Source organism: Lactuca saligna, chromosome 7 (genome assembly GCF_052625555.1).
Source record: "Lactuca saligna cultivar CGN05327 chromosome 7, ASM5262555v1, whole genome shotgun sequence".
NCBI classification, from domain to species: Eukaryota; Viridiplantae; Streptophyta; class Magnoliopsida; order Asterales; family Asteraceae; genus Lactuca; species Lactuca saligna.
This window is the reverse complement of record NC_136423.1, coordinates 183,251,449-183,323,537: the sequence shown is the minus strand read 5'-3', so window position 1 is coordinate 183,323,537 and position 72,089 is coordinate 183,251,449. Positions and strand designations below refer to the sequence as shown.

The 72,089-nt window shown below is 38.4% G+C and overlaps 1 protein-coding gene, 2 long non-coding RNA genes and 5 other non-coding genes across 13 annotated transcripts; 6 read left to right on the top strand and 2 right to left on the bottom strand.

The window, feature by feature from the left end:
• Nucleotides 1-48,644: 48,644 nt before the first annotated feature.
• Nucleotides 48,645-54,970, bottom strand: LOC145006415 (uncharacterized). Its single transcript, XR_013662886.1, has 3 exons — nt 54,613-54,970; nt 48,844-49,515; nt 48,645-48,757 (listed from the first exon to the last, which is right to left on the bottom strand). It is a non-coding gene; the product is annotated as an uncharacterized LOC145006415 (long non-coding RNA).
• TRNAH-GUG (transfer RNA histidin (anticodon GUG)) lies at nt 50,887-50,958 on the top strand. The gene has a single exon. It is a non-coding gene; the product is annotated as a tRNA-His (tRNA).
• LOC145007844 (small nucleolar RNA U31b) lies at nt 51,203-51,295 on the top strand. Its single transcript, XR_013663205.1, has one exon. It is a non-coding gene; the product is annotated as a small nucleolar RNA U31b (small nucleolar RNA).
• LOC145007838 (small nucleolar RNA U31b) lies at nt 51,422-51,511 on the top strand. The gene has a single exon (XR_013663199.1). It is a non-coding gene; the product is annotated as a small nucleolar RNA U31b (small nucleolar RNA).
• On the top strand, nt 51,617-51,699 carry LOC145007821 (small nucleolar RNA Z195/SNORD33/SNORD32 family). Its single transcript, XR_013663184.1, has one exon. It is a non-coding gene; the product is annotated as a small nucleolar RNA Z195/SNORD33/SNORD32 family (small nucleolar RNA).
• Nucleotides 51,781-51,866, top strand: LOC145007823 (small nucleolar RNA Z196/R39/R59 family). Its single transcript, XR_013663186.1, has one exon. It is a non-coding gene; the product is annotated as a small nucleolar RNA Z196/R39/R59 family (small nucleolar RNA).
• A 2,982-nt stretch (nt 54,971-57,952) lies between the features above and the next one.
• LOC145005621 (uncharacterized) lies at nt 57,953-58,685 on the top strand. Its single transcript, XR_013662636.1, has 2 exons — nt 57,953-58,147; nt 58,235-58,685. It is a non-coding gene; the product is annotated as an uncharacterized LOC145005621 (long non-coding RNA).
• LOC145005620 (ribonuclease 3-like protein 2) lies at nt 58,686-65,145 on the bottom strand. Of its 6 annotated transcripts, XM_078964734.1 has the most exons (10): nt 62,465-63,034; nt 62,269-62,394; nt 61,564-62,031; nt 61,039-61,191; nt 60,646-60,775; nt 60,050-60,567; nt 59,810-59,968; nt 59,343-59,472; nt 59,023-59,257; nt 58,686-58,905 (listed from the first exon to the last, which is right to left on the bottom strand). In XM_078964734.1, the coding sequence occupies exons 3-10, from the start codon at nt 62,020-62,022 to the stop codon at nt 58,734-58,736; spliced, it is 1,956 nt and encodes a 651-aa protein (XP_078820860.1). In that variant the 5' UTR covers nt 62,023-62,031; nt 62,269-62,394; nt 62,465-63,034; the 3' UTR covers nt 58,686-58,733. The 6 variants fall into 6 exon arrangements, with proteins under 6 accessions (XP_078820860.1, XP_078820863.1, XP_078820858.1 ...); XM_078964737.1 differs by lacking the exons at nt 62,269-62,394; nt 62,465-63,034 and adding an exon at nt 65,129-65,145 and having other exon boundaries at nt 61,564-62,024; XM_078964732.1 differs by having other exon boundaries at nt 62,269-63,034.
• Nucleotides 65,146-72,089: the final 6,944 nt, after the last annotated feature.

Genomic DNA, 72,089 nt, shown 5'->3' with positions numbered 1-72,089 from the left:
CAAATGACGTAACACATCGATAGAAACTAAACACTATAACGAGATGCAAACACATGACCTAAACAAGAATGAAAAAAATAAAAGTCTAAAGACAATTTGTTTAAAGAAAAGACGTCAAATTGACACTAGAATCAACAACATCTAATGCTTGTAGCTGCTCTAAGGCATAAATTTCCCCAAGTCGACTATCGATTTGAATCACCCTTCGATACTATTGATCTTGAACACTATATAGAGAATAATAGAAGAATACCCAACAATCAGACTTACATAGTTGATTGAATGAATCAAGATTCAAAGATAGTGTGAGAATATAATAGACATAGGTCAAAGACATGTGAGGAGCAACAACATAACCAACACCCTCAGCTGGCAAAAAGAGGTGTAGCACTAGCATATATAACAAAATTTGGCGAACCAGAAGATAATGAGATAAAGGATGGAAAATATGGTGAAATACGATGAGATGCACCATAATCTAATATCCACAATGATGAAAGGATACCTAAATAGTGAGACGTGGATGCTGACATGGTAGTAGGATTGGAGGCAATGAATTGTCTGAACTTTTCAACAACCTAAGGATCCAAAGTTGATGGTAGTGTAATCATTGTTTCAGCCTCTACTGAAGATGCAACGGCAATAGTGAAATCTGGTGGACAAAAAGGTGGAAAAGAGGGGCATAGTGAAAACTTTCCAGAATATCGATTTTGTTGAAGAAGTTGAAACTGTCTAGATGGTCTAGTTTGTTGTCCTTGCTAAATTCCCTTACTTAACATCAAAGGGCACTAAGATTTCCAATGGTTTTTCTTTTTGCAGAAGACACACTCATCAAATGCAACTCTAGGACAATTCTGATTAGAGTTCTTAGTTCGTTGTGGAATCACAATTACAGCTGGAGTAGTGGCAAAATTAGACCATTTGTCAACATGTGAATTGATGTGAGTTTTTTCAACAATTAACTCATGAACAACCGAATCAATATTCGGTAGAGGTGAACGACGCAAGATAGATTCACGTAGGCCTTCACAATTAGAACATAAAGCCATTAACAACTGAACCAAACACTAATCATCCCTTTTGGCAATGTAAGAATGGAAGGCCTTTAGTTCATCCGATTCAGTAAGAGCCAACTGATCCTACGAATCAAATATAGAAGCATAAAACTCTTGAATACTCAAACTGTTCTGTTGGGGGGCTTGAATATCAAACTCTAATTGATATTTTTTTGCAAAATTAGACTGTGGGTACAATCTAGGCAAGTGATCCCAAAATTCCTTTACAGTGTCATACTTTGCCAATTATGTGTCAATCGATTGAATTACAAAATTGTTAATCCAAGTAATAATCCTGGAATTATCAGTCTCCCATGATTCCAATAAGGTGACATAATTTATAAGCTTCTTATCTCTTGGTTTACTGCGAGTACATGCGATAATTCCCCACATGTTCTTTCCTCTCAAAAAAATCTTCATAACATAACTCTAGTAGGCATAGTTCTTGCCATCAAATTGGATACTGATAGATCGAAAAAAGTCATATTTGGAGCCATGTTAACAATAAAAAGCAGAAAAGTTTATCTAATTCTGTACTCCGAACAAAAATCGCGGCGCAAATATAAATTTGCGGTGATATAGTGAAGGAAAGGAAACCAAATACAAAAACATATCAGAAAGACAAAAATTTGCGGCGGCGACACCTAAATTGCAGCGCAAAAAAAGGCAAAAAAAACTCCAAACTCAAACGAATACCAGCAATAATCGAAACCCTCGAACAATCCAAACAAATCAAACAAAACCAAATACAAAAACATATTAGAAAGACATAACCAAAATCGTCAAAAATTTCGAAACGAGACGCGATTCCCCCGTATCCCCATAGAACTTACTGTGGTATGCAAAAGCCTTACTTGCAACTCGCCTCCAACAATCATAAACGACATACCGAATATGACGTTGATAGCATGTAAACTACCGAACAAAATATTGCTAGAGTTTCATTAAATCATAAAAAAGGAAGTAAAATTACAATGAAAGGAAAAAAAATACAAATAAAAAAACTAATTAGATTAAACTTAACCACATTATTAAAGGTACCAAAAATTAAGGAAAAAAATAATAGTTTATTAAGCTAACAATATATAAATAAAATGTCATGGCCTCATGGAATAGACACAAAGTTCGTAATTTTATTTTTCTAAGGCAAATCTCTTAGGATCCCAAGTCTTTTGGATAGGAACATGCACGGGGAGGGGTCGCCATAGGCGTAGAATATAAATGACGTGGGCCTTCGCTCTCTTTTAGTGCAAAAAGCATGTGGACGACTCCATGTAATATAAAATATTAAAATGTTCAACCACTCGTAAATCCATGCCTTCTTGTGGCCTTTGATCGCCTCCACTCTTGATTGGCTAATATTTTGAATTTGTGTGACAAATTCGTAGTATTTTTATTTATTTTTTAAGAATTATAAGTTTCATTAAATATGCTACTATATTCGGATCTTTTCAAGTGATGACAAAAATCAAAAAAATCAAATAAATAAATAAATAAAATATTTATTTTTTAGCTATGTTTAATAATTTTAGATTGATTCTCAAAGTCCATATTATTGTCTCCTCCCCGTTTTGTAGGAGACACGAACCGGTAGTCTACTTATGTTTGTTTTAGGAACGAAGAAATATGTAAAATTTCTATTAGACATGAGAATTTTTCTAATTTTTTGAACACATGAGCTATATCAATAAAAAAAAAATGCATAGGGATCTTTTCAGTAAATTACATGGAGTTTTCAGTAATTTTTTTATATATAGGGATCAAACCTTCCAATATACATAAGTATTGTGATAAAAGTCTAAAACTCAAATGGAAAAAAATGAACAGAGACATTTTCTAAAAATTCAAGAGATAGTTTTTTTAAATTTTTTTTTTTTAATTTATTCTTACTTAAAAATAAATATTTTATTTGGAAAAACCTAATTTGTTTTTTCAAACGGCTTGACTAATTAAACATGTTTTTTTGAAACATCAAACTAACTAATCTAGTTCTAAATAACCATCTATGTCTCCACCGAGACTTGAACCTTTGACCTCTCATATGAGATGGTTATTCCATAGCAATAGGCCATTGACCATTTGGTGACTAATTAAACACGTATATATGAATATTTGTTTTTTGAACTTAATTGAGATAGGTTTTAGCCGACGTGTATGTCGTGTGTGTATGGATGATTAGAGTAAATTAAAAAACTTAATTGAGAAAGGTTTTAGCCTACGTGTGTGTCGTGTGTGTATGGATGATTAGAGTAAATTAAACCCCCTTGTCAATATCATGTACTTTAAATATTAAAAATAAAAATCTGACGTTACATTGGTTTCTAGAAAAGAAAGAAAACATATAATTGAGGTTGGGTTTAAATTTAATGGAGCTGGAAAGATAGTGACGTGATGTAAGGCTCCACCAATACCAGTACCTATTGGTCCTATTGGTCTTCAGTAAAAGTGTATACAACTTTTACAACGATACTTCCTCGAATCCACGGTCTCTTTATCATATAAGTTTTATCATGTTTCATAAATTTTAGAGTAAACTATATAAGTACTTATTAGAATTTTATTTTAATTTATCTTTAATTTTGATGTATATCTTTTTAAGGTGTGTTAGTTTGAGTTTGAGTTTAATAATCTCACTAAAATTATTTTTCTTTTTATATATATTTATTCTATTTTATTATTTTAATATCTTTCTAAAATAAACAAATTTAAAATTATATGTTACAATGATCTCCACTTACCGTTTATATATAAATAAAATTAAATATAATTCTCAATTTAATATTACGTTTAACTATTGTTATAACTAATTAATTTAAAACTTAATTATTTGATTGGGTATTATTTTTAACTATTATTATGATCAACTAATTTATTATTAGAATTGTAGGAACAAATATATTCTAAACAATGAGTGCAATAAACCATATGATCAACATATATGAACACTAAAAAGTAAATAAGATCAATGATCTCATTAGAAGAAAAAATATTAGTTCGATACAATTGAAGGAACTCAATCTGTCAAAAAATACACTATCTATCTAACTAACCCCTCTATGTATAAGAAACCAAAGTAACATCAAATTTTATTCTCTTGAGTACCTAAGTCAACAGTCTAAACCACGAACCTAAGTATTAAACAAAATATACGAAATGCAAACGTTCATATTGCATACGAAATAGCAAAGAGTTATACATGACAAAAGTTACGAATCCTTTCGCATAAAGACTTAAAACAATCTAATACAATTTGCGAGACTTAACAATTCTCCCATTTGTGTCGAGTCGTGAAAGTAGTCTTCACTGTTGCTCATCAAAAACTTTTGGAATTATTCCTTTAAGTACCATGCAAACTGCTATCTACCACTTCAACATATCTAAAACACACTTTAAATCATTTGTGGTGTTTAGCTTGCACACTTATGCTCTTGATAGAACGTTTGAAAGAGTATCAGAAGAAAACAAATGTATATCTCTTAAGTGCATCATGTTGTTTCACATGACTCCATCCTCTTTCGTTTTATAAAACACTCCTTATCGATCTTTCTGAGTGTAACCATCCTTAAGATGTTCTAGTCCTTCGGGTTGTAGGAATGGTTTCAGAATCAGTACTCTCTTCAATACAGCTGAGATCTCCACATCCATATTTGAGATTTCTGAATATACGCTCTAATCATTCTTTACAAGTGTTGAATGATTTGATCATACTTGACTGGGTCTCTATATTAAATATTGAACGTAACAATCCATTCATATGGATTCATTAATGAAAGATCAGCAAGAGTAAAGTCAAACATGTTATGATTAACACCCTACGAGTTGGGAATGAAATATTTGTATATTCATCAACCTTGAAAGGTTTTCCAACCTTCAATCCAAAAACCCTCTTTAACGTCCAAATATCATATTGCGGCTTCAAATAAGTTGCATAAAACCTGAACAATTTCCTGTGTTGCACAGTATTACTCAACGGAGCATTCAAAACTTGATCAAATCAGCAAAATAAGAACGCTATTGTTGTCACATGGAAATCAACTGTGCTATCATGATCATTTTTCATAGAAAAAGAAGTACTCGGTTCAAACCAATAAACATTCAACTTCTTGATGGCTTCCTCCTGCATTCGTTCAATAGTACAAGCATGCCATAAAGCTCTTCTTGATGCTTCAGAAACCTCTTTATTGCACAATTCAACATCTTGTTGATTAAGTTTCATGCTGGGAGAATTCAACTCATCAAGCTCTTTGTCTCTCGCAGCTCACGCCTTATTCCCCGTTTCAATATCAGTTGGATTAACTTCTTCTTCCGAAACAATTTTGATATTTCCCTTTCCAGAAGCTACATTACCCTTCTGAGGGATATTCTCCGAAATCTTCTTCTGTGCAACATCATCAACTTTCACACCTACTTTCACTGATTCTTTTCCAATAGTAACATTTTTCGCCTTTTAAGGTTTCTCGTCTCTTTTCGGAACTTCATAAGGATTTTTAATATTGATAGGCTCTGAGGTTGAAATTTCTTCATTCAAATCTTCTTCCATCATATTTTCATTATCAGTCCCATCTCCATTGTTGTGTAGTAGCACTGCTACTCGAAACACTAGATAATGAATTAAGCTTTGAGAGAATCGGCTGCAACTTAGCATCAAATAACTAAGACATATAATCAAGGCAATGAGCATATTTTTGTTTAACAATACGAACCAAACATTGATTAATTTCAAAGTTTTTTTCTTTCACAAACCACAGTTCTTCATCGATCTTTACAAGATTGGCATTATCGTCATTCTTCAATTCTTGCTTCATAGTCATAATCTTCTCTGTTTTCACAACAATTGTATCTATCAACTTATTTTCGCCCTCATAATTCCTTTGCAAAGCAAGTATAGAATTAGACATATAAGTATTATGATCAACATTGTCTTTCTGAAGAGCAAAATGAAGACCAGAAAATGAGTCCTTTTCTTCTGTGAGATGATTTTCCAATGTCTTAACAGTAGTTGTACCCCCCATAAAATTCAAGCCAAATTAAAACTTTTTAATACATTTTAAAACCATCAAATTATTATAGTTTGTTTTCAAAATAATTTAGACATCAGAGTATCCCCAGAATCAAGTCATAAAACCATAAAATATGAGGAGTTGTACGATCACGCCTTCGCCTTACTACGATCATCTGATGTACCTGAAACAATAAACTAAAACTGTAAGCCCGAGAGCTTAGTGAGTTACCCCAAAATACCAACACTATACAAAGATAACCATATCATATAACCAATGTAGAACTGTATGCATCATGAGCCTTCAACATGACTGGACCGCCTCGCAGGGCCTACAGTCTATCCGGACCCTCGCCGGGTATGTTGGCCTACAACACAAAGCAGGACCGCCTCAACCCAACCCCCAATTAAACAAACATGTGAACATAAATATCATACACTAGCATACACTCCATAAAGGTCGGTCTTGGTGCCCTAGACCCTATTGATATAGTGAGGATAACTCACCTGACACTGCTGAAGTCTTGCGGATGAAACTCCAACTGATGGTTGACAGATTCCCAAACTACCAACATCAAACAACACCTAATTGATAATTGGGTTTCAAGCCTAAAGTCCAAATCACAATACAAAACCCAAAAGGTCAAGTAATGGGCCAAAGCCCAACACATGGCCTACTTTTCTAAATTAGGCTCAGACCTCGACATGGTCTTTCTTTAAGGCCCATCTCATTATTCCAATCCATTTCCCATGATCCAATATCACATAATCCTGATGGCCTAATTATGGCCCATCTATAGCCCAACTTTCCAAGTTGGGCCTAAGTCCTCACATGTGCCTTACCCTAAAGACCATCTAACTACTTTGGTCCATTAACTTACTCTTGGATGGCCCACCAATAGTCCAATCGCCAAAGCCCAACAGGAAGGCCCAATTCAAGGCCCAAGTGTGATTAGGGCTTTCACGTGAAATGATGATTAAGGTTAAGTGTTCCTACTTAACCTATTAAGGACTTAATCCATTAAGTCCAATATTGCTTTTAGGTTAATTTTTTGTCAATGATTATTATTTAATATTTCAAGTTATTAAATAATCTCGTGTGTGTCCTGATAAATTCTTAAAATTAGGGTCTTACGCCATTAGGGTTTTCCAACCCATTACTAGCCCATTAGTCCATTGGTTGGGCTTTTAGGTCAAATTGGGCCTTATTAGGCCCATTAGGGTCTCATTGGGCCCACTAGGATTTCTTTGGTCTATTAGGGTTTCATTGATCCCACATTGTCCAAACATCCCTCAAAAGGGGTCCAAACGTAATCAAAGCACACCGCCACCCGACACGGCGGCTGGTAGCGGCAGGAGGCGGCAACCACCACCTAACGGTGGTGGTGACGGATTCTCTTTATTATATCGATGGATTACACATTACAATGTGATATTCCAATACACACACAAACACTAATAAACACACGTAGAAACATACACACCCTCCATGGCGGTCTTGAGGTGGCCGCCACCACGGCCGGCGGCCATTGGTGGTTTATTGTGGTATCCGAGTATGATGCCACAAATGGCGGATCAATGGTTGGGGGCAATACATCGTGAATTTATTTGATGACGTGTCGAGGAATTTGAGTATGAGGCCCAAAAATTTCAGATTATTTTAAGACTTGAGTCATGAGATGGCAAGGGGAGTATCAAGTGACGACGGTTCCAGTGGGAGTCCTTCCTCTAACTCTCATCAAGCGGAAGTATTCAAGAGTGTAAATTACAGCAAGAAAAGTGTTGGTCACGATGGTTGTTGTCAGGAGTGGTGATGCTTAACTTGGGTGGGTGTGTGACTTATCTATGTTGAGCCGTGGAGTATTTGATAGTGAACTCAGTGGGGGTCGTGACCCGAGGAGGAGACTTTGGGATGATAAGAGGGTGAGCGGATCCGAGTGGGAGTAATCGCTTCGGATTATCATGGAAAACCATGGAGTGAGCCCATGGCGAGTTAGTGAGAGAGCGTTGTGATACTATAGGGAGTCGTAGTATTCATGTGTCAGTAAGAGAGTGTCATAGGCTTGTGGGGAGCCGTAGCCTTCATAGGTTAGCAAGAGGGAATGTTATGATACTACGGGGAGTTGTATTATTCACTATTCAGAGCATGATGCATAAGAGTTTTTTAGGCTTGGGTAGCCTTATTCTTTAAGTTGCGGGAACCGGGTGGTCGGATCAGGGGCGAGACTGGGGTCTCCATAATTATCGGGGATTGTTATATTATGAGTTGAGTTGTGGTTATCACAATCGAAATAATTGGAGAAGTGAGGTACGCGTGGGTTACGGGTCATGGGTCATGAGTTGAGTGCTTCATTCGGACGAGTGGTTCCAATTATGCATCAGACTAGACTCTCGAGTTTGAGTTTAGCTTCGGTGGTGATTTGAGTAGGTGAATGAGATTTTGGATTTAGAGATGGGTTTCATTTTGAGGAGTGTCGTGTTTCATCTGATGTCTTAGACCTGAGTGGGTCGGTTTGTTTGTATGAGGAGTACCACGAGACGTATGGAAATAAAGAGTAGTAGATGATAGAGGTCGAGGGTGAGGCATTTTCAGTTGGGATTGTAGTATCCGCTTAGGGTAAAGTAGATTTCATAACTTGTGTGTCACTATGGGTTGAGATAGTTGCTGCGAGAAGGAATTCAGTGAGACATTTTGGAGCATGCAATGGGTAACCTTTAAAGGTACAACTATGGGGAGAAGAGTTGACCTGGTGCTCAGCGTTGAAAGGGATATCTGAGAGGGAGCCGAGGTTTATGATTGTTAGATGTCAGAGGATGCTTCTGAGCAAGCATGATCATTTTCTTGTGTTTGAGGGCAGGTGTTGAGAATTCTTAGTTCAGATGGGATTTCTATTGTAGTACAGTGGATGGATCTCTGGTGTAATGTGAACCTTTCGCTCCTTGGAGTATGATATGGAGCACTTAGTATGTCTGGTGTGAGTGATCGATGACAAATTTTTGGGCTTTGACTTATCTTTATCAGTTGCTACGAGAGAATCAGAAGGGCAATGAGTTTTCATGGTCCATTACTCGAGGAGCAAATAACATGGTGATAGATTGAGAGGGCGGCCTGACAGTGAGACAGACCACTAGAGTTTTCAGATTTTGGTGAGTCAGAAGGGGTATCGTAGAGGCATAAGGGTATGTCCTCTTCCAGGTTTGGGAGTTCCTGATTGGATTCAGGTGTCTTTGGAGGAAGTTAGTTGTGTGGTATGAGACCCTTTCGGTAGTACTTTTCGAGTTGTTGGGTTCAATCTATGTGATATTGAGAAGCGATTTCGAGGGAGAAATCTAAATCAAGTGGGGGAGAATTGTAACATCCGGACTTTTAGATACATTAATGTGTGTTTAACCTTGAGACTTATAGTGTGACTCGACGAGTCGTGAATCCGACTCACCGAGTAGGGTCGAGTTGCCAGCGTGGACTTAATGAGTAGACTCGACGAGTCAGAGAGCTGACTCGCCGAGTAGGTGTTGGGTAGAGAAATTCTAATTTCCTGGGGGTTGGGGTCTATATAAGGGAACTTATAGCTTCATTTGTGGCTCACCTTCACTGAGAGTAAACCCTAACGTCCTTTTGAGCTAGAGAGTGTGAAATGAGCTAATTTTGGGGTCTTGTGGTACATTTATTTTGAAGAGGAGGGAAAGAGTCATCAAGGAACAAGAAGGGGGCTAGTGGATCAGTGTTATTTTGTCCAAGAGCTTCAAGAGAAGGTAAAAAGTTCCTACCTTTCTCCTTGTGGTGATTAGATCTCATGTTTTGATGAATAGGGCTTTCTATCACCTTTTTGTTGAGATATAAGTACATGGAGTCCCTTTCTAGGTCTAGACTTCAGATCTGGACCTTGTGAGGTCCATAGGGTCCAAAATCTTAAGCTTTATTCAGTCACTTAAAGAGTTATTGTGTTTTGGTGCCTTGTTGGAGCATGTATTAGCATTAGGAGCCTTATATGCCATGTTTGAACGTAAAGCTTGCAGCTTTACATGACAATCGACCCTTAGAATGGTAGATCTAGTATTTGAAGTGATAGATCTGCCTTAAATCGTTTGAATGAGGAATCTAATCAAAGGTACTCGTCGAGTCCATAGCCTGACTCGACGAGTCAGTGAGGGTTTGTCCCGATGGGTTTGATTGTGCGATAACTCGGCGAGTTGGGGGTCAACTCGACGAGTTGAGCTGGACTTTCTTGAGAATTCTAAGGAAACGAGGGTACTCGACAAGTTTCAAGGGTGCACTCGACGAGTCAGGTCAAACATGGACTGTTGACTCGAGTTTGACTTCTATTGACTTTAGGGTTTGGTCAACATGAGTTTTGGAGACCATGGAGGGGTAAAATGGTCTTTTACCCAATTCGAGAGTTAGATAGAGAAGAATAACATTTGGTTACTGAGAGTCGATAATCGAGTATTAATTAGAGATATTTACCCTATGTGTTAGGCAGTGGCTAGTTCAAGATTCGAGTTCAAGGATAATTGCTTGTTGCTTGCAAGGTGAGTCTTCTCACTATACTTTACCTAGAGTGGTACTTATGTGTGACCGGAGGGTCTTATGTGCTTACATTGAGTAGCATGGTATTCCTACCTTATGTTTTATGAATCATGCTTTGCATTATGTCTTTGTGATTTATGCTATACGGAGCTTTACACACCGGACCAGAGGGTCCAACGAACCGTGGGACTGAAGGGTCCCACTAAGACACATTGACCAGAGGTTCTTACAGTGATATAGCCTCGAGTGGCTAATGGGTTGTGTGTGTGGTATTTTGGGGAACTCACTAAGCTTCGTTCTTACCATGTTATGTGTTATGTGTTTCAGGTTTTTCTCAGGATCGTGGGAAGGCACCGACTTGATTGTACACACCAGTGAAAGAGTTATGTTTTTGAGGATCCTGTATTTTAACCAAACAATTATGGAGTTGTGAATTGTAAATTTAATAAATAAGATTTTTTGTGAAATGTGTTATGATATTCAGATATTTCTATAACTAAGTTCTAGTACACTACACGATCTAATCCTTTAGATTCGAAACAAAGTATGGGTACCCTTTCCCTTAAGTCTATCATAACAAAAAAAAATTCCAAAACTTTGCAATTTGCTAATTGAAAACTTTGTTCCCTATGAAAAATATAGTCAACATGCAATACTAGCATAACAATTATGCTCCCACTAGCTCTTTGACATGTACCCAGAACTCAACTAGACTTCTAGAAATAAGTATTCTTGACTTTCTTATTGAATTACAGATTTCTATTACGCGATGCTTTGATAAGTTTTTAAATAGACTTCTTAAGCTTATACACTTTGATTAGATAGCATATGTGTGAGTTTAAACCCTTTCAATACTTGTAGATATTTGTCATGAAAGTTTAAACAATTCCTTGCCATTTTTCATAATTTGAAATATAAAAAGGGATGTCGTAATCATATTATGAATTTGAGAATGCAATAACATAGCCAATATCCATATTGATCTTTATTAGGTCCTTTAAAATATACTAACAAAAGTGTTTCCTCACAATCATTCTCATGAATTAGAGCAAAAACTTTGACACCTTGATTTTATGGTGCATATGTTCCCATCCATGTGAATCTATCATTTCCAACCTACAATCATCAAACAAGGTTTAGGAAAAAAATCAAATTTAGCTTTCATTTCATGGACTGAACTTCATTTATTCTAAATTTCTTGCCCCTGGTAGCATAAGGGCCTACCAGTGCTTTCGTGTTGTTAGCAACTCACCCATATCGATCAATGTACTTTCACTGACCAATGTGCTTTTTGCTTTTGCAGTTAAATGTATAACTCATAAGCATTTCCAACTCAACTAGAAGCGCTCAGAAATAATAATATGTTAAACAAACACGATACGTTATCAACCTCAGGTAGCGTGCTAGTGAAAACTTTAAGGTTTATTGTCGGTTGACTCTTGAAACTCTCAAGATCAATGCTACTCCCACTGACTTCTTAACATATGAGTTTTTCTCTCAAGGAACATTCCTTGACGAGCTAAAAAATATTCAAAAGTTTGTGTAGATTCTCGAGAAGAAAACACTTAACATAATAGGTCTTAGTTTATCCTTTGTTTCTCGATTAATGAAAAACATCACAACTCCTATTATATATATGCTAGATTAAGAAAAACATTTTTACTCCACATATTTCGAGATATTTTTCAACCTTCTTAGTTTGAAATGAGTTTCAAAATAAGATTTATAGTTACTAGAGCATGGCTCTACACCTTGATTTGGAATGGAGTATGACTCTTCTCTCAATTGATATATTTTTCAATAAAATATGATTCCTCTTCTTAGTCGTAAAATTGCACTAAGATGTTCTTCGAGGATAAATTGTGATATAGTTACACAATCATTAAGATGATCATAAAGCATGATGCTAAAGTACTCTCCTTTTCTATCATATTAGAGAATCTTTTATCCTTCTCCCTAATAGATTTTTGTTATTCGTTCTGATACTCTTTGAATCTTTTCAAAGTATCAGAATTGCGCTTAATCTTATAAACACAACCATATTTACTGAAACATTAGTAAATCATGACAAATAGATTTATTGTCCTTTATGGTGGATCTGAATAGTTCTTATCAACATGTACTAGATCCGTTAGTATTTCACTTGACTCACATAAACATGTGATCAATGAATTAGTCATAATTTTCCAATGAACAAGATTCTCATTTACTATACAATACGACTTGTATAACACCAAGTGTCTGTCCAGTTGGTGATGATATTATTGGGTTTTAAGCGTTCTAACACTCCTAAGGTGTACATGCAACCCTAAATACCTTGGATCTATGTTTTCTCTAGTATACATGCAAACTTGAACTTTCCAAGGTATTACCCTAACTAGCCTACAAACATTGATACTTGGGTAATAAGACATGTTAGATAACATACCTTTTCTTGTAGTTGGAAACCTTGGACCTTTAAGAACTTAGTTCCCCAAGTGTTGCACCTCAAATGGAATTACACAACACCACCAACAACTTGGAATAACTTGAGAGAAGTATCCTTGCACTCAAAATCGGCTAGCCCTCCTTTCCTATCACTTAGGTCCCAATTCATGAGCTATAAGGATTCTTATATAATGTGCACATTAGGGTTACACCATGTAACTCATGACTTTCCACATTCCTCATGATCCATGGCTTTTAACCTCCATGGATTATCCATGGGTCACCACATGGGTTTAACCCAATATGAAGAATCATGGATCATAAGCCCACTATATAAGAATGAATGATTTACCAAATCAATCCCCATTTATTTAATTAGTCTCTTTTGTTCACAAAATTAATTCCAAACTATTTCTTGATCAATACTAATTAAATAATATGATTTCATATTAATATATTAGAACTTATAATATATTAATAAATCATAAATATCCTCTTCTCATAAAAGACTATCCAGATTGTTCTGATGCCATGCAACCCAAATGGACCATGCTACTCTCGGGTAAAGTACATACCAATAATAGTTATGGGCTTAGACACCTAATCCAATAGGCTCCAACTTGGATAAGTCTAATAACTATTATTGCAAGCATGACTCCAACCCGACTACCAATCGTAGATCTTAAAAGCCGCTGTCGAACTATGACCTAGTCAATGACGTGTCCAATAGACAAGGGATCATATATTCCTCAATTCTAGATGTCATATGGAATGAGACATGGATTATAATCATTCTCTGTCCATCTATTGTTTCCTGATTTCCAATTTATGACGACCGACTAATTGAATGAATCAAATCAGTCCAGGCCTGATGTCATCACTAAATTATCGAGGGGCCCATAGATATCGCTTTTATCCACATGGGATAAAAGGAACAGATAAACTTTGACCCAAATGCTTGCTTATACTTACTCATCAAATTACACACAATGATATGTTATATGACAACCAAGTTACTGGTGTGTTTACATATGTCAATGTGCAACCGACTCGTAACTACAACTCACATGTATTTGTTTGAAGAATATAAGATATTATTGTCTCATGTTACTCGTGATAAAATTCACGAAGTGATTCAAATAAGCATGGGTTAAATCCAATACTCGAATCTTATTCTAGGAGCACTTAAGAACACTGCAGCCCTTACGGCAATCCTTCGCCATATGCCCCTCCTTGCCACATTTGTAGCAAATCCCCGCCCGACAAGATCCCTTGTGACTCTTTCCGCACTTGCCACAAGTGCGGTCCTTTTGGCCTACTGGTCTCGGATTAGCGAGCTTAGGTCGCTTGGCTGGAAGCTATGATTGCTTCAGTCGCTGGTCTCTCCCCTGAGACTCCTCGTCCTCCCTCTCCTAAGTCTCCTGCTCGATTTCCCTCCTCCTTGAATTCGCCTGGAGCTTGGTAAATGTGCGGTAACACGAGTTCACCACGAACTCCCGAATATCCCTCCTTAGAATGCTAAAGTACCGACTCATGCGAGCCTGCTCAGTTGCCACATGCTCAGGGCAAAACAATGCCCTCTCATGAAACATCTGCGTAATCACAGTCACCGACTCTGTCTTCTATCTAAGAGATAGAAACTCTTGAGCCAGCCATTCCCTCTCCACAGGGGGAACATACTTATCTCAGAACATCGTAACAAATCTCTCCCAATCCACCGTAACATGCTCAACAGGGGTGAAACTAGCCGTCACAAACTTCCACCAGTTCTTCGATCCTAAGCGAAGCTGGTTCAGTGCGAACCGTACCCTCAAATGCTATGGGAAAGAGCAAGTGTAGAAACATCCCTAAACATTAGAGATCCACCTCATCGCAGCAATCGGATCCTGAGTCCCAACAAATTCTGGTGGCTTCGTGTTGCTGAACTCCCAGTACAGCAACGAGTCACCCCCTTACGGTCTAGCTACAATGATAGCTACGGTGGCTGCAGCAACAGCCACCTTGGAAACAGCAGTATATCGCTCATCAAACGTCTCGATCCAACCATCTGCAGAATAGCCTCTTGGATGGCTGCGGCCACCTTGTCGTGAATCATCCGGCGACTCTCATCATCGCTAACTCCGCTGGTCCCTATGGTGTGGAGCGTACCTACCATGATGTCTCTAAAACACAACACAAAATAATCAGAGACTCGCTCGAGCATACACACACTCGAATACTCATCCCTACTTGTTCCTTAGCATCCTAAGCATTCTTACTTAGGTTGCCTACAGATCGGGTTATTCCAGTAGTACCTTCCTCACCCTACCTGTAGTCACCCTAAGTCGTCCTCCTAGGACTCTAATTCACAACTGCTCTATACCTCATGAATCACAGACTGCCTTCTCATAAGACCCCCCTCTTTAGCTCATCTAACTATCTCCCCTAGATATATTCCCGCCTCAGAACTTAGCACATACTCAAATAATAACAGATAACACTGATCAAAGCATCTACTAGGCTAAGGCATCATAGATCAGGCAACTCTAGTCCTAAAATATGAAATACCTAGCTTACCCTATAGCATGCAATTTTTAATAAGTATCTCATAAATTATCATGTAATACAGAAAATTAAGTATTTTGGGAAATCACCGTTCGGGCTGGGCCGATTGTACACACCTCTTCAACTTGTATCTCTAAAAACTCGTTCTCAATTTGGCAAAATTCTTTTCTTTTGAAAATTATTCTCAAATCCTCAGTTTGAGTCCAAACACAACAGGAGGTATATTTGAATCCCTCAAACCAAGGCTTTCATACCAACTTGTAACAACGTAAAATTTCAACCAAAATTTAAAATTTCAAAAAGATATTAATTTTAACAATTAACCATAAAATGCCACAATGTCAATTTCCCAATCTCAGGTTCAAAAGAAAACAATGTATAAAACTCCAGAATCCTCTAAACATGAAACAATCTCCATTGTGTGTGTACAATCAAGCCGACGCCTTCCCGTGATCCTGAGAAGTACTTGAAACACATAACATATAACATGGTAAGCATAAAGCTTAGTGAGTTCCCCTAAAAAACCATACACAACTCATTAGCCACTCTAGGCCATAACTCAGTAAGACCCTCCGGTCAATGTATCTCAGTGATTACGCCCAACGTACGCCACATTGTTACCAAACCCTAAAAGTCAACCGAAAGTCAACGACAGGAGTACGCTGCGTGTACCAACTCTCTACGTTGGGCGTACTCGGCTGCCATGCAGGCATTTTTGGTCTTAATCAGTTAAGAAATAGGCTCATATCTCAGATCTGGACTCCCTAATGTCTCTTAATCCATAAAGTGAGTAACTTAAAGCCTTTTCACGGCTGATTAGTTCACAAACACTCAAAACACCCTTCCCCTTTCCTTATGAAGCTCATAACTCATGCATGGCTCACTCCTAACATATAAGATTGGATTTTTACGACTCTACTCCACAAAATACACTGAAAGGGGGTAGATCAAGGTCTCTGGAGCTAATTATCTCATAAAGTCTTCATCTTTTGGGACAAAACCCTAAAATACTCCATATAAATGAAAAAAACATTAGAATGAGAAAGCTTGAAGATTTATACCTTTTTGTGAAGCTTTTCACATAGCTAAGCTCAGATCCAAACTCATGGGGCACTCACTCCTTCTTCTCCAAGCTCCTTCTCTAATTCAAGAACACAAGATTATAGTCACAAGCTCCCAAATGCACTATCCAACTATAAGGATGAGGATTTATGGTTAGGAGGGTTTGGTGTCTGGGAATGGTGGCTAGGAATGAGGCCATCATGTCCTTTAAATAGGTAGCTCACTAACAATTAGGGTTTCATTTTGGGCCTAGTACGCCCAGTGTACCCTCTGGTACGCCCAACGTACTAGGTGGCCTCCGCGTCACATGCACACATTCGAGTATGTTGAGCGTACACTCTAGTACGCCCCGCGTACTCGTTTACCACCTTTTCTCTAATAAGGGCCAAAATAGACAAGAGATCAACGGATCAAGGTTTTACAAGATATACTTGGACTTGGGATGTTACAATTCTCCCTCACTAGAATTAGAGTTCTCCCTCGAAGTCACGCTCCACAAATAACTCTGGGTGTTGCCCCTGCATCTATGAGTCCGGCTCCTAAGTCAGCTCGGACCCCTTCCGATGTTGCCACTGGACCTGAACCAGAGGCACTTCCTTGTTTCTCAGAATGTTAACCTTTCAATCCAAAATTGCGATCGACCTCTAGATGTAATTCAGGCTCGCATCCACCTGGATTTACTCTAGTGGTACCACTTCCGTCTCATCGGCTACACACTTCCTCAATTGAGATATGTGGAAGGTGTTATGGATCTGACCCAATTCCATAGGTAGCTCCAACTGGTATGCTACTTTATCCACTCTAGCGGTAACTCTAAAAGGATTGATGTATCGGCATCCCAGCTTACCCCGATTCTAGAATCGGATCACCCATTTCCACGGGGAAACCTTCAGGAGCAAAAAATCTTCGACCTGAAAGTATAGCTCGGATTGTCAACTGTCCGCATAACTCTTCTGACTACTTTGGGTCGTCGATAACCTCTGTTTGACCAGCTGAATCTACTCGGTCTTCGTTAGCACTATCTCCATGCCACCCATCACTCTCTGTCCCACCTCTCCCAAGAAAATGGGAGTCTGACACCTCCTCCCATATAGAAGCTCAAAAGGAGGCATACCAATACCCGAATGATAGTTGTTGTTGTAAGAAAACTCAGCCAACGGTATGTAGGTGTCCCAACTTCCTACGAAGTCCATAAAACATGCACGCAGCATGTCCTCGAGCGTCTGAATCGTCCGCTCGCTCTGCTCGTCCGTCTATGGGTGATACGCAATGTTGAAATGCAAGCGCATGCCTAACTCCTCATGAAAGTTCTTCCAAAACCTAGAAGTGAAACGCACGTCACGATTCGACACTATCAAGATCGGCACTCCATGCCGAGCTACCACCTCTCGTACATAGATCTCAACCAATCTCTCTGCAGAAGAGCTCTCACTAATAGCAAGAAAGTGAGCACTCTTTTTCAGCCTATCCATAATCACCCAATTCGCGTCAACTCCATGTGCCGTTCTCGGTAGTTTGGTGATAAAATCCATGGTAATCTGCTCCCACTTCCATTGAGAAATCTCTAGAGGCTGCAATGGACCATGAGGTTGTTGGTGCTCTGCCTTGACCCGGTGGTAGGTCAAGCACCTCTCAACTACCCATGCAACATCCCTCTTCATACACGGCCTCCAATAGTCTTTCTTCAGGTCTAAATACATCTTAGTGGCCCCAGGATAGATCGAGAACCTCGATCTATGCGCCTCCTCCATCAGTATACATTGAGCTCCGCCCGTATAGGGAACCTAGATCCTATTGGATTAGTGTCTAAGTCCATAACTATATTGGTATGTACTTGACCCGATGGTGCATGGTCCTTTTGGGTTGCCTTCACCAAAGCAACTTGATAGGATGAATTATGGAGAGAAAGGATTAAATATGATTTATTAATATATTATGAGAATAATATATTAAAGGAGAAATCATATCATTTAATTAATATTAGTCAAGAATTAATTGATAATTAAGTTTGTAGTTAAAAGAGATTAATTAAACTTAAGGGATTGGAATTGTAATTATAAGATAATTGCAATTGGGCTATGGATTACCTTATATTATAAGGTTGGACGAATTCTATGGGGAAACCCATTAGAAATCGTCCAAGGCTTGTTAAGGAAGGAGTCCATGGGTTGCTTAGGGCCTAAGCATCCAAATTAGGGTTTCCTTATTAGATAAACCTAATAGCCTCACTATTTAAAGAACCCTTATGCCCCAAAAACGTGGTGAACTAATTTGTTAGGGTTTCCACACGTTTTGGGCAACCTCCTTCTCTTCTCCTCTTCATCCTCTTGCTCTTGGTGTTTGTGAGCCATTAGAAGAGTGACATTTGTGACTCTAAGCTTTCTAAAGTCAATACAATAAGGAATTGAGGTTGTTATTGCTACATAACAATCAAGGTAATATCTTAAACCCATTATTATGTTAATATTGATTATCATATGCTAGATTTAGTGTTTATAGTCTTTGATGAATTGCATGTACAATAGAGAAACCTAGATCCAAACATTAGGGTTTGTATGAGCACATAGGATGTTCTTATTGCTAAAACCCATTAGATCCATCCTTGGAAAGTTATAAGTCTTCGGCTATCCATCACAAACTCGGACGCCTACCCAATCACTCGCTGTCTCTCGCGGTTATCCGGTTTCATGGCCTTCGCCTGGGCCTCTTGAATGGTATCCGGGACTGGGGTCATCACTGTCATCCTCATACACATGTCTTGAATCGGAGCACTCTCTGTTTGACGGCTCAGGGCGTCGGCTACCACATTAGCCTTGCCCGGATGATATAGGATCTCACAGTCATAGTCTTTCACCACATCCAACCATCTCCTCTGACATATATTCAGGTTAGGTTGGTCCATGAGATACTTCAGGCTCTTCTGGTCCGTGTATATGGTACACCGAACCCCATATAAATAGCGGCACCCGATCTTGAGGGCAAACACCACCGCCCCCAACTCTAGATTGTGGGTGGGATATCTCATCTCATGAGGCTTTAACTGCCACGATGCATATGTTATCACATGCCCTCTCTGCATTAGCACCGCTCCCAACCCAGATATGGATGCATCACAGAAAACCACAAAGTCCTCCACTCCCTCGGGAAGGGCCAACAACTGGGCTTCGTACAATCTCTGGCGTAGAGTCTCAAATGAGGTCTGCTGCTCGGGGCCCCATGTAAAAGTAACGCCCTTCCGGGTCAACCTGGTGAGGGGGATGACAATCTTGGAGAAATCCCTGATAAATCTCTGATAGTAGCCGGCCAACCCTAGAAAACTCCTGATCTCAGTGGGGGATCTCGGCACCTCCCTTCTCATAATTGCCTCAATCTTGGCCGGATCGACCAAAATCCCATTCTGATTAACGAGGTGTCCCAGGAACTGGACTTCTCGTAACCAGAATCACACTTGGAGAATTTGGCATAGAGCCTATCCGATCTCAACACTCCAAGAATCTCTCTCAAATGCTACTCATGCTACTCTTTAGATCTTGAATACACCAAAATATCGTCGATGAACACGATTACCAATCGATCCAACATAGGCCTACACACTCGGTTCATGAGATCCATGAACGCTGTCGGTGCGTTGGTGAGTCCAAAAGGCATCACCACGAACTCGTAATGCCCATAACAAGTCCTAAAGGCCGTATTTTGAATATCCTCCTCACGGACTCTCATCTGATGATATCCAGACTTCAAATTGATCTTGGAGAACCAAGAAGCACCGTACAATTGATCGAACAGATCGTCAATCCTCGAAAGTGGATAATGGTCCTTGACCGTCAGCTTGTTCAACTCCCGGTAATCAATGCACATCCGGTGTGAACCATCCTTTTTACTGACAAAAAGGATCTTCGCTCCCCACGGCAAGCTACTCGGTCGGATAAAGCCCTTTCCCAACAACTCTTGGAGTTGTGAGGATAATTCATGCATCTCAGGCGGCGCAAGGTGATAAGGTGCCTTGGCGATAGGCACCGCTCTCGGAACCAAATCAATCCGAAACTCCACTTGCCTCTCGGGAGGCACACCCAGTAACTCTTCGGGAAAACATCCAGAAACTCACTCACTATCGGAACCTCAGTGATAGAACTTGGTCTCTCAGCAACAACTCGCATATCCATCACATACGCTACAAAACCCCTGCAACCTTGCTGAAGACTCTGGCTTGCTCTGGCAGCTGAGTAGAAAGCTGACCAGACCTGGTACCCTTGCTATACACTGTAAGCACTCCTTTACTAGGGTCTCGTATAGTCACCAACTAGCGCTCGTAGTCGATCACCGCTCCAAAACGATTCAACCAATCCATGCCCATAATGACATAGACATCACCCAACATGATCGGTACCAGGTCAATTGGGAACTGGACGCCAAAAATCTCCAGCATGCATCCTCGGAATACCTCGGTAGCAAAAACCGCATGCTCATTTGCTATAGAAACCCTTAGAAGTCTACTCAATGCCTCACGCCGATTGCCAATGGGATGACTAAAGGCTATGGATACGAAGGAGCGATTCGTACCAGAGTCAAATAACACTAAAGCAGGTACATAACTCACAAGAAATGTACCCAATATAGCATAGGATAATCATAAAGAGAACGCAGAGTAAATAAATGTATAAGTAGAGAAACACATACCAACCACAACATCAGGTGTTGCACGGACCTACTCCATCAGTTAGCTGGAAAGCTCTCCCACGAGCCTTTGGAACCTCAGCCTTCACCGTCCTAACATCAGTAACACGCAATGCAGCAGGAGTGGAACCCTCGGTTGATCCCTGAATGAGCTGAGGGCACTCGGCCTTCCGATGGCCGATCTGATTGCAGTGGAAACAGACTGCAAAACCCTTGGGGTAATCCTTCGCCATATGCCCCTCCTTGCCACAATTGTAGAAAATCCTTGCCCGACAAGATCCCTCATCACTCTTTCCGCACTTGTAGCAGCCGGAACTCCCTGCCTTGCACGCCCCATCGTGCAATCTCCCACACTTGCCACACCGACCGTGGCTCTGCTGACTCTTGGATCTGTGATCTAAAACCTTGGGATTTTTGCTCGAACTCCCTGTGCCCGAAGCCGCCTCCGACTTCCTCTTCTTCTCCATCTCAAGGTAAATCTCTCTCCCGAGCCCTAGCAATCATGTCATTCAACTTTTTACAGCTGGACCGGCTCACAAACTGACAGATATCACTCCGTAACATCTCATGATAACGGGCCTTCTTCATTTCCTCATCAGCTGCGTACTGAGGAACGAAAAGTGCCCTCTCCCTGAACTTGGCGGTAATCTCCGCCACTGTCTCTGTAGTCTGGGTGAGGTCCTGATACTCCCTGGCTAACTGTTGCACCTCAATAACCGGTGCGAACTCAGCTCTGAACCTGGGAGTAAAGTCAGCCCAGGTCATAGCATCCAAAGCTGTGTCATCTCCAATGACATGTCCGACCTCCTCCGACCAATCTCGTGCCCTGTCCTTCAGAAGACAGGACGCCAATCTGACCTTGTCCCCCTCGGGACACCTGCTCGTGCGAAAAGCGTTGGCCACATCCTCCAACCATCTAATACTTGCTATGGGGTCCCGCGCCCTATGATAATCTAGAGCTCCACATGCCCAGAACTCCCTGAATGTAAGCGTGCGCGACCCCATCATGGCCGCTGTGATGTGACATCCCCAATTTCACGGCCAGAAAAGACCGATTTGTTTATGCTTTGTTTTATAAAATCAGAGTAATCTTTTGATTAAAAGAGTTGCGGAATTTGTTCCCAGAATAAAATATGATAACCATTTATCAAAGCATTCCTCAAAAAGAATGTATTTTTATTAAATAATAAAACCTTGGGATGTCATGTTCGATACAGACCAAAAGCATAAACAATATAAAATAGACCTTACAATAGTTATTCAACTACTGATCTATAATCCAAAATCTCTCGTCAAGTCCACCAACTTATACTCTTGTGCCATCACCTGTAATGTAAAGAAAACTGAGTGGCTTAGGCTTGGGGGCCTGGTGAGCATATGGGGTCTTCAACCCACAATAATATAATTATTATATGAAATCAACAAACAATCAACCTAATTACCCATCCCCATTATCTTCTTAAGGTTTTACCCTAAGAACCAACTATCCTTCATTCATTTATTCGTAAGGAATTTGGCACGAATTCCATTGCTGCCAAAGCTTATTTATCAAGTACTAAATCCATAGTTATATGGCTCTAACTCCATAGTCACCAAGGTTCACTTAACAAGCGCTAACTCCATAGTCGCCAAGGCTTACTCAACAAGCGCTAACTCCATAGTCGCCAAAGTTTACTCAACGTGCACTAACTCCATAGTCGCCAAGGTTTACTCAACGTGCGCTAACTCCATAGTCGCCAAGGTTTATACAATAGGCGCTAACTCCATAGTCACCAACTATTCCATCTACCTATGTTCTACCCAACAATTTTGTAGATATAAATACTTACACAATTTAAATCATTTAACACCTGTATAAAAATCCAATTTCCATGCCCATCTCAAATAGACAAATAACATATAAACACATAGCACGTATTTCATAGCAAATACATCATTTATGTATTAGAAGAAAGTAACTACACACTCACACATATAAACAACAATAAACTTAATACACTCAAACCATACTTGTATTATTATCGTGTTTATGAAAGGTAGTATACACTCACTTGATCAGAAGATGATCGGACAGCACTACGACTTGCAGAAGTAGTATTCTTCGGTAGATCTGGAAGATCTCCACAAAAATCGAACTTCTCGCGGGCAGAGCTTCGGCTCGGGAACCACACTTCTCGGGATCTTCGGGATCTCGGGATTTGCTTCGGGGCTTGAGAATAATACCGAGGCTTCGGGGTATTTCTAGCACGCAAATCGAGGCAAAACGGGAGAGAGAATGAAGAAAAATAGCAAAGAAGCCGGCTGCCCTCGCATCCTATTTATAGGAGGCTGGAGCCTCGAGGTACGGGGGCGTACGCGTCCGAATTCGTCACTGCATGCGTCATCCGAAGCCACTTGATGCGAGTGTCGACATCCTCGGTATACGCGGGGCGTACTTCGGATCGGACCGCTGACTCCTCTTCGGATAATGTCGGGGTTTAATAATTAATTTTAATTATTAATTATTTAATAAACTTCGGAAATTCATATCTCCTTCATACGAACTCCGTTTTCCACGTTCTTTATATCCACGCGAAGGTGAGACTACGCTCTACAACTTTCGTTTAGATTCCGTTGTCTAATTTTGACTTTATTTTTATTATTTATTTTTAATAGGCCGGGACAGAAAATTTCGTTATAAACTCATAACTTCTTCGTCCGACGTCCGTTCTTGCCTAACTTTTCGTCGTTTCGCTACTAACAACGAGATCTTCGATTCTTGTTTAGATCGCTAAAGCTAAATATCACTCTAACGTAAATTCACTTTTTACGTCATTCAGCGTTGTGCCGTTTCTGTCGCGAAACTTTAACAAGTCATAACTTCTTCGTTATAACTCGGATTTTGGCGTTCTTTATATGCACGGAAACCTTGTAACATATACTACAACTTGGTTAGGATTATTCATCCTAAATAATCTTCTATCAAAAAGTCATTTTTGACGCTTATTGTCTCTAAATTGACTAGCCCTGATCTACGGGCGTTACATGTGACAACCCGGAATTTTCATTCGGCCAAACCCTAGAAGTCAAGCACTTCTTATTATGAGTTAATGTCACTATTTCTGATTTTTAACAAATTTAGGGTTCGTTTGATTGTTTTAATATTATTCTTTAAACGAACGGGTGAAAGAAAGTGCCGTCTCGGGTTTTGAAATTTAAAAACCGCAAACACCTTGTGTCTTAGAAGTTCACGGCCAAACTTTTACATTTGAGTCGGAAAAACTTCCAATCGTGAACTCATGATTATACATGAGTTTAATCCCCAAGTTTATCACTTTTCACTTTTCACCCCAAAAGAGTAAACTCCAAAAGAGTAAACTCAAGAAAACCTCTCAAGTAGCAAACTAGAAACAATTCAAGATCTTCAAACTTGTAAGTGTTCTATCCATTCCAAGTTGATTAAACACTTAATCTAGTGTTTGTGCATCTATTCATCCATTCACTTTTGTGTTTTTTATTAGGTTTCCAAAAACACCAAGAACACACACTAAGTGTTCTTGGACTTTTAGCATATTTCAAGCTTCTTTATAGTAAGTACTTCAATCCTTGAGTCTTATTGAGTTAGTATTACAAGTTAGCAACAGGAAAATATGCCAAGAACACATGGAACAAGGTGTTCACGGTCCAAGAATGTTCTTGGGCCGTAAACACCAAATAAGGCACCAAAGTGTGCCTAAGTCATTAATCTAAGCCCTAGTTGGATGTTTAAGCCTTCCTTAACATGTTTGAACCTTCCCTTGATGTGTTTTAGCCTTGAAAAACACCAAAGAATGCCATGATCATGTGTTTACAGTTTGGGGAGCTCCCAAAACCGTAAACACCCTTTAGTGTGTTTATTTGGGCCATATTCCTTCCTTTGGCCTAAAAACTAACATATACAATTACCTTGATGAGCTACGGACTTGAAAACATAACAATACCAATTTACATATGGGTTTAAGGTAGTAAACCCAAAGGTAAATGACCATAAGGCCGTAAACACCTAATAAGGGGTGTTTTGTTGCCCTAGTCCCTTCCAAAGTCCAAACCACCAAGTAGAAATGCTTTAAAGGACTTGGAAACCCTCAAAACAACTTATGGTCAAAAGGAGAAGAGTTTACGACTGTAAACTCATTAGGTCAAGGTCATGAAAACCGTGAACTCCAAGGGAGTTTACCCTTGAACCCCAAACACAATAGCAAGGTCCTTTAGCACTTAGATGCAATCCTTATGACTTGTAGCACTTAAATAAGGTGTTTTACATGCCTTAGGATGTCTTAACTTTGACAATTAGTAGTTTAAAGTCTAATTGAATACATATATGTGTGATTATATCTTATCTAGGATCTTTGAGTGTGAACAAGTCTTCACTAGTCACCTAGCTATCCTACATCATTCAGTACATCCAAACCACCATCTACAGGTGAGTTCATACCCCTTAATCAATGTTTTAAATGATTTTAAATGCTTTAATGGGGGGAATACAAGTGGAAAACAGTATGTTATTAAATCAATCATATGTATTTATAACTGTGTTTTCATCCAGCAGATTTCACATACTTCAAAATGTGATGCATGAAATGGTTTTCTATTTTAAAATACTTTGTTATCAAATGAATTAGTTTTTGAAATATTTATTAAAATGACATCAGGTCATTGTTAATTGTTGTTCAAAACTCTTAGATGTCTTACAAAACCATTTTTACCTCCTTGAACAAAACTATATCTATACACTTATGTTCTTATATATGTATTGATGTTATAGTTTTCATCCTTCATTCAGTTCCCTCACTCTTGTGTAGCAAGGGTGTATAAACCTACTTGGACAACCAATTACCTTCCAGTTAACTAATATAGGGATAGTTAGAAGATACAAAACATTATTCCTATTACAAGGAATTACATCATAGTCTGTTCATTCATGAGTCTATACTATACATTACATGTTACACGAATACACTTACATGAGTACCTTACTTGAATACATTACCTGAGTACCTTTACGTAGATACATTTACCTGTACACACTTACATGAATACTTGTATCTCGATTCACAAGGATGATTTATTAGTATCTTCTGTGTAAATTGTCCTGCCTATCCCAGTTCAACGGGATATTTAGACGAGACTAACCATTCTGAATCCCAGCTGTTAGCACCAGTGGTCGATGAACATCTACAGATGCCTACGGTTATTACTTATACTAGGAGTACCTTTACGAGACTAACCATCCCTCGGGCCTACTGTTTGCTACATAGGTTGATGAACATCTATGGATGCCTACGGTTAATACTTATATTAGGAATACTTTTACGGGACTAACCCTTCCTCCCACCTGATGTAGCTACAGAGGACAATTGAACAATCTACGGATGTTCAAAGGTTATACATTTCGCTAATCGCGATGTCATGTTAATCCTAATACAAAAGGATAACAATTACATGAGTACATTTTCCTATTACTTTATTTTGTGATACATTCACATAAACGATGAGTTAGACTAAGTACTATTAGTATTAGTCAAAAGAAAAGGAAAAACTATCATTTTTACTTACAAAACATTCCAATCTTGGTAGAAGACTACATTTCATACTAGTAAGAAATAAGAGATTTTCTATGGTTTTCATACTTATATCAATTGTTCCATTTAAAGATTTACAAGGCATTCATAACAGCTTTCCAAAACAAGGCAATGACACTTAAATACTTATGAATTCACCAGCTTTAGGCTGATACTCGCTTTCAAAATAACTTGTATTCTCAGGTCACCAGTAGACAGGTACGATGGCCAGGTTTTGAGAAGACGGAGCACAGACAAGACTCGTCTTTTATTTTGATTGTATATTTTGGTGTCTTATTACATTGAAAGAACACACATGTATTAAAAACTTTACTTTTAATGCAATGATGATGTTTTTTCTTATTTACTACTTTACACTATTGTGATACTGTACATGACGTCCTCCACTCCAGAACGTTTCCGCCGTTGGTTTTGGGGTGTGACAACCGCCACCTCGGCACGGAAAGTGCCCAACCTCTCATCCATTAGCTCTAGGATACCCTCCTTGATCGTACCGAAAATCACAGGAGTCTGCTCAATTATGATACGAGTAATCTCTGAAGAGAGAAACTCCCTGGTCTGCTCATCTAGATGCTCGACTCCCGAGCCTAATCCTGATCCCTCTCCGGCACCAGAATTGCCGGCTGCTGACCTAGGTCGCAAAACCACCATTCTGAAAACATATCATGGCAACCGTCAGTACACTGAAATATCTTAAGGGATCACTGATACTACAAGCTTCCCGGTCTCATCTCAGCCTTTCTTGATTCGAGTACGGATCCTCTGGTTCCAGTAGTACGGGCCCATACTACCTTCCACATTTATCTGTACTTTCCTCAAGAACTGCCTTGACTCCACCAAGCCACTCTACTGCTACCGACTTCTGCTACTCACATCCTAGGCTTGCCCTAGGGAAACCTTTGACTCCATCCAAACCAATCCTCAGCTGCTGAAGGCCTCCTTGTAATGCCAATTATACCATCACATGCAATGAGGCTCGGATAATCCTTCGAGTAAAAGACTCGTCCCTACAATGGTTAGACTCAAATGAGAGCTGCGCAATAGGGTCAAATCCGGTACTCGTGAGATTATTCAACCTTGACCACATGTGACGTGATGTATTCACCTAATGGCTAACTCTCATCACTCAGAGTCCCACAAAGCACAAAGCAAGCAACATTCGGATAAAGGAAACATACTAATGCAAACTATTCTTATAACAAGAAACTATACTAGCATACAATGCTAAGCTTATACTATCAGGCATAACCTACACAGGCTATCCTACTACTGTCTACTCACTACTAGCATGCAATTCTCATCAAGCTGAAACACATAAAGCAGGCACATAAGGCATGCTCCTAGATCCTTAGTCCTATACTAGCATGTTGTTCTACTGAAACTGAAACTGAACTGATCTGGAACTGAAACTGAAACTGATAATACAAACTTGTATGGGTAATTTGGGAGTACTTACTTGAGCTCGGCTGATCGCACGTACCACACCTTTTTCTCTTTATCAAAACTCTTTTTCTTTCTAAGTTGTTTTTCAAAAATCTTTTTCGAAAATGTTTTTCCTTTGAAAATCTTTTACCGTTTCCTTAGTTTGATTTCAGACACACCCAAAAGTGTATCCGTATCCCTCAAGCCAAAGCTCTGATACCAACTTGAAACACCCCAAAATACGAACCAAATTTTTTTCGTTTTAACAATATTAAAAAAAATCATATACTGAATGTTATCACATAAAACCATACGTCAATATCTCAAGCCATAAATAAGAATCATTATAAAAACTGTATCAAACTGTATCAAATCACATATAAGGAAAACTAAATAAACTCCCAGGAATAAACGCTGAAGTTGTGGTGTGTGCGATGCCATCATCCCGAGCTCTTCACTTTATTTGCGGAAGTATCTGAAATCAAAACTGAAAACCGTAAGCACGAAGCTTAGTGAGCTCCCCCAAACTACCACATACCGAACAAACATATAAAAACTACCGGGCCTTGCCCACTACATCGGACCGGAGTCCGGAAACTGCATTGGATCGAAGTCCGAAACTAACCAGGGCCTTGCCCTCTGCATCGAACCGAAGTCCAGAACTACCTGGGGCCTTGTCCCCTGCATCGGACCGAGGTCTGGAAACTGCATCGGACTGAAGTTCGGAACTAACTGACTGAACATAGCATAGCATAACATAGCAAATAGCATAAACACTGATAATGCATACTGCATCGGACCAGGGTCCAGAACACATCACACAAGACATGCTTGAATCACAAAGACATCAAGCAATCTAACTACTGCATCGGACCAAGATCCGGAACTACTGCTAACTAAACGAGCCAACATTGTGGCCGTAGACCTGTTCATACAGTCCTACTGAAAGGAAACTCACCTCGTGATGTTAACTGCTGAACTCCTAAATGAGAAATCCCTGACTGCTGCTCCGGCTGCTTCCCAGCTATCATGGGAAATAAAATACTAAATCAGAATTGGGATTCTCCTATGGGTAAAATGACCATTTTACCCCTGCTATGGCATGGGTCACAACATGGCCCAAAACCCTCAATTCCTTCTAAGTCCATCCATGGCCCCACTGTAGGCCCACTAATGGCCCAGTTTTCTAAATTGGGCCTATCTCCTCATTTGGGCCCTACTTAAGCCCACAATAAACTTGGCCCAAAATCTAACTTCTGGAGGTGCAATAACAAGATAGGCTTTCCAAGCTTACTATTGGCCCATTAATGGCCCAATTTGCTCTATTGGGCCCAAAACCCTTTATTGGGCCTTACTCAAGCCCAATACTAAATCCTTGGTCCTTCGCAACTCAATTCTGATGGGCCATTAAGGCCCAAGGACCCTAAGCCTGAAACTCAGCCCACACCGAGGCCCAAAACACTCGAAGCCCAAACTGGCAGCGTACGCGGGGCGTACACCAAGGTACGCTGAGCGTACTGCTATTGGCTTATACGCAGCACGTACCTCCTTGATGGCTTACAAGTCTCATAAAGGCTCAAACTTCCATAAATAACATTCTACTTTCTTGTAGCTAACTAGATCTCATGCATGGTTCCATATAAGCCACAAATATTGAAACTTTATTGCTAGGAAGATATTTCTGAGCCTTAAGGATGGAAACCCAAGCTCCAAAACTGACTTACAAGATCAAGGCTCAACCTTTGGACCTAAAAAGGTCCAAACCTCCATAACCTAGATCTAAAAGGAAAGAGGAAGAAAGTGATGGGTTTTGGTCATAAGACATCCTATGTGCTCATACAAACCCTAATGCTTGGATCTAGGTTTCTCTATTGTACATGCTTTGAATCCAAGACTATAAACCCTAATTCTAACATATGGAAATCGACATTAACATATAATTAGGTTTAAGAACATACCTTGATTGTTATATAGCAATAACAATCACAACTCCACCTTGGATTGACTTTGGAATGCTTAGAGTCACAAGTGTCACTCCTCTAATGGCTTACAAACACCAAGAGCAAATGGAGAAGGTATAAAGAGAGAGATGAGAGGTTAGAATTCGTATCTAGGACCTCTTGGGAAGGGATACACGAATTCATGACCCTAGGGGTGTTTATATAGGTGTAGAGATAGGGTTTCAGTCATTATCCTTATCTAGTTGATTATCCATTAAGCAACCAATAAGATAATCCTTGAATCCTTATCATACTCGAATTCTAAGGCTTTCCAACCTTAAATTCGTCCACCATATAAATAAGATAATCCTTACCTTATTTTGTAACTATCACATAATTACAAATCAGCCCCTCTAGTTTAATTAATTACATTTGATCACAAAACTAATTCTTAATTAATTATTGACCAATATTAATTAAACAAATATGATTTCTCCTTTAATATATTATTCTTATAACATATTAATAAATCATATTATCCTCTCTCTCTTTATTCATTTCTCCAATCAAGTTGCTTTGGTGAAGGCAACCCAAAAGGACCATGCACCATCGGGTCAAGTACATACCAAAATAGTTATGGACTTAGACACTAATCCAACAGTCTCCCACTTGGATAAGTCTAACAACTATTCTGCGTATGACTTCAGATCCTGATCTGCAATCGTAGCTTTCCAAAGCCGCTGTCAACTCTGATCCTATCAGATACGCGTGTCCTTAGATAAGGGATCATATATTCCTCCATTCTATATATCGTATGAGATATGATTTCTAATCATTCTCTTTGTACTACTTCTCGATTTCTGATTTATGACGACAGACTAATTGAACAAATCAAATTAGCCCTAGCCCGGCCGAGCATTTTCGTTTGTCATCACTATACCATCGAGGGGCCCAAAGATATTGCTTTTATCCTACTTTGGATAAAAGGAACGGATAAACTTTGATACAATGCTCGCTTGCACTCACTCACCGAATTACACACAACAATATGTTTTATAACACCAAGTTACTGGTGCGTTTACATATTATCAATGTGCAACCGATTCGCAAGATACAACTCACACATCTCGGTTTCAAGAATATAAGATGTTATCGTCTCACAAATTACTCGTGATACAATTCATGGAGTGATCCAAGTGAGCGTGGGTTTAATCCAATGCTCAAATCATATTCGTAAGCACTCATGAACGTTGCAGCAAACATTTGCTTATGTCTAATACTTTTCTAGACAATCCACACACCAATTCATGACAGTCTTCATTCATATCTACTTCCAACATATGAACGACTGTGGCCCGTTTGAATAATTCGATTATTCTTAATAAACTCAATTATTCTGGAAGTCAAAACATGCAAAGTGAAACACAAGAATAATACTAATCCCATATGGCCTCAAAGTATAAACAAAACACATTTTATTTATCACCATATCGATTACTCATTATTTGTCGTTTCGGGTAATCAACTTTTTACTTGAATCATTACACTTGTCCCATGCTCCTAGCATGCACACAATGTTTACCTATGGTTCTTACTTTTGTGAAATAGACAAATTGAACACATTTCCAATCATTCTCATTTTACAACTCCAAATCCATTTTCTTAAGTGTAAGAATGTCACATTCTTGTTGCTTATAGAATATACTAGATTCTAACACTTTATGCAACGATCCTTTCGTAATGTCACTGCACCAAAGTCTCAAAGACTATTGCCAATGATATTACAAAGTCCTCTATCGGAGATTGTTACAAGACAATTCCTTAGATATGATGTCTCTCACTCAAAGTACATTCCTTTGAACATCCTTTTGCATAAAAGTTTCTAATCTAGACATAGATTTTCAATATTTACTTCCCAATATGGACACGCTTCCATATTTTCCATATGACAACTAATTTCTTAATAGAATCTTATCTATTCGTAATGATGTCGATATTGTCCATCCAATATGGAAACATTTCCATAATTTCCAATACTATACTACCAACTACTCACAAGCGACCAATCCTCGTCGAACTTTGGATTGTCCTTTGATAGTTGTTTAATTATTTTAGTCAAAACCGATTCTAGTCCCTTTTCCCTCTAAATGCGCTAGACATTTGGAAAATTTTAGAATGGTTAAACATTAAAGCATTTGCAATCCATCCTATACCCGAAGCGTATGGGACATGATGCACAATGTTTTATTTGCTATGTTCTCAAAATTCGAATTGTGAAGAGGAATGCCGTAATCATAATCGAAATTTTAAGAACACACTATGTACCTTTGAGTAAATTTATTAACATTCCGCAACCTAATCCTTTAGATTTGAAATGAACCATAATATTCTCTCCCTTAATTATAGCAAAACAACCTTTCAACTCTAACAACTTTGCAAAGTATGACTCTTGTTTTCTATAATTAATATTGCCAACTATGCAATACGTGCCTTAATAATCATACAATCATAACATTTATGCTCCCACTATCATGATGATTATTATAAAACATAACACTTATGCTACCACTAGCTTCGACATGTATTCATAAACATCTTAACTTTCAGAAAAACAATACTTATCGAATTTCTTAAGTTCATGTTTCTAATACTTAGTGCTTTGATAATCTTTTATCAAGGCTTCTTGAACTTGTAAACCTTTGCCTTTGATAGTTGATATGTGTGTCTAAACAATTAAGACTAATTGCCAAACCTCACAATTCAAATTATGGAAAGGGATACCATAACCATGATTAAATTCGAGAATGCAATTTTACAATCACTATCTTCTTAAAATCTTTCTTAGTGAAAGCATTTCCTCACAATCATTTTCATGAAGGAGGAAATCTTATGACACTTAGATTTAAATGGTGTATTTGTTCCTATCCATGTGAATTTGTTAAAACCAAAGTTTACGACAAATTCAAACTCATATGGACCGAGCCTTTTTTTTAATCTTGATTTCTTGCCTTATGGTAGCACAGCTGCCCACCACGTCTTCCAAGTAGTTAAGCAGCTCACCTTTTCCTATCAATGTACTTTCCATTGATCAAGGTCCTTGCCTTTTATGCATTCAAATGAGAACTCATAGGACTCACATGCATAATTAACTCGATTGGATTGGCACAGAAACAAAATAATGTCTTCACGATAAGTTGTAAACCTCAACTCGTGTGCTAGTGATAATCGATAAGGTTTATTTGATTTGTTATTGAAACTTTTCAAGACTATTAAGACTCCCACTGACTCCTTGACATATAAGATTCTCTTGTCAAAACATTTCTTGACAAACAAATATTCAAGAGTTAGTGTAGCTTTTATTAAAACACTTCACAAATTGGTCCTAGTTGGTCTTTTGTCTTATCCAAGACATCACAACTTTCCACATTTGATGAATGTTATAAACCTTTAATACTTTTCACTCACATGTCACAATCTTAACTTTAAGACTTGTTATTGAAATGAAGTATGATTGACTTCTTGATTTGACCATTTCTTCAATCTTTGATTCCTCTTCTTGGACATACAATTGTACCAAGACTCACTTAGAGGATCAATTGAGATATGGTTCTTAATCAATAAGACTTATCATAAAGCATAAAAGCTACTCTCCCTTCTTCTTAGAATGGGGAAACTTTTATCTTTCTGCCTACTTGATTCTTCTTATTCGTTCTACTATTGATCTAAACTCTTTAATCAATTCAGAATTACACTTAAGCTTGTAAGTGTAATCATATTTACTAAGCCTTTGGTAAATCATGACGAATATCTTTGTTACTCATATGGTGAACTTGATCAACACACAACTTTGTGTACTCGATCTCCTAGTCCTTCACTTGACACTTTGTCAATGAATTAGTCTAATTTCCAAATACGTAATTTCTCATTCATCGTGCATCCACGTTGCATGATTCCAAGTTTCTGTCCAATTGAAACTTGGGCGATGAGAAACTCTCCCTATTTGGTAAATTCTTGACATTTCCATAAATAACATAACTAAGAATCACATCCATTCGTTGTAGAAATATGCAAACACCAATTTTCATTACGATTTCATTGCAAGGAAGTAAACAAATAAATAAATAAGTCAAAAATTATTTTATTTATAAAAGCAGCGGAAAAACATTTGTCCTTACAATGCAAAATCCATTGAAAACTATGTAAAAGGAAAATTTCTAACAACTCTATCATAACTATCTAAGCTCAAAATCCAATCTTCAAGTCCATGCGATCAAGATCCATCTCTTGTGATGAGATTCATCTTGCTCTCTTATCAAGTTTCCTTTCTTTTCACCGATCCTTCAAAACATTCAAATGCAATCTTATCACATCATGTATTAAGAATCAATGAATAGGAACTTAATGGAGTTAGATAGTGGATTCTTACCTAAATCGTAGTCATACTTTTGACTCTCCCATCTCTTAGATCTCTTAGGTAAATAGGGCAACTTCGTCTCCAATGCCCCTTCTTTTGGCAATAAAAGCAAATTGACTCTTTTGGAACAACACATGGAACTACTTCAGACATCGCCTTTCTCTTATGATCAAACTTTTCGATCATTGCATGTCTTTCATTGTCATTGTCTATATCCATAGAGGTCTTGAAGGCAGATTCACCAATCAACTTTGCTTTTCTATTGCGCCAAACCATTGTTGATTCAGCAGCAATAAGCATGTAGGTGAGATCTATAAGTGTCACGTCGTGGTTCATCATATAGTACTCTCTTACGAACTCACTATACGAGTTAGGAAGTGACTGAAGAACCCATCCTTCTTAATCTATCAATGTGTGACTTCATCCCTAAGACGTGTGCACACACCGACTTGCCCTCTTTATGTTTACTTGCCAAAAGGGCTGGAGTGATATTGAACCTTTCAATTTTACAATCTTGTGGGTTAGGGAGAATAATTAGAGGAGGAGGAGGAGGAAGTGAAGCATGATTTCTTGTTCCTCGATCGAATCGTGGAATATCATCTTCATGTGGAATGCTTGTTCCACGGGATTGAGAAGACCATAGTTGTCGAACTTTGACATCGGGAGAAAAACGAATTCAAGTTAGTTGATTGATTGAGTCCTTGGTAAATCACCCAAATGAAATTCCAAGGCTAGGACCCAACACAATATCCTACAACTCGGGAGAGGGATGCCGTAACCCAAATTGCAGAACATTTGAAGGTAAGTGAATGACAATTCACTAGTTTCCACCATGAAAAACGAAAAAGAAATTTAAGTTTTAAATCTATGAAAACTCCTAGATCCTTTGAGATTCATTGAACATTTCAATGGCATGTTTAAATCTCGATATGCCCCTCTTGTTTGTGACTGGGATGCCGAGGATCACAAAGCGGGTGTGAATAACCATGCAAACTGTAACGACCCGTTCCCGGTATGTTGATTTATTGGTAATTATAGTGAGTTTTTCAAGAGGGACTCGACGAGTTCTAGCCTGACTCGCCGAGTAGGGTCGCGCCTGAGGGCACGTGTGAGCCGGGGACTCGACGAGTCCATATCCCCGACTCGGCGAGTCCATCTGTCTGGGTGAAACCCTAAAATCCCCGGGTTGCCCACTATTTATACCACCTTATAGCCCCCATTCTCGCCTCCCTCACCCTGAGAATGCAGTGATAGAGCCCCAAACCTCCATTGAAGAGCTTATATGTGTTTTGGTGCCATTTTGTGAAGGTGTGAAGAAGGAGAAGAAGGAAGAAGCAAGGAGAAGGGTTGTAGTGCAAATATCCAAGGCCAAATCAGAGTTTATTGAGGTATTTTCGGAGTTCCATCTCATATTATGCTTTAAACTTCCATTAGGGCTCTCCTAAGAGCTAGTTGGTGCTTGTTTCAAGCCTTTCACTTGCATGAACGTCTTATTAAGTCGATATATCTATGGATCTGATTGTTGGGGTGTTGTAGAGCCCAGATCTACTGTCTTTTTGGAGTTATATTGCATGATAACCATAGATCCATCCATTTTATGCATCTTTTAGCCTTATTTCCCTTATTCATGAGGTTGTGCACGTAAAGTTGGAAACTTTACGTGGTAAAACAGCTTATTGGACTCAGATCTATCAATTGTATGCATTGGATTCAAACAAAATCAAGTAAAAATCAGTTGCATGGCGGCGACTCGACGAGTCGGGTCGCGAGTCCCGAGTCCTTCAGTTTTATCAGTGTCGAGTGGACGAGGTGAGTCAGGAAGTGGACTCAGCGAGTTGAGAGTGGACTCAGTGATGGAGGGACTCGACGAGTTTGTTCATACAACTCGGCGGTCCAAGGCAATCTTCTTGGGATCAAGAACAACTCGTCGAGTCTGTTCATACGACTCGGCGAGTCGGATGAAGATTGTCTGAGTTCTTGGATCAAGAGGGTACTCGTCGAGTCGATGCCAGACTCGACGAGTAGCAGTGAGTAGAAGTGAAAAGTGAGAGTAGGACTCGGCGAGTTGGGTGGCCAACTCGGCGAGTCAGCCCAAAAGAGAGTTGACTTTGACCAAGGGTAAAAGAGTCATTTTACCCCAAGCGCAGTGTTTAGTATTTGATTGAGTGTGTTTATGGACTTGTAGCCGAGGAGATTCAGGAGTAGCCGCCGTTAGCTTTCCGAGCCACACACTCAGCAGCCAGCTTACGAGGTGAGTTTCCTTCCAGTAGGAACGGGTCTAAGGCCACAATGCCGGCCCGTTCAGTTAGCAGTAGTTTCCGGATTTAGGTCCGATGCAGCAGTTAGTATGTTCGATGCCTTCGTGGTTCGAACATGATTTTTGTGCTATGTTTTATGTGTTAAGTATTACGTGTTCCGGGCCACGGCCCGATGTAGCATGTCGTATATGTGTTATGCTAGTTGATGTGTTATGCTATGCCATGTTCAGTCATTTCCGGACTTCGGTCCGATGCAGTTAGTTCCGGACTTCGGTCCGATGCAGGGGACAAGGTCCCAGTCAGTTCCGGACTTCGGTCCGATGCAGTTAGTTCCGGACTTCGGTCCGATGCAGGGGACAAGGTCCCAGTCAGTTCCGGACTTCGGTCCGATGCAGTTCCGGGCTTCGGCCCGATGCAGTGGGCAAGGCCCAATATGTGTTTATATGTTATTGTATGGTATGTGGTAGTTTGGGGGAGCTCACTAAGCTTCGTGCTTACAGTTTCAGTTTTGGTTTCAGGTACTTCCGCAAGCAAAGGGAAGAGCTCGGGGTGACAGCATCGCACACACCGCAGCATAAATTTTATCCTGGGGATGTCTCTTGATGTTTTGGATTGATGTAGTATGATACAGTTTTCTGCACAATATTTTATTATGTTTTGGGGATACATCGCATGTGATTATGTTATGATACTTATATTATGGTTTTGATTATATGGAAAAACGAAAATTTTTGGGTCGTGTTTTTGGGTCGTTTCAAGTTGGTATCAGAGCCCTGGTTTGAGGGATTCGGATACACTTCCGGGTGTATCTGAACTCAAACTAAGGGAAACAAAAGATTTTAGTAAGATAAAAATGTTTTACAAAAAGAATGTTGAAAGCACTTGGAAAGAAAGAATTGTTTTTTTTCAAGATAGAGGTGTGGGCATGCGGTCAGCCGAGCTCAAGTAAGTACTCCCAAATTACCCATACAAGTTATTTGTTCAGTTTCAGTTTCAGTAGAACAGCATGCTAGTATAGGGCTAAAGATCTAGGAGAATGCCTTATGTGCCTGCTTATGTGTTACAGCTTTATGAGTATTGCATGCTAGAATTGAGTAGACAGCAGTAGGATAGCCTGTTTAGGTTATGCCTGATAGTATGAGCTTAGCATCCGATGCTAGTGCAGTTTCTTGTTATAAGAATAGTTTTGCCTGAGTCTGTTTCCCTTGTCCGAATGCTGCTTGCTTCGTGCTTGGTGGGGTTCTGAGTAGTGGGAGTTAGCCATTAGGTGAACACGTCACACCACATGTGATCAGGTTTGAATAATCCCAGAGTGCTGGAACTGGCCCTATTGCGCAGCTCTTGTTTGAGTCCAACCGTTGTAGGGACGAATCTTTTACTTGAAGGATTATCTGATCCTCACCTCATGTGATGGTGTTTAGGTGGTGGCTAACTGGCATTATGAGGAGACCTACAGCAGCTGAGGACCAGTCGCGTTGAGCTTGAAGTTTCCCTAGGGCAAGCCTAGGATGAGAGTAGCAGAGAATGGCAGTAGTAGAAGTGACTTGGTGGAGTCAAGGCAGTTCTTGAGGAAAGTGCGGATAGATGTGGAAGGTAGTAGGGGCCCATACTACTGAAAGCAGAGGATCCGTACTCGAATTAAGGAAGGCCAAGACAAGACTAGGAAGCTAGTAGTAGTATCATGATCCCTTGAGATATTTCAGTGTTCTGATGTTGTTATGATATGTTTCAGAATGGTAGTTTTGCGTCCGAGGCCAGCAGCCGGCTGTTCAGATGCCGGAGGGGGATCAGGATCGGGATTAGGCCCGGAGGCCGGGCAGATGGATGAGCAAGCTAGGGAGTTCCTTTCTTCTGAGGTTACCCGCATCATACTAGAGCAGACTCCTGTGATCTTCGTTTCGATCAAGGAGGGTATTTTAGAGCTGATGGATGAGAGATTGAGTACTTTCTGTGCCGAGATGGCGGCCGTGATGGGGTCGCGCACACTTACGTTCAGGGAGTTCAGGGCATGCGGGGCTCCTGACTATCATGGGGCACGGGACCCCATAGCGAGTACCAGGTGGTTGGCGGATGTGGCCAACGCATTCCGCACTAGCAGATGTCCCGAGGGGGACAAGGTCAGATTGGCGTCCTGTCTTCTGAAGGACAGGGCACGAGACTGGTGGGAGGAGGTCGGACATGCCATCGGGGATGATGCGGCACTAGATGCCATGACCTGGGCTGATTTCTCTACCAGGTTCAGAACGGAGTTTGCACCGGTCATCGAGGTGCAACAGTTAGCTAGGGAGTTCCAGGATCTTACCCAGACTACCGAGACAGTGGCGGAGATCACCGCCAAATTCAGGGAGAGGGCCCTTCTTGTTCCTCAGTATGCAGCCGATGAGGAGATGAAGAAGGCTCGTTATCATGAGATGCTGCGAAGTGACATTCGTATGTTTGTGAGCCGGTCCAGTTGTAAAACGCTGGACGACATGATTGCCAGAGCCAGAGAGAGGGAGATTGATCTCGAGATGGAGAAGAAGAGGAAACCGGAGGCGGTTTCGGGTTTAGGCAGTGTGGGCAAAAAGCCCAAGGTTTCAGATCACAGGTCCAGGGGTCAGCAGAGCCACGGTCGGTGTGGCAAGTGTGGGAGATTGCACGAGGGGGCGTGCAAGGCAGGGAGTTCCGGCTGCTACAAGTGCGGTCGGACTGGGCATATGAGTAGGGATTATACGGCCCCTGCTACTACGGTTACAGCATCGGAACTGATTTGCTTTCAGTGCAATCAGAGGGGACACAAAAGGTCCCAGTGTCCCAGTTTAGCTGCAGCAGGGAAGGTGGTTGCACCTGCCCCTGCCACCCTGAGGATTACGGATGGCCGGCAGGGCCGAGCTGATGCGCCGGTGGCGAAGAGCAGGGCATTTCAGATGACAGCAGAGGAGGTGCGAGCGACTCCTGATGTGGTGACGGGGTCGTTCTCGGTGAACGGCATCCCTGCTTTGGTATTGTTCGATTCGGGGGCTACCCGATCATTTGTATCGCTTGCGCTTAGCAAGAGATTTAGCAGAACTCCAGGGGAGCTGGATTGTCCACTAGAGGTTGAGATAGCAGATGATAGGACCGTGAGGGTCGGCAGAGTACATAGAGGGTGTTCCCTTCAGATATTTGATGAGCAGTTTTCAGTGGACCTGGTTCCTATTCCCCTGCGTGGGAATAAAGTTATTGTGGGCATGGATTGGCTGAGTCCCAATGGGGCGGTGATTGATTGTGAGCTACAGCTAGTGAGGGTTCGCACTCCCAGTGGGGGAGAGATAGTGATTCAGGGCGAGAGGCCCTAGCGAGGACCGATCTTTTGTTCCGCCGCGAGGGCGAGGCGCTATGTTCAGCAGGGTTGCGCCGGTTTTGTAGCTTACGTCTTGGATGCCCGGGAGAAGGGCAAGACGGCGATTGATGATGTTCCTGTTGTTCGTGACTACCCGGATGTGTTTCCCGAGGATTTGTCGGGGATACCTCCAGAGAGGCAGGTTAAGTTCAGGATCGACCTAGTTCCTGGTGCGGCTTCGATAGCCAAGGCACCGTATCGACTTGCTCCCCCTGAGATGCAGGAGTTGTCTACACAGCTTCAGGAGCTGTTAGACAAGGGTTTCATTCGGCCGAGCAGTTCGCCTTGGGGAGCGCCGATCTTATTTGTGAGGAAGAAGGATGGGTCGCATCGTATGTGCATTGATTATCGGGAGTTGAACAAAGTAACGGTGAAGAACCGTTACCCACTGCCAAGGATAGATGACTTGTTTGATCAGCTTCAGGGAGCGTTTTGGTTCTCCAAGATCGATCTACGCTCCGGTTATCATCAGATGAGGGTTAGAGATGAGGATGTACAGAAGACTGCTTTCAGGACCCGGTATGGTCATTATGAGTTCGTGGTGATGCCATTTGGGCTCACCAATGCCCCAGCCGCGTTCATGGATCTCATGAACCGCGTGTGCAGACCGATGCTGGATCGGTCAATGATAGTGTTTATAGATGACATCTTGGTGTATTCCAAGACCCAGGGGCAGCATGAGGAGCACCTGCAGGAGGTGTTGGAGACTTTGAGGAGGGAGAGACTTTTCGCAAAGTTCTCCAAGTGTGAGTTCTGGTTGCGCGAGGTGCAGTTTCTTGGTCATCTCGTCAACCAGAAGGGTATTTTGGTAGATCCGGCCAAGATTGAGGCCGTGATGCAGTGGGAGGTCCCGAGGTCTCCATCTGAGATTCGGAGCTTCCTGGGGTTGGCAGGGTATTATCGGAGATTTATTCAGGACTTCTCCAAGATAGCAGTGCCGCTCACCCGACTAACCAAGAAGTCGGTGGTTTTTCGTTGGGGGCCTGAGCAGCAAGCGGCGTTCGAGACTCTCAGGCAGAGATTGTGCGAGGCTCCGATCCTTACCTTGCCAGAGGGAGTAGAGGATTTCGTAGTCTATTGTGATGCTTCGATCACAGGTATGGGAGCAGTGTTGATGCAGCGAGGCCATGTAGTAGCTTATGCCTCGAGACAGTTGAAGCCTCACGAGGCTAATTATCCTACCCACGATTTGGAGCTGGGGGCAGTTGTGTTTGCCCTCAAGATTTGGAGACACTACCTTTATGGGGTCCACTGTACTATTTACACGGATCACAAGAGTTTGCGATATCTTATGGATCAGCCGAGTTTGAACATGAGACAGAGGAGATGGTTAGACGTGCTGAAAGACTATGACTGTGAGATCCTTTATCATCCAGGGAAGGCCAATGTGGTGGCCGACGCCCTGAGCCGCAAGGTGTCGACGGCCCCTATCAGAGATCTGTGTATGAGGATGACAGTGATCACTCCGTTGTTGGAGCGGATCAAGGAGGCTCAGATGGAGGGCCTTAAGGAGGAGAGGCAGAAGTGTGAGAGGATAGTGGGCCGAGTAGCTTCATTTGATTACGACAGTCGGGGTTTGTTGACACTTCATGGTAGGATATGGGTACCGTACTGGGGTGGGGTACGGCAAGTATTGATGGACGAGGCTCATAAGTCTCGATTTTCTATCCACCCAGGAGCGACGAAGATGTATCGAGATCTTCGACCTGATTATTGGTGGCCCTGCATGAAGCGAGATGTCGCTTGGTATGTGGAGAGATGTTTGACCTGCCGGAAGGTCAAGGCGGAGCACCAGAGACCTCACGGCAAGATGCAGCCGTTAGACATTCCCGTGTGGAAATGGGAGGACATCACCATGGATTTTGTCACCAAACTCCCTAGGACCGCGCGCGGGGTGGACTCGATATGGGTAGTAGTGGATCGGTTGACGAAGAGTGCCCATTTTATTCCGATCCAGGAGAGTATATCGGCAGAAAAGTTAGCCGATATCTATGTGCGAGAGATTGTGGCACGTCATGGAGTGCCGGTATCGGTGGTGTCGGACCGAGATGTTCGTTTCACGTCCAGATTCTGGAAGCGATTCCACGACGAGATGGGTACTCGTCTCCATTTCAGCACCGCTTTTCATCCTCAGACTGACGGGCAGAGCGAGAGGACGATCCAGACTCTCGAGGACATGCTTAGGGCATGTGTTCTAGATTTTGGGGGCAGTTGGGATACGTATCTTCCGTTAGCGGAATTCTCGTATAACAACAGTTATCATGCGAGCATTGATCGACCTCCTTTTGAGATGTTATATGGCAGGAAGTGCAGGACCCCGATTTGTTGGGGCGAGGTCGGTTAGCGAGTCATCGGGAGCACCGAAGTGGTGCTCAAGACGACTGAGTTGATCCAGCAGGTCCGTAGTAGGCTGCAGACTGCGCAGAGTCGGCAGAAGAGCTACGCCGACAGGAGGCGTTCGGACTTGGAGTTCCAGGTGGGAGATATGGTTCTTCTGAAGGTCTCACCTTGGAAAGGTGTCATCAGGTTCCGGAAGAGGGGCAAATTGGGCCCCATATTTATTGGTCCCTTCAGGGTTTTGGCCCGGGTGGGTCGGGTTGCTTATCGGTTAGATCTTCCTGAGGAGCTTAGTCTGATACACAACACCTTCCACGTGTCGCAGTTGAGGAAGTGTTTGGTGGATGAAACAGCAGTCGTTCACTTAGAGGACATTCAGGTTGATAGCGGCCTAAATTATATCGAGAAGCCGGTCGCGATTCTGGAACGGAAGACCAAGACCTTGAGGAACAAGGTAATTCAGCTAGTAAAGGTGCAGTGGCAGCACCGGAAGGGGTCTGAATGGACGTGGGAGGCCGAGGAGGAGATGAGAGCGCACTACCCGGAGTTATTTGCAGATCCAGCCGTAGCAGACTTCAAGGACGAAGTCTGAGACAAGTGGGGGAGAATTGTAACGACCCGTTCCCGGTATGTTGATTTATTGGTAATTATAGTGAGTTTTTCAAGAGGGACTCGACGAGTTCTAGCCTGACTCGCCGAGTAGGGTCGCGCCTGAGGGCACGTGTGAGCCGGGGACTCGACGAGTCCATATCCCCGACTCGGCGAGTCCATCTGTCTGGGTGAAACCCTAAAATCCCCGGGTTGCCCACTATTTATACCACCTTATAGCCCCCATTCTCGCCTCCCTCACCCTGAGAATGCAGTGATAGAGCCCCAAACCTCCATTGAAGAGCTTATATGTGTTTTGGTGCCATTTTGTGAAGGTGTGAAGAAGGAGAAGAAGGAAGAAGCAAGGAGAAGGGTTGTAGTACAAAGATCCAAGGCCAAATCAGAATTTATTGAGGTATTTTCGGAGTTCCATCTCATATTATGCTTTAAACTTCCATTAGGGCTCTCCTAAGAGCTAGTTGGTGCTTGTTTCAAGCCTTTCACTTGCATGAACGTCTTATTAAGTTGATATATCTATGGATCTGATTGTTGGGGTGTTGTAGAGCCCAGATCTACTGTCTTTTTGGAGTTATATTGCATGATAACCATAGATCCATCCATTTTATGCATCTTTTAGCCTTATTTCCCTTATTCATGAGGTTGTGCACGTAAAGTTGGAAACTTTACGTGGTAAAACAGCTTATTGGACTCAGATCTATCAATTGTATGCATTGGATTCAAACAAAATCAAGTAAAAATCAGTTGCATGGCGGCGACTCGGCGAGTCGGAAGAATGACTCGACGAGTCGGGTCGCGAGTCCCGAGTCCTTCAGTTTTATCAGTGTCGAGTGGACGAGGTGAGTCAGGAAGTGGACTCAGCGAGTTGAGAGTGGACTCAGTGATGGAGGGACTCGACGAGTTTGTTCATACAACTCGGCGAGTCCAAGGCAATCTTCTTGGGATCAAGAACAACTCGTCGAGTCTGTTCATACGACTCGGCGAGTCGGATGAAGATTGTCTGAGTTCTTGGATCAAGAGGGTACTCGTCGAGTCGATGCCAGACTCGACGAGTAGCAGTGAGTAGAAGTGAAAAGTGAGAGTAGGACTCGGCGAGTTGGGTGGCCAACTCGGCGAGTCAGCCCAAAAGAGAGTTGACTTTGACCAAGGGTAAAAGAGTCATTTTACCCCAAGCGCAGTGTTTAGTATTTGATTGAGTGTGTTTATGGACTTGTAGCCGAGGAGATTCAGGAGCAGCCGCCGTTAGCTTTCCGAGCCACACACTCAGCAGCCAGCTTACTAGGTGAGTTTTCTTCCAGTAGGAACGGGTCTAAGGCCACAATGCCGGCCCGTTCAGTTAGCAGTAGTTTCCGGATTTAGGTCCGATGCAGCAGTTAGTATGTTCGATGCCTTCGTGGTTCGAACAGGATTTGTGTGCTATGTTTTATGTGTTAAGTATTACGTGTTCCGGGCCACGGCCCGATGTAGCATGTCGTATATGTGTTATGCTAGTTGATGTGTTATGCTATGCCATGTTCAGTCAGTTCCGGACTTCGGTCCGATGCAGTTAGTTCCGGACTTCGGTCCGATGCAGGGGACAAGGTCCCAGTCAGTTCCGGACTTCGGTCCGATGCAGTTAGTTCCGGACTTCGGTCCGATGCAGGGGACAAGGTCCCAATCAGTTCCGGACTTCGGTCCGATGCAGTTAGTTCCGGATTTCGGTCCGATGCAGGGGACAAGGTCCCAGTCAGTTCCGGACTTCGGTCCGATGCAGTTCCGGGCTTCGGCCCGATGCAGTGGGCAAGGCCCAATATGTGTTTATATATTATTGTATGGTATGTGGTAGTTTGGGGGAGCTCACTAAGCTTCGTGCTTACAGTTTCAGTTTTGGTTTCAGGTACTTCCGCAAGCAAAGGGAAGAGCTCGGGGTGACAGCATCGCACACACCGCAGCATAACTTTTATCCTGGGGATGTCTCTTGATGTTTTGGATTGATGTAGTATGATACAGTTTTCCGCACAATATTTTATTGTGTTTTGGGGATACATCGCATGTGATTATGTTATGATACTTATATTATGGTTTTGATTATATGGAAAAACGAAAATTTTTGGGTCGTGTTTTTGGGTCGTTTCACAAACTACATGGTGCCCTCACATGTTACAATCACCTATTCGATGTGTCGGTAAACCACACACGCTCCACCGAACTATGACAAACATTGAGTCGCCCTTTGCTACCTTCGCTTAGAACCATTTAGTGTGCCGGTAAACCACACACGCTCCACTAACGTCTTCGCAAGGGCACAAAGTGTAATTTCATGGAATTGCATCAATTCACTTTTGCCTAAGTAACTAAGATTGGGAATTTGAAAAACATTTAGTTACTTTGTATTTCATTATACTTATAATGGAAGGTTTTGTCCTATCCTACCCGTTCGGCTAACGACCCTCCACTAGTCAAGAGTGCGGTGGGTAAGAGTGGATACCCATTCAATCGCCATTTTATAGGCAATTTCCTTAAACACCCCTTATAGACCAGCTTCGTGAATGAGGCCTACTAACGGCAAGACTGAATTTTACTCATACATATATATAATGTTAGACTTTTAATATTATATATAGTATAGGGTGCATTTTATACTTTTAAAATACTATGTGGTTAACTTTAACAATTACACTTTTAATTCAATTAAATGGTTAACCAAAACTTTTATGGATTTATTAAACCTCTTTTAATTATACTCCTTAATTAATTAATAAAACCATAAGGGTGTGATTTGAACTTTTTAAAACATTACTAGGGTTTTAGAATTTAACATTTCTAATTAAACCTTTTAATCAACTTTTAAATTCCAAAACTTGAGGGCAAGTTTTGAAACCTTTTTCAAAACATTAGGGTTTTAACTATTTAAATTTCAAAACTTCAAAACTTTTGGGTTCAAATTTAAACTATAAAACCTAAAGGGGAAAATATGAAACCTTTCATAACAACAAGGATCAAATAACAAATAATTTTAAATTAACATTTAATCACATAATTATCCATATTTGATTTATTTAATGATTTCTTGCAAAACAATTTATCAATTTACTCAAAATAATTAATCAATTATCTTATAAGGAAACAATTATCTTGTTAATTGATAATTATCTTTAATTAGATCAAGAATATAGTCATATATATCATAAAATCGGATTTATATTGATCTAACATGATAAGGTAACTATCCAAATGCAAAAACAGCAAGAAATCCCGAGATAAGCATTATCTGACGCTCGAACTCGCCGAGTACCACACTGTACTCGCCGAGTTGAGGTCTACTCGCCGAGTACACTGTGTTACTCGCCGAGTTCCTCAGCTATAAAGCCCAAAAAACGATTTTCCAGTTATACAATGCATCAATACAATTGAAACCAAGCTAGGCTCTGATACCACTGATGGGTTTTGGTCATAAGACATCCTATGTGCTCATACAAACCCTAATGCTTGGATCTAGGTTTCTCTATTGTACATGCTTTGAATCCAAGACTATAAACCCTAATTCTAACATATGGAAATCGACATTAACATATAATTAGGTTTAAGAACATACCTTGATTGTTATATAGCAATAACAATCACAACTCCACCTTGGATTGACTTTGGAATGCTTAGAGTCACAAGTGTCACTCCTCTAATGGCTTACAAACACCAAGAGCAAATGGAGAAGGTATAAAGAGAGAGATGAGAGGTTAGAATTCGTATCTAGGACCTCTTGGGAAGGGATACACGAATTCATGACCCTAGGGGTGTTTATATAGGTGTAGAGATAGGGTTTCAGTCATTATCCTTATCTAGTTGATTATCCATTAAGCAACCAATAAGATAATCCTTGAATCCTTATCATACTCGAATTCTAAGGCTTTCCAACCTTAAATTCGTCCACCATATAAATAAGATAATCCTTACCTTATTTTGTAACTATCACATAATTACAAATCAGCCCCTCTAGTTTAATTAATTACATTTGATCACAAAACTAATTCTTAATTAATTATTGACCAATATTAATTAAACAAATATGATTTCTCCTTTAATATATTATTCTTATAACATATTAATAAATCATATTATCCTCTCTCTCTTTATTCATTTCTCCAATCAAGTTGCTTTGGTGAAGGCAACCCAAAAGGACCATGCACCATCGGGTCAAGTACATACCAAAATAGTTATGGACTTAGACACTAATCCAACAGTCTCCCACTTGGATTAGTCTAACAACTATTCTGCGTATGACTTCAGATCCCGATCTGCAATCGTAGCTTTCCAAAGCCGCTGTCAACTCTGATCCTATCAGATACGCGTGTCCTTAGATAAGGGATCATATATTCCTCCATTCTAGATATCGTATGAGATATGATTTCTAATCATTCTCTTTGTACTACTTCTCGATTTCTGATTTATGACGATAGACTAATTGAACAAATCAAATTAGCCATAGCCCGACCGAGCATTTACGTTTGTCATCACTAAACCATCGAGGGGCCCAAAGATATTGCTTTTATCCTACTTTGGATAAAAGGAACGGATAAACTTTGATACAATGCTCGCTTGCACTCACTCACCGAATTACACACAACAATATGTTTTATAACACCAAGTTACTGGTGCGTTTACATATTATCAATGTGCAACCGATTCGCAAGATACAACTCACACATCTCGGTTTCAAGAATATAAGATGTTATCGTCTCACAAATTACTCGTGATACAATTCATGGAGCGATCCAAGTGAGCGTGGGTTTAATCCAATGCTCAAATCATATTCGTAAGCACTCGTGAACGTTGCAGCAAGAGGGTGCTAAGTCCAGATCTCTGAGCTCAAGCTTCTTCTTCAACTTCTTCCTTTCCTTCTTCACTGCGTCCTTTCCTTGAAACACTCAAAAAAGCTTCTTTACACACAAAGAGAGGATAAGAACGAATTAGGGTTTTCTTGAGAGTAAGGAGGTTGATGGGAAAACAAGGAAGGAGGCTATAATGGGGTTTATATAGCCTTAAACCCTTAAAATTAGGTTTTTTTTCCTCTGACCGCGTACACTGGGCGTACCATATGGTACGCTGCGCGTATACTTCTCATCCCCGTGTTTCATTTAGGCGCTACGCCGCGCGTACAACGGGTTACGCCCCGCATACGACTTATGGGCAGCCTATGCCTCAGCCCAAAGCAAAGAGGCCCAATCCATAAAATAAAATTCTATTATAGCCCAAAATAAAACTTGAGAATTTAAATAAATTTATACCTCGGAAGACGATTGTTATAGTAAGGAAATATAATAAAATAATAATAAAATAAAAAAACAAAATTTTATTTATTTAATAAATGCGGAATTTGTTTTTCCTTACAATGTAATTACAAATGAAAACTATGTTATTACATATTTAGTAGCAATCTATCATACCTCCTAAGCAACAACTCAAAAATCCGATCTTCGAACCATGCGATTAAAATCCATCTTCGTGATCAGATTCAACATACTCTTCCTTTAAGATTCATTCCCTTTGCATGATCCTACAAAACATCAAAATGCAACCATATCACATCATGTATTAAGAATCAACAGTTAGGAACTTAATAGAGTTAGATAGTAGACTTACCTGAAGCAGAACCATACAATCTGATTAAACTTCTCAGGTAGTCAGGGTAGCTTCGCTTCCAATGTCCTTTTCTTTGATAGTAGAAACACATAGGCTCACATGGAACTGTCTTAGAATTGGCCTTTCTCTTATGTTCAAAGCTTTTAACCATAGAAAATTCCTTTCCTTTAGGAGAAGGAATCTTTTTTTGGATGTCCATGTCAGCTTGGATGTAGATCTTTCAGTCAAATTTGCTTGACCGTTGTGCCAAATCATTGCTGATTCAGCGGTAATTAGCAAATAGGCGAGATCAATTGGGTTCATGTCGTGATCTGTCACATAGTAGTCTCTAAAGAACTCACTGTATGACTCAGGAAGTGACTGAAGAACCCAATCAATAGCTAAATTCTTTGGGAAGACAACACCCAACATCCTCAGCCTATCAATATGCAACTTCATGTCCAAGACATGAGTACATACATGCCATCCATCTTTGTGTTTACAATTCAATATGGATTGAGTGATCCTAAACTTTTCAAGTCTTCAAGCTTGTGGGTCAGGGAGAATAATTGGAGGAGGTGGACGAAATGAAGTATGATTTTCACTTCCACGATCCAATCATGGAACATCATCTTCTGAATGAAAGCTTGTTCTAGAAGATTTGGGAAGACCATAGTTGTCTGAGGCAGACATCTACAAGGGAGAAATTCAAGTTAGTTGATTTAAGTCCTTAATATAACACCCAAAATGAAATATTAAGGTTAGGGCCCAACACAATATTTTACAATTTGGAAGAGGGATGTCGTAATCCAAACCACAAAGTATTTGAAGGTAGGTAAATGACGATTTACCAATTTCCACCACGAAAAAAAGAAAAAGAGTTTTAGGTTTTAAGTGAATTGAAACTCCTAGATCCTTTGAGATTCATTGAACAATTTAATGGCATGTTTAAATCTCGAGTGTGCCCTTCAAGTTTGTGATAGAGATTCCAAGGATCACACACAAGGTGTGAATAACCATGCAAATTAGCTTGGTACACCCAATGTTACAACCACCTAATCAATGTTCCGGTTAACCACACACACTCCATTGATCTATGATTAACATCAAGCTACCCATGGCCACGCACTGTCAGTCCAGATTAGTGTGCCGGTTAACCACACACGCTCCACTAACGGCTTAACAAGGTGCAAAGTGCAATTTCATGGGTTAGCACCATATTCACATTTTCCTAAGTAACTAAGATTTTGGAATTTATAAGTGTTTAGTTACTTCATATTTATCATTATACTAAGATTTTGGAATTTATAAATGTTTAGTTACTTCACATTTTCTTTTAAATTCAAATAAATTTTTGTTTAAACCTTTATATTTAACTTTTTATTTGTTTTATCCAACCCGTATAACATACGTGTCTAACAACTAGTGATTAATTAATGTTTATATGCATTAGATTCTTATAAGATGGGATGATGATACACTATTTTTTATGTTGAGTTTATATCAAAGTAATTTTAACAAACTTTTATAATATAATAGTAACTTCAAAAACTCATCTAAACATATTTTTATAAATTAAAAAAAAATATTTGTAAGATACTTTTTATTTGAAGTAATACAACCACAATACCTCTAAGACCATCTGTTATACTCTCTATGACAACAGTCATGGAGAGCTTCTAGATCAACCATTTCAGCAACCACAAACCACCCCTACCACCTGAATACTCTCCACTAATAGCGAAGAGAGAGGCATGAGAAGATTGAGAGAGAAGGGGAATACGATTGGGCATTTCCCTTCGTCCTCCCTCACCACAAACTATCACTAAAACGGGTAACCACGAACGGTCGGGTTAGTGTGCAAGACTGTTTTTCATGGCCACGTAGACCACGACTGGATTCGTTGCTAGTATACCGGTTGGCCTAATATACTGCCAAAATAATACCTCTAATGAATTCCATAGAATGCATCTAAAGTCTAAATTACCTCAAAAATGCCTTTAAATATAGCTATAATATAAGTATGTGTATAATTATATCTTTTCATGAAACATACCACATCATGTGGCTGTAGTTTAGTGGTAAGAATTCCACGTTGTGGCCGTGGAGACCTGGGCTCGAATCCCAGCAACCACAAACTTTTTCGTTTTTTTTAAAATTTTCTGCTCAAATGTCAAAGATTGAAAACCTTACTCGATGTCAAAACCCTAAATCGATCATATCACAAAACTTCTTTGTACAAGTCAGAGAATCTGTAACAATAAGCTTTGCCACTTGCAGATCTGTTCTCGTTGGTTGCAATTTATAACGATTCGTGAGCTCTCTTCTCTGTTTTTTATCTATTGCAATTATAATTTCCAAATTCAAATCTTTTTTGGCTGAATAAGATGAGAGTTATTGTCGCCCCAGTCTTACGAGCTTCGTACAACTACGTCGCTCGATGCTGATAGACATATTCGTAATCTGAATTTTCAATTTGTGCTTGTTTTGAACCTTCGATTTTCAGAATCGTAACATAAAATAATTTCACTGGCAACCAGGTCTTTGAATATATTTTTCTCGATTTTCCATATACTAAATCTGAAGTTTTTTTTGTTCTGAATATGATGAGAGTTATTGTCGCCCCAGTCTTATGAGCCTTGTATCATTACATTGCTCAATGGTGATAGACATATTCATAATCTGATTCATTTTCCTCAAGTTATACAGAATAGATTTCAAACTGTTATACAAAATTTATAATTTTTTTTTTTTTGGCTATAACTGAATTTGGAGATGCTGTGGTTTGGTAATTGATTGACGTGATGATTTATTTACCCATTTTGTCTGTAATATCAAATGATGATATATAATACATGCATCACCATCTGATCTCTTTTGCAACCACTCATCTAATCCCCAGTTGATATTATTTTTTGTCAAATCATTCATTCATACTTGTTTCAAAAACGAAGCTGATGCAATCAATGATGTAAATTATTTTTTACACTGATGTTTATCTGTGATTAACTTGAATTGATCACCATCTTTCGGCTGAGATTATGCAACAGTTTTTTTTGTTATTTTATTTTTATTTCAATCTGTTTGTGAACTTGCTTTTACCTAATTAATGTATAATGCATCTCGTTAGATGGGCAGATAGTGATGAAAACAGACTTTGCGACACAGTTTGCTGATATTTTAAAAAAGCATACTGTTACTGTTTATTGTTGTTCACACTTTTTATCTTTTGCCAGTAAAAACAAATATTCGTATATGATTAAAATTTTGTAAGACATTTTAAAGTTCATAACTGTTTGAGTTTGTTTCTTGATATGTATTATTTTCCTAAATTACCATATGTGTTTATGTTTGATTTCCTTCCTAGAATGCAAGTTTAATAAGGGTTGACTAAGATTGTGCCAATGCCCACCAGGTGCTCGATTTAATGCCAAGGTTACTTGCATTTTTTGGGTTTTAAACTTATACCACACATCCGGATATCAGTGATTGAGTTTTCTAAACACGTTTTTGCTTTCCTTTCTTTTGGCTACATGCCCAGCAGGAACAAATCATTGATGCTAAAAGTAAAAACTTTATTTTAAAACTTAACAAATGACATCGCCCACAAAGTTGGTATGTATGTTGTAAGTAGGAACTTCATTTTCTAAATTCCACAAAAAATGGTTTTTTATGTATACTTTGACTTCAAATTTAGGTTTTTTTTCTCATAGGTATTTAACAACGAAGTGAACACCTTGCTCATGTTTTTTATTTATGATTTTGGTCCCACAAGAAACATTAATCCATGTACATTCTAAATCCTTACAATGTGTTCAAATCAGGATCTAGTAACTATGATTCTTGAGAATGCAATAATTAGTTTGAATGTCTTTCAGCTGTTGAATGAGCTGGAAGGGGAGCCTTTTCAAGAGAAGAGCTACAAGTTGGAGATATTCCTTTAGAACTCATGTTGTTTGCTATCATTTTAGCAGACCTTCTTCATGAAATTGGCAAAATATTGTAGTTATGTATGGTAACTATTTAATTTTAAAAGTAGTTTTCGGCAAGGGCAACATTGTGATAATCGATAGTTTTTTTTTTTGACTTTTCTTGTTGGCAAAATATTGTAGTAGCCGATTTCTGTTGTGGTTTTTGTCTATTGTAGGTGCATAGAGTAAAGGGAAGTAATAGCATCTTAATCTCAAGTTTAGCTTAAAAGGAAGAAAACTTTTTTGAATTAATCTTCTTATAATGCACGCTTCACATTTTTTAAGTTGTGATGTATGCTATTAGGTTGGCTTCCTGTTATTTCCATAACTAAGAAGTATTTGAGTGTTCTAAGACCTTTAGGTGAAAGTTTTGGAAGATTCCAAAGTTTTGATGTGACATTTGTCGACTTGTGGAAGATTCCAAAGTTTGATGTGACATTTGTCGACTTGTGGAAGATTCCAAAACTTTGGAATCTTCCACAAGTCGACAAATGTCAGCATTCGTTTAACAGGATATGGATGTGAAAAGAAATGTTGGTTTTGACAATTTTAATTGAGATACAATTATATCTTAATATTTATGTGTTGGTTTGATATTTTAGTTTTACTTTGTTATATTTCTTCATCTTTTAGCCCCTTAAAATGATGTGATAGTATTTTTCTATTATGCCACAGTAGTGTGGTTACATGTCCGAAATGACAGGTTTTTTTTGTTGAATTTTAAATCTTTCTAATGCTGAATATTCAATAGGAAACTTTCTTGGTGGATGATGTTTTTGCGTGTTGCTGCCTTTTGCTGTTGATGTGATGATGTTTTGGAGTTTGGAGTTTGTTGATGCATATTGCTATTGTTGATAATGTTGAGAATTGATATGTTAGTTTGTAATTAGATTCCTCTTGATGGGAGATGTTTTCTATTATGTTATTTAAAAGTGAGAAGTGTTTTAATTAATAGTTGGTTATTTAAAAGATCAAGTTTTTATTAATCCAACAATAAGAGGGTAGAGGGTATGTTTGGTATCATCATCTATTTTGTGAGAAATCGTGTATTTCATACCTCGGGAGAGGTTAGGCTCTCGAATCTCTAGAAACCATTAGGTTATGGTTTTGATCTTTTGGTATTTATGAGTGTTTTGATTGAAATACAATGAAAGCTTGTGTTATCTTTTTATTGTTTGTGATTTAGCAACCAACAACCAAGTGACCAGCTATATATTGTATATGTTAATTTAGTTATTTTCTCTGTTTATTATCTGTCTTGATAGGTGGTTTTAACCGCTAACCGTTGTTCATAATGTAGCATGACATTATGCTTATGTATCATCTACCCACATCACATGGAAGAAGGTTTGAAAACAAAATCAAAATAGAATGTTAAGTTATGACTTAGGATTCTCCTTAAGGTCTTTTCATGAAATTTTTGTAAAGAGTGTTTTTACAACAGGAGTTTTTGAAAATGCTTTTTTAGGGGTACCGGTTAACACAAATCGGTCCGTATGAACAAAAATTTTTTATCAGTTTGATCAAATATTTCATCCATAACTCATCAATTTCACAAATCTATACCTGTTAACACAATATCTCATCAATTTTCATCAACACGGTACAATCCATACACTCTCAAAGGTATGATAATCAATATTTCAGAACATCACAGGTATGATGATCAAAGGAACAAATCAGATACGGTGGACGGAAAACCAAAGAAAAATCGACAGGTATGATAATTGAAGGAACAAATCAAATATAGTGGAATAAATGATAGATGAGAAACAAAAATCGACACAAAAAGGAAAACCAAATCGGAGGTGAAACTTACCTGATCGGAGATGGAGGAAAGAGATGCCAGCAACGGGAAGAACGCCGATGGCCTTGGTGAACGGTCGACACACACAGTGAGAGTAAGCGGAGAGAACGAGGGTGAGGACGACTGATGAACGTGATAAACGAGTGAATTGATTAAGGTAGTTGAGGGCCTTTTTGTTTCGATTCATTTAACCCGTCTTGGTTGAATGTTACATATAAACTATCAGTTCAATACATATCGATTGAAGGCAAACGGGCAACAAGTTGCGCCGCTAGCCCTTTCTGGATGGCTTTGTTTGAGCTTTTAAGGTATTTTTGAAATTTTATTTACAAAAGCCTTGTAGTCTTTAATTTAATTACAAAACAATGTGATATACGTTGTAGTGGGTTTAAAAGTATTAGCTTTTAATTGTAATACATATTTATCCAAATTTATATTTTCTACAAAAATATTTATTTTCTTTATTTTTAAAATTGTATATTTCATACAAGATAACAATTAAAATCGTAGTATAGAAAATCTATTTTTCAAAAAAAAAAAAAAAATTGCCTTGGTCTAGTTATTTTTTGCTAACCAGTACCTTATTTTTTTTATCTTTCTATTCAGACTGTTGGGTATGGATAACGCTCATCGGTGTGTTTTTGAACGTAATAGCACACAAACACCATTCATCTTCATCGTTGTTGGGTGTTATACGTCTGCACGTTGCTTTCCGTTACCACCACCATCTTCATTTAACGTTTTTTTTTTTTTTCTTTTTCTCTAAAAATGCCGGTATGGTCGTTACCCATACCTACCAGTCTCAATAAATTCTTTTACACAAACAACATTTACATTGTTTTAAAGAGATAGATAATAATACAAAATGATATACGATGACGTTTAAATTAATAGTTATAAATAAAAAAAATGAAAGTTTTATAAATATTACAAAATCAAATGTATTCAAAAACATATCTAGTAAATGTAGCCTAAAGTTAACAAAAAAAACTTTTAATAAAAAAACTTCAAAATTTTAATATAAAGTGGATAAATTTAAAATAAAATACCAAAAAAATTAAGAAATTCTACTCGAATAAACACAATTATGGATCAACAAATCTTTTTCTTGGTTTGGAAGAACATGTATTCTGATAATGACCAGGTTACCTACAAATTCCACAAAGATTATTTGTTTCCCTTCTTTAATGTTCATTCCATTCCGTAGTTTTGTTGAGGGAGAACGATCTTTTTCCTTTCGTTTTAATTCTGAATTTGGAAGCATTCTTTGAATAGTTGTCTCCGGCCAATATGATTCATGGGGAACCGGGAAAAACTCAGATACCCAAGTAGCTGAATACCCAACAATTAAGTAATATTGTTGAATATATTGACTACTATTTAAAGAAAAATAAGCACACTCAATACATGTGAACAATGATATTTATATACCTCCAACTTACCACATGTGCAAGATTTTTTTCTCAAAATCAACAACTTGCACATTTTTTCCGTTCTGCATAACCACCTCTAAAATTTCTTTCGTTCGATTAAATGATTTTAAGTTGTGTGCAGTAACTTTTGACATTGGTGTTGCTTATTTTACAAGCACATGGGGGTGTAAACATATCTCCTTTAGCTTGAGCAGTTGATCCTAAAAGATGGCTGACATCAAAGTAGTGAACCAATCTGTAGAATGTAAGTTAGACACATGGAGTGATTGGTAAAAAAACGAGCTCCTTAAGTACATTGTTGAAAACCCCTGACATATTTGTAGTGGGCTCCATAACGCTTTCTACAATCATGTGCTAGTATCCATCTACAAAGGGAGTGCCCCTCAAGCCATTGGCGAGCTTGTGCATTTAGCTGTCTAATTTCTTTCATAATGGAGTTGAACTTACGAACTTGGTTATGACTCCCAACACAGTAAGTTAAAACTTTCAATCGTGAGTTACAAAACTTGTCATGGAAGTTGTTGGTGTAATGTCACAAGCGATACATGTAAAAACATTTTCAAATGTCATTTATAAACTAATTGTACCATAAAAGCGGTTAACGAAATAAAATAAATAATACATGTGAAAACTATATGGCTCCAACTAGGGAGATTCTTGCTCATTAACAACCTTTAGTATTCCACTATGACGATCAGATATTAAACAAATGCCCTCTCGTTTTTTACCACATGTTTCTTGACATGATTAATAAACCAATGCCAACTATTATATGACTTTTAACATCCCCAATTTCTAGGTAAGAGATTTATTTTTTAAAAGGCAAGTTTCCGTTGGAACTCGGCGAGTTGATGGCCTCAAATCTACAAACATTACAAATAAGCTTTGAATTGGATAAATATAGTTAAAATTAGAGCTGCTAAGAAAAAGGAAAATATTAGGACAAGAATGGAGTTGATACAGATAAAGATAAAAAGTTTCCTAAATTCGAAAAACCGCGACGCTACAAAGAGCATGTAGCGCCACAACCTAGCTTTAGAGTTCAAGCAGGATCCGGGCACAATATGCTCAACAACACAGAAAATACATGAACACGATGCGACATCTCTGAATTCAATAAATACATGATTTTTTCCATTCTAATCAATATGCTGAAAAATATTGGAGATACCAACCCTCAAAGACGAAAAGTAATTCATCTAACACCTTTTTTGGTCGAAATCAAGGATGAAGAACAATTTTTTAGCATCATTTTGAAAGTTAAAGCTTGCAAACGTTCTAAAATCATTAGGTTTGCTTTAGACACCATGTTTAGCATTTCTTATTTGATTATTTTTTGTTTTCCAACGATGATTATGACAAATACCCTTTTACTTCCGCTTAGATGTAGATTAACTCTAACTAATATGATTTGATTTATTAGTTGGATTTATAAAGTTTGGTTATGTAGTTTGTTTGATTGATCGTTTTACCTTAATGTTTAGATTTTTATTGCCTACAACTAAGTTTGATATAGTTATGAGGACCAATCTAATTTTATTGACTTGTAACTTAATGAATTTATGAAAAATAAAGGGTTGAGACTAGCGATGAACCAAATCCGATATTATTGTAAACTTAAATGTGTGAGACTAGTGATGGACCAAATTAGATATCCATGACATGTTTCAATTGATTGTCATCATCATCCATTAGAAATCACTTAGATCATTTCACTCATAACTCGAATATTTAATTGATATTTAGTTAGCTAATCGCATGATCCTTGTGTTAGTTACTTCATAATTAATAATATTAATTAATCGGATCAAGGTAACTAGTCATTATAAAATTGGTAATAAGCTTGTTAAATCCATTGCAGTTCTAATAAATCAACCATATGAAATTAGGGGGATTCAAAATCTAAGTGGAAGTATTTCAAAATGCATGTTAACTTATCCCCGAATGATTGCTTCAAAGTCAACGTCTTGCGATGGTACTTGGATTCCTATTGCACAGCCCCTGATGCTAATCATATCAGATGGATAAAGTAGTTTCGTTGAAAATCACATGTTTTATGTGAAGTGCTTGCCTTGGCAGACTCACTGGCTCTACCGAGACATTCATTACTAGAGGTGCAGACATTTAATCTTCTTTATGCAAGCTTTACTCTCATTGAATATATTGACAACATGTTAACCATATATGATTTTGCTGACTAGGTCATAAAATGGGTGCTAAAATGGCGTTGCAACAATTCACTCGTGTTGTGGAACTTCTCGATTTCACTACTATGTGCCCTAGAAAACACAAACTCTTCATGTCAATCATCTGTTCATTGTGGTGATGTCTAGTAGTTGAGAAATAACAAGGTATTTAAAAACCTTATATCTTCCCCTACCAATATTATGGATAATGTAATTTCTTTATCTTTCTTTGCATGTAATTGTGTCTTGTTTCGGCCCACGCTCTAGTTCCTTGCTAGTCGTGATGTCTTGTTAGTTTATATATCTCACCGTTTCCAAAAAAAAAAAAGATTTGGACTTTTCGGTTCCATATTGAAGTCGTTAGAACGGATATGATTTTCCTTTTTTATCTGGTGTCCTTTTTTGTATTTATAAACAAATATATATTTTATTGGAGTTTTTACTTGCCACTCTTGTAACAATCAAATGCGGCAAATGTAAGATGCATAGATGAGTTTTTGTTTTCAGACATTCATTAATATCCCAATTCTCGTAAAGAATAAAACATAGATGAAGCTGCAGAATTTTCTGCATCCTTGACTTTTGACCTCTCTTCTCCCTTCATGAAAAATATCTTACCAGAAAGTTCAATTTGCACGGATGCTATATATCTTCTATTGTGTGCAGGACCCGATTCTTGCTCAACTCTGCAAGAAAAAGAAAAAAAAAACATTAAAATTAAATGGATTTTGTAATTATTTGGTTTCCATCTTTAATCAATCTAACATGATCTAATTAGTAATAAAGGCAAAATATTTACATACCTGTAAGTCGCTTTTGGCCACCTTCTCCTGTTACAAAGTTCATGTATTTTTCGTTTTGCACCTTTAATCTCAGTGGCTTCACCAGAATCATCTTTCATTGCATCAGTGCTTTTTAGCCTTGTTAACTTAGATAGAGCAACCTCAGCTGCATGAAGCTTAGCATTCTCTTTGTTCTCTGAAGAGCTAGAGGCAATAAACTTTCCATCAACATAAACACTTGCAATGTTTCTTTCACCTGAAAAAAGATGCAAATACATAAGATACCATCATATCACACTATTCGTAGGATGCAAATGCATATAATATAGAGAAGCTGTAACCTTTCCTCCAATTCTTTATGTCAACAATTTTCCCCTCTTTTTGGCATGCCTCATATAGCATGGTAATAGGCTGTGGCTGTTTCTCAAGAACATTTAACATAACCATCGGCTCAAGTAGCTCTCTAATTACCTGAAAACAAAAAGTCAGTAATTCATCAATTTGATTCGCTACCAAATTATGTTATCATGTCGGGGTCAGGGTCGTTCTACACAGAAGCTTTTCCTCTATGGCTTATCGGTTGTACCTTTTTTTTCACATTAAGACTTGTATGGATAATATGTAAAGTTTGTTTCTTTTCCAGACTGAATAGGTAAAGGGTTAGTGTCTTAAAACATTAAGCCGAGTTTTTTGGGTCAACAGTCCATATTAAGTAAAAAAGAAACAGCCTGATAGTATAGAGGAATCAGCTTCTCACTCCAAAATCTTAATTATGCAATAGTAATTTGCAAGGATGACAATCACTCACCACCCACAGGATTTGCAAATTGAAATCACAATCTTCAAATACAGCTCCAGCAACCGATTCAACAATATCAGCAAGCACCTTTGGAGCTTTCATCTGTCCACCGTGGACCACCATCTCATCTTCTTCTTCTTCTTCGACCACAATCACAAATTCCCTAACCTAATTACAACATAAACCATATAATAACGCAATGGCTTTTTTGAGTGAGCATTACGGAATAACAAGAGATAGGTAAAATACCTTATCATTCAGAACAACGGTTTTGTGGCGGACATATTTGTAAAGCCCATTGTGGACCGCCACGCGTGCAAGTTTTTCAGTACTAATGTTGGCAGCACGGAGGAGAGAGATTTGACCAGGGTCAACATCAGGGTACGCCAAGTAGATAAAATTAGTGATGGCAAGTCGAAGAACAGAATCACCCAGGATTTCCAGACGTTGGTAGGATTGAGACTCGGTGTAAGAAGAATGAGTTAGGGCTGCTTCCAACAAACTTTTCCTCTTGAAGTTGTACCTCAATATGGCTTCTACAGCTCCAATGGAATTTTCCATGTCCCTGCTGCATTCACTCTTGTAACAATCAGGATACATCATGTTCATGTGTAGGCTACTACTACTTATTGCATCCGTGCTTTTTAGCCTTGTTAACTTTGATAGAGCAACCTCAGCTGCATGAAGCTTAGCATTCTCTTTGTTCTCTGAAGAGCCAGAGGCAATAAATCTTCCATCTACATAAACACTTGCGATGTTTCTCTCACCTGAAAAAAGGTGAGAACATATTAGCATCTCTCTTCTCAAGGGATATTATAATATTAGTTTTATAGAGAAGTTCTAACCTTTCCTCCAATTCTTTATGTCAACAAATTTCCCCTCTTTTTGGCATGCCTCGTATAGCATGGTAATAGGCTGCGGCTGTTTCTCGAGAACATCTAGCATAACCATCGGTTCAAGTAGCTCTCTAATTATCTGAAAACAAAAAGTCAAAGCAATTTGATCCACTGCTATCGAGTCAGTCTACACATACTTTTCCTCATTGCAAAACCGTGGCTTAGTGGCTGTTCGTTTCTTTTACATAAGGTCTGTTACTTTTCTAGACTGAATAGGTAATTGAATAAAAAAGAAATAGAGGTCAAGTGGCAAGTGGGACAGAGCTAAATGTTAGGATGGAAGACCTGATTGAATTTGAAGAGATTGTATAGGAATAGGAATATAGGATCACAACTACTCACCATCCACAGGCTTTGCAAACAGAACCCACAATCTACATAAACAGCACCAACAACCGATTCAACAATATCAGCAAGCACCTTTGGAGCTTTCATTTGCCCACCATGCACCACCATCTCATCTTCATCTTCAACCGCAATCACAAATTTCCTAACCTAATACCAACAAACACCATATTCTCACATTTCAATTACAAAAAGTAACGGCATAAATATAGGAAAAAAAATATCAAAAACCTGAACGCCCATGCTCAAAAAAACAATATGTTATTTTAGCATCCATTAAAACCGTTATATTTTCTAATTTTGGTAACCAGATAACCCAAGAAAAACGGTTGTATAGCTTACGTGGAGTTAAAAAGACTACATGGTATTGTTAATTTAAAATTATAAAAGCTTATGTGGAATAGCAATGATAGTTTCTGGAAAAATGGTAACAATCATCTGGAATAACAATTACAGTTTCTGAAAATTAAAATGCCACGTAGGATATGCAAAACAAAATGTATATAGATAGATAGGTAATACCTTATCATTGAGAAGGATGGTTTTGTGGCGGACATATTTGTAAAGCCCGTTGCGAACAGCCACACGTGCAAGTTTTTCGGTACTAATATTGGCAGAGCGGAGGAGAGAGATTTGACCAGGGTCAACATCAGGGTAAGCCAAGTAAAAGAAAATTGTGATGACAAGTCCAACAACAGCATCACCAAGGAGTTCGAGACGTTGGTAGGACTCAGACTCAGTGTATGAAGTATGAGTTAGGGCTGCTTCCAACAAACTTCTGTTATTGAATTTATACCTCAATATGGCTTCTACAGATGCAATTGAATCTGCCATATTTCTCATGCATTGACTCGATGATTGACTTTCTTCCGAGACCAAATCGTAGGGGGCAATGTCAATGTTGTACGTGTGCACAATCTTCTCCAAATGTACATCCGACAACATTTTTCTCTTTTTTGATTGAGAAAATAAAGTCGGCATATCTGTAAACTATGTATGATGTTATAATAGGAAGAAACAAAAAGAGCATGTTATAATAGAGAAATCATTGAAAATCAAGTGGGGCATAGAGACAAGTCTGCGACATAAGATATAAACTATTGAAACCGTTCACATTTTACCCTTATCATCGGAAACAGCCATAAGGGTAAAACGTAAACAGTTTCAATAGTTCAAAGGCAAATAGATAACGAAAATTTTTTTAGTGAAAAGTCGAAATTTCGTTACCCTTTCCTTTCAGTTCATTATCCCAACAATTGAAAACCTTATTTGTAGATGACTAGATTCTCTTTCTGCTTTTCCCTTGTTAACACTAATTTGTAGATTTCCTTCTCTATTGCTGAGAAAGAAAATCTGAAAGACATAAAGTCAAAAACCGTGAAACAAAACAAAATTGGAGAAACAATTCAACAAAAGAACATACGAAAGACTCAAAGAGTAACACTTCAGTGAAACAGTGACAACGAGGCAATGAGGCATTTAGCAGGTTTGTGAAGGTGAAACAAAAGCAATTTTTGTAATAGTGCGAAGGCGAGTGTCTGATTTCTGAATGTTGGTTGTATGGTTTTGAAAAGGCTGAAGCAATGTCGGCTGGCGACTGCGAAGGTGAGAAACAAAAACAATTTCTTAAATTGAAACGTGAGTATGATTTGCGACTCTGATTTCTGAACAACCATAAGTCTGATTTGACAATCTCAAATGAGGAGAGTCGTATTTTCGCGATTTGAATTTCTGAACGCACGTGAATCGGATTTTTGAAAGACGGTTTTTGAAGGTGAGTCTTAATTCTTGAGATCCGAAACGATCCGGTTTCCATCGTTGATTTTTGCGATGTCATCAAGAGCCGAGAGGACTAGCCGACTAGAGGAGCAAACGGCTGGACCTCTTTTTTTCCGGCTTCAGGCACTTCTCTACTGTGTCGGCCCTGGATTTCCATTACTGAACTGATTTGGGCCCTCTAAATACCAAATACATAGCACATCATAAAAAATAAAAAAAAATAAAAAAAAAAAGGTCCGACCCTGTTTGAGCCCCCAACCAATATTGTTTTAGCTTTTAGAGGGTGTTTGGGATTATTTTTAAAAGTGATTTTTTTGGATCTTTGGTCTAAAAGTTTGGAAAAGTGTTGTGGCAATTTTAAAAGTTCTTTTAATATGTGGTTTAAAAATTTAGGAATTTGTGACTTTTAGTTTTTTAACATTTACTTTTTTAAAAGTTAATCTAAACACCTTTTAAAAAAAGTTATAAGTCAAAAAATCTTTTTGTTGAAAATGACTTTTTAGACTAAACACCCTCCCAAAAATAAAAAATCAGACAACAAACATTCAAAAATCAGACACTTATCTTCTCAATGCATAAGAAAGTGATTTTGTTTCTCATCTTCACAGTCCACATACATACTTTAATTTCACTGTTTCAGTCTTTGATTCAGACGTTTTGCTGAGTTGTTTCTCTACACTTTAGTATGCCTCCTCGCCATTTTCAACGAATGTTAAAAAAAGGATGACCGAAAGAGAATCTCTCTCATGAAGACGTGATTGAAAACTTTGTCTCTTATGAAGACCTAATTGACCGTTTTCAAGTAGAAACAAGTTTATTTTTTTGTGTTATATTTGAATGAAAGTTTGTCTAATAAGTTATTACAAGATGAAATGAACACAATACATAATATATTTTTTGTACTTTCCAGAATTAACAAGTTTTAGAGCCTAAATTTAGTAAATATCGCGGCCGGCTCTATTACCTAATTAAATGATAATTTATTTTGAAAATAATAAATTATCTTGGAGTTTATCAATTGTATTTGATCCCAAAATTTATTGGTGGGTTATTAATGATATTTGTAGATGGTTTAAAGGGTTGCTTTGGGGTTGCGATGATGTTTCAATATTGATTTGTATGGGTTCTTTAATGTGATTTAGGTGTCATACTCGTTCCCGTTGAATTCACGGAAACTAGATACATATCAAATCTAGAAGCATGCATGCTATATGTTTTTCATTATGTTGAGTTTCATATTTATGCCATCGACTTTGACTTATTCATGACGTATTTGACTGATTTTGACTAAAGGGGTTATAACGATTTATCAACTATCAAGTATCATAATTTAGTAGTTATTTTGTTTTACTGCGATATTTGAAGTAAATCCCTAGTGAGTCCAATATAAGGAAAGATCTAGCTTTGACATACTAGACACTGTGTTAGCATTCATGCTGGAAAAAAATCTATAAGACTGTACAAGAAGTAAAACAAACTCTCACACAACTGTATTTGTATTTCATATAGTCATATGGCCGCTAGAGGCATGTGCCACGTGACCTTATGGCATGGCATTACTTGATGTGCATGCGATCCATGGAAGGTCGTGGTCCAATAGTGTATCCCAATAAGCTACTTCATTTTTTGGTCTACATAAGAGTATTATCTAACTTCTGCATGCTTTATATTTTTCTTATGGCATAACATAAGAACCTACTTAAATGTAACATAATGGTAGGAGAGAGCCCCAAACGATTATGAATGAATGATATTATCAATTCCCCCCTCTTAATCTCTCTCTGTAATTCTATCTTATTTGTCTTTCAATCAATTTTCAAAAGTTATTTTTCTTCTTAGTCCTCAAGAAAATGGAAGGAGTTAATTCTATTAGGATTGATTCTTATCGTTTGGTTGTCTCTTGTGGTGGGAGACAACTAGATGAACCCAAGTGTCTGAATGGAGGAGTACACACTTGTCCCACATCAACCAAACCCAATATATTGGGCTTATTAGTGCAATGTTGGCCTTAACCATTAAGACACACTGCTGGTGGTTTACCCCAAAACAGGCAATATTTGATTTTGATCAGGTTGGGGTTGGACAGGGTTGCATTTATGGTATCTAATGCCCGAGCAACCTCAACAAATCTAAAGATTAGAAAGAAGAATAACTTTAGGAAATGGATTAAGTGATAAATAAGATAAAATTTCAAAGTGAATATGTGGAAGGAAATTGAAAATATCTTTCATGATTTTTTTTAATACTCTTATCATTATTATATGAAATTCCCAAATAGGTGATTGGCATAGCAGAAAATGGACAATACCATTATTTATACTAAAATAGCTTTCTTGTGTGCACTATTGACCTCAGCCTCCCATGGATAATGCATACTTTTCTTCACAACTAATCGTGGCAACAACTTTCCCTAATGAAACTAATATGAACCCAAACAATACATTACCCCAGAAACGCATATCATCATCAAAATCGATCAAAACCTTAAACTGAAAACATAAATACAAATTTACCTCTACCGTCTCCAAAAGCTACAGTGCGTTGTTCTACTTGTAATGGGGAACGATACCCTGATTCGGGCCAATTCCTTCAACTGCAAAATCTTCAAAATCAATGTCGATGTAGGGAACAAGAATCGAAGGTGAGGTTGGAGAGGGTTTTATACTTTTATATGAATATGATTTAAATTTATTTCAACCCTAATATGCGGTGAGTAGAAATAATGTATCGTTTTCTCTAGCTTGGATCATTTCAAGTAAATGGCAAACAAATTATTAAAATACTAATTTATAATGTGAAAACCAATCTTATAAAATTAATTAAATTATCATATTAAAAATTAAAAATTATTAATCAGTTATTTTAAATAAATTATTATTTAAGTAATATTTTTTTAATTATATAAAATTATAATCGTTGATCTAAATAAATATGTAAAGTTATATCACCTTATAATATGTATTAACTTTATTTTATTTTTTAATTTAATGTTATTAATTTAATATAATTATACTGAGAAAATTTATAATTTCAAATTTAAAATGGAGAATTTAATATAATTAGAGTGATAAATTTAAATTTTGAAATTTAAAATAAATAATTAATTGGTTGATAAGTGGTATGATAGGTGACATTTAATATTAATGAGAAGTTCTAATAGTATGATACATGTCAATAAGAGAATAAACTTATTAGAAACTAGTTTATAACTCTTGAGAACCATGGTTATACAATTAATTAAACTTTTAAAATAAAAACTAAAAATTATTAATCAATTATTTTAAATAAATTATTAATTAAATGATTTTTTTAGTAATATAAATTTTAATCATTGATTTAAATGAATATGTGAAATTATATCACTTTATAATTTGTTTTAAGTTTATTTTAAATTTTATTCTAATGTTATTAATTTAATATAATTAAAATGACAAATTTAAAATTTGAAATGGAGAATAAATAGGTTTATAAATGTCATGTATTAATTAGGAGATTAGGAAATATAATATAATGACACATGACAAAAGGAAAATAAAATATGCATTAATTATGAGGTTTAATAAGATGACACATGTCAAGAGGAGAATAAAACTATTCTTTTATTAGATATGGAGATTAGAATAAGAGATAGGACAAAGCTGGTCCACGTGATATGTATTTTTATCGGGTATTAGTCCAAACTTCGATTTTTTTGGCTTCGTGGTCCTTTTGACTATGTTTATATGTGATTTTAGTCCCTTTGAAAACTGAAATTATTGTAATACCCTTATATATTTATTTTATATTTTTCTTTCATGCTTTATATATTTAAATAATTATAAATCATAATAATAAACTTCTTTCTTTCTTTCTCTATCTCTCTCTCTCTCTCTCTCTATATATATATATATATATATATATATATATATATATACACACACACACATACACACACACACAAAAAAAACAACTCATTTTTAGGATTAGATGAACTGCCCTCATCATCTTCTGCTTTGATTTTGAACCCAGAAACCATTCAGGGAAGATGTATCCATTTCTGATTTGGCAATCGAACTCATTTTGCACAAAAGGTGAAGTTTTGGACGTTCAGAGACAAAAAGAGTAAGTTTGGGTGTTGGTAGTTGGTAGTTAGGGACGGAGTAATCTTTCTTCCTCCATGCATGTGACTGATGAAGGATTGGACATCTGCTTCGTTATAAGAACCCCCATATAACACACATATGTTCTATGGAAATATATGATTCGTCATAAGAACACCCACCATTCTAGCTACCACCAAACACCATCACCATGTGAACTACCCTTGAAAAACCCATTGGCACGTACCTGATTTCGAATTCAAGAGAAGATGGAAAGATTGTGATCGATTAGATAAGAATGAGCGAATTTGGTGCGATTTTTGTTGCTTGGGTCGATTCAGAGTGAGTCAAGACGTGGGAATGATTGTTATCAATTAGAGAAGAAGGGAGGATTGTGATCGATTAGAGCTCGATTGATTCAAGAAAAAAGATAATGAAGGGAGTGAAAGGGCCTGTGATTTTTGGTGCTTGAGTCGATTAAGAAGGAAATCATAGAAAATGGCAGCAGTTCTTGAATCTAAAATGGTTTTTGTGTTTTTGTTTGTGTCTTTTTATAGTTGTAAAAGAGGTTTATTGAATGGATTAGTTTTTGCTATCTTGAAACCCAAAAACAACAGGTTTATATAGAGAGAAAAAGAATGGAAATTTCAGAATCATCACAGCGGGTTAAGAACACAAATTTCAAAAATTGTTTATGTATACACACACGATTAGTGGCAGAGGGTAGGTGTTCATAAGTGTCTGGTTGTGTTCTTAAATATGTGTGTGTGTTCTTAAATAGGTATTTGTTTTGTCTGTTTATGTTTCGAACGGAACTTAGATAATCTACATTATATCTGTTTGTGTGTATGGTTATGTGTTATAAGTGTGTGTTTTTGAGTTTTGAAGAAAAAACCCAAATAATATATGTCACACCCCCGAACCAGACGGCGGAAACGTCCGAGGGCTCACGTGACTAAATTTGAATATCATCACAATGAATATACATGAATCATTACCATAAGTATCACCATGCATCAATATATTACAACTGATATTAATCACATCAAGTACATTTTTTAACAATACAATTCCATAACATAAAATGTTTGATAGTTTTCAAAAGCACAACACCCTAACATACTTGGTACTACTCCTCAGCTTACCTATTACCTGAGAATACAAGTTATTTTGAAAACGGTTAACATATGGAATGTTGGTGAGTTCATAAGCATTTTTGATATGAAAATGTTTTGTGTAGTTTGTAAGAAAACAACCCAAAAAATCTGATATTTTCTGAAAAGACCATTGTTTGTATAAAAGTGTGAAGATACGTAAACATATGCATGATGTTTTCAAAATGTGTGTAGTTGAAAAACTTCATATTAAAAGTACCAGTAAAAAAAGTTGAACTTCCCCGGAAAACCCGATGTTTTCCGAAAATAAAGAAAATATCATATAGTTGTTCAAATTGATATCCCATCCCTTGAATGATTTTGATTTACCTTGATTACTTGATTAATATTGGATTTATTTATGTGAGTCGTTATAACCATGCATGATAATGACTAGTTCGTCTGTCTTGGCACTCTGGTGAATGCCGAAATTGATCTTAAGATTTTGTCACCCTAGACTGGTCGAGTCTAACTGTAGCGAATAGCTGAGGTGTGGGGGAGTCACCCCGTATAGATCTATACACAAACTCTCACTCTCCCTCCAGGAGACTTTGATTATAACTACAGACTACGACCGACACACGTTGGTGTCACCCGTTATTACTCACTAAATCCCAATTGACTTTGATTACTATTGATTATCAACCCGTATTTGTTTACTTAGATTGACGATAGGCCTAATAAACGAGGAGAAGAGGATTACAAGATCCTACTATTCCCGCGTATTATATATGGCTATTGATTATACGAAGGACACGCTGACCCATTTCGCATTTGATTTACTTGGACCCTACTAGCAATGCTAATGGGCCACTAAGGCCCAATAGCACTTAAAAGCCATTGAGGGTCCCTTAAATATGAAATTGGGTCATAGAAGGCCCAATAACATTTATTATTATCCATTGGGCCCAAAAATCATGTTAATGGGTCACAAAGGCCCAATTAGCATGATTGGAACTTTCAAGCCCAAAGATTTGAATGTTTACTTGTTTTAGGTGTAGTTTATATGTTGGAAAGTTTGATTGGGTCATTGTTAATTTCGCACCGGAACAAGGCTAGTCGATTATTTTTATCGATGTTTGGAAATTGGAATGTTATGTATTTTCACCTTTCCCATTTTCATGAGTGGTAGTTGGGTACTTTTATTTTAACTCAAATATCTTGAAAATAAAATAATTGACTCAAAAATCTTGGTTTGGACTCCTTTCGACCCTTCTTTGGTAAAATTAACAATTTTAGTCATTTATAAGAAAAAAAAGACAATTTAAGCCCTTAAACCATTTTCTTGACACTTTTAACCCAAAGATTTGTTCAAGTGATATTTTTAGCTCAAAACTTATTCTTTGGCAGTTTCAGCCCTTCCAGAAAATTATTTTTTGGTTAAAGCCCATACTTTTGCAACTTTTACAATTTTGGCATAAAATCCAAAAAGTTTACATTTTTTATCCTTGGTTGGAAAATACATCATTTTGACCCCTGAAATAGTTTTGTTTACACTTTTTACCCCCTGTTTTGAGAAGTTTATCATTTCACCCCCTTGAAAGTTGAGATTTTCACAAGTTATGGCTTAATGGGCCGAAAAGCCCAAAATTTGGCCCATTAAGCTACAATTTACACTTCTAGCCCTTAAAAGAGTATGATATCCATAAAAACATTTATTTTTACTAATTTGAATCTTTTAGTCCTTAAGAATCCGTGAATGACAATCTTTCCCCAAACTTTTGCTTATTTGACAAAAATAACCCAGTAATGAGTCTTATGTTGTAACATGTTTATTTTAACCCTTATATGGTAGATTTTTCTTAATTAGTTATGTGTAATACACCCTAGATCACATACTTTTCCCTTATGAACTATAGATGTCGAAATATCTTTCCTTTTTGGCACATATTTACCATATATACACATAAAATCACACATAGCACACACATACACATAGATCTACACATTTTACTTTATTATCCCCCATAAAACATAGGAAAACCGAAAATAGAGGGGTATGAAATCACCTTGAGTTTGTGGGTTCGGTTTTAAAGAAGAAATGAAAGAAGAATTTGGTCCTAGTAACTCCCTTGAGTAGATCTTGAATTTAAGAAGATTCTAGGAGTAGATCGTGAAAAACTTACTTAGAATGAGTGATCTAACATGAAAATGAAGTTATACAACTTAAGTGTGGTAAGACTTACCAAGAATTGATGATTTTTGATGATGAAACTAGTCTTGAAGATGTGAAAATTCTCGAAAATTAGAGAGGAAATGTAGAGTGTTCTTGTGAGTGCTTGAGAGAATTTGGAAGAGTGTGTGTGTGTGTGTGTGTTTGTGAGGTCTCGACCGTGAGGAAGAAAAGAGAGAGGGAATGAGAGAGGTGAGGTAACTTGCTTGGTTTCATGGTGGTTTAAAGCCTTGATGCATGTTAGATCTTATGGAGGTGGCACTCCAAAGTCAACTCTTCTCCTTATTTCACTTATTATTATTATTTTTGTTTTCTTCTTAGGCTGAGAAAAGGGGAGAAAGAAAAAGAATTTTGGTCCTTTGGTGCTTAATTCCATCTTATGGGCTCATTTTTTATGATTTTTGGCCCATTGGGATCCTATGATGGATTACGACCCAATTTGTCAAAAATAATGGGTTTCATAGCCCATTGAAGCTAATTAGGTTAGTTATAACCCAATAAGGTCCATTAGGGTATTTGTAACACCGTGAAATTTCAAAACAATTTTTCATTTTAATTTAATAAAAATACTCCAATCATAATTCTCAAAAACGTGTATCAATTGTTTTCACATGACATAAGTGCAAATCAAAATCCCCAGAATCTCAAAACATCTCCACCATAAGTGTGTACTGATCATGTCGACACATTCCCGCGATCATCACTGGTACCTGAAACACATAACACGTAAACGGTAAGCAATAATGCTTAGCGAGTTCCCCAAAATACCACGTACAACACATACGCCTTTCGAGGCCATGGCTCTATGGGATCTTTCGATCCAAGTGTCTCAAGGGATTTCCATCCCATAACTCAGTTGACCTTCCGGTCCATGCTCTGTTGACCTTCCGGTCCATATCATCATACTTATATCATAACATATTACATATACAACATACATCACATTTTCATCATACACATAAGACCTTCCGGTCACACATAACAACCCCATCAGGTAAGGCATATTGAGAAGACTTCCCTCGAAGATATCGGATAATCACTCGCGCTTAGTCCTCCGACCTAGCTTCCTCCTATAGCATAAATACATCTCTAATTAATACCTTATTGACTTAATTTGACTAATTCCCTTAAGTCAACACAAGTCAACTCTGGTCAACGTTGGTCAATGGCCATCCCCTTTGACCCAACTCGTCGAGTCAGGCACTGACTCGGCGAGTTTAGACGTGAACTCAAGTCCCCTAAATCCCCCCTGACTCACTGAGTCACTTTCCCAACTCGGCAAGTCATCAACTGTGAGAGTCATGGGACAACCCGGTCCAACTCGTTGAGTCTGCTCATGGACTCGGCGAGGTCATTCCATGCTCGAATTCAAATGGCCTTCTTAGGTCAGATCTGTTTCTCTAATCTATAGATCTGACCTTCCCAAACATGATAATCACGTAAAGGTCACATCTTGGCACCCATGTAACGCCTACAAGGCTTCTTTTGGTGAAATGACCTCTAAAATGGTAACCTAAGTCCACAACTCAAAAGAAAAGGCATAAAGCAAAGCATTTGGGGCTCTCTGGACCTTCTAAGGTCCAGATCTAGGTACCAATTCCCCATGGGACCTCTCATACTCCAAATAAAAGCTAATCAAGGCATGAAGAAACCCTAGATTTGACTATATCAACAAAACACAAGAATAAGCTCAGAGTAATACCTCAAATAGCTTCCTCTGCCCAAATGAAAGTAGATCCAAGTTCTCCAACTCTCCTAGCTTGACCTTCCTCTTCCCTTCTTGTTAAAACACACAAGAATGATGAACAATGGCCTCTTCTCTCACTCACAAGGACTCTCAGATGCTCTGGTGCTCCCAATGAC

Excerpts from the sequence above, each read along its gene's own strand:
- LOC145005620 (XM_078964737.1), bottom strand. The coding sequence starts at position 62,022 with ATGCCGACTTTATTTTCTCAATCAAAAAAGAGAAAAATGTTGTCGGAT. Across the intron at positions 60,568-60,645 it reads CATAAAGAATTGGAGGAAAG|GTGAGAGAAACATCGCAAGT; the intron begins GTTAGAACTTCT and ends ACCTTTTTTCAG. Across the intron at positions 59,473-59,809 it reads ATTTGCAAATCCTGTGGGTG|GTAATTAGAGAGCTACTTGA; the intron begins GTGAGTGATTGT and ends TTTTGTTTTCAG.